This window comes from Halichoerus grypus, chromosome 2 (genome assembly GCF_964656455.1).
Source record: "Halichoerus grypus chromosome 2, mHalGry1.hap1.1, whole genome shotgun sequence".
NCBI classification, from domain to species: domain Eukaryota; kingdom Metazoa; phylum Chordata; class Mammalia; order Carnivora; family Phocidae; genus Halichoerus; species Halichoerus grypus.
Window position 1 is genome coordinate 184,083,575 of NC_135713.1, and position 67,830 is coordinate 184,151,404.

The 67,830-nt window shown below is 54.0% G+C and overlaps 4 protein-coding genes across 5 annotated transcripts; 2 read left to right on the forward strand and 2 right to left on the reverse strand.

Annotated features, from left to right (window-relative positions):
• The first annotated feature begins 1,751 nt into the window (after window positions 1-1,751).
• Window positions 1,752-15,043, forward strand: LRRC59 (leucine rich repeat containing 59). The gene is made up of 7 exons (XM_036076265.2): window positions 1,752-2,861; window positions 3,996-4,055; window positions 5,592-5,750; window positions 5,954-6,058; window positions 9,271-9,343; window positions 11,334-11,507; window positions 13,061-15,043. Exons 1-7 carry the CDS (start codon window positions 2,757-2,759, stop codon window positions 13,303-13,305), a joined length of 921 nt encoding a protein of 306 aa, XP_035932158.1. The 5' UTR covers window positions 1,752-2,756; the 3' UTR covers window positions 13,306-15,043.
• Window positions 14,767-20,929, reverse strand: EME1 (essential meiotic structure-specific endonuclease 1). 2 transcript variants are annotated; one of them, XM_078065524.1, is made up of 8 exons: window positions 19,962-20,929; window positions 19,747-19,873; window positions 17,560-17,662; window positions 17,351-17,472; window positions 17,050-17,170; window positions 16,698-16,813; window positions 15,747-15,936; window positions 14,767-15,515 (listed from the first exon to the last, which is right to left on the reverse strand). In XM_078065524.1, the coding sequence occupies exons 1-8, from the start codon at window positions 20,713-20,715 to the stop codon at window positions 15,339-15,341; spliced, it is 1,710 nt and encodes a 569-aa protein (XP_077921650.1). In that variant the 5' UTR covers window positions 20,716-20,929; the 3' UTR covers window positions 14,767-15,338. The 2 variants fall into 2 exon arrangements, with proteins under 2 accessions (XP_077921650.1, XP_077921651.1); XM_078065525.1 differs by having other exon boundaries at window positions 17,050-17,209; window positions 17,560-17,649; window positions 19,746-19,873.
• Window positions 20,930-22,033: 1,104 nt separating this feature from the next.
• Window positions 22,034-27,487, forward strand: MRPL27 (mitochondrial ribosomal protein L27). Its single transcript, XM_036094649.2, has 4 exons — window positions 22,034-22,149; window positions 24,443-24,574; window positions 25,027-25,094; window positions 27,079-27,487. Exons 1-4 carry the CDS (start codon window positions 22,110-22,112, stop codon window positions 27,283-27,285), a joined length of 447 nt encoding a protein of 148 aa, XP_035950542.1. The 5' UTR covers window positions 22,034-22,109; the 3' UTR covers window positions 27,286-27,487.
• Window positions 27,488-33,667: 6,180 nt separating this feature from the next.
• Window positions 33,668-47,454, reverse strand: XYLT2 (xylosyltransferase 2). Its single transcript, XM_036094660.2, has 11 exons — window positions 47,248-47,454; window positions 40,521-41,013; window positions 40,065-40,240; window positions 39,633-39,835; window positions 39,170-39,250; window positions 38,516-38,732; window positions 38,251-38,427; window positions 37,769-38,031; window positions 37,300-37,495; window positions 36,350-36,683; window positions 33,668-34,860 (listed from the first exon to the last, which is right to left on the reverse strand). The coding sequence occupies exons 1-11, from the start codon at window positions 47,380-47,382 to the stop codon at window positions 34,538-34,540; spliced, it is 2,598 nt and encodes an 865-aa protein (XP_035950553.1). The 5' UTR covers window positions 47,383-47,454; the 3' UTR covers window positions 33,668-34,537.
• Window positions 47,455-67,830: the final 20,376 nt, after the last annotated feature.

The window sequence follows — 67,830 nt, forward strand, 5'->3', positions numbered from 1 at the left end:
TTACACAGGTTTTGTCTGTATGTGGTAGGGCCCTTATCCTTTCTACTTTATATAATAATTACTTGTGTTGATTGTAGGTCCTTTGGGGGCAGGGATGAGAGGGTGTAGTGAGAACAAACCGGATTTGGAATCAAAAGATTTGGGTCTGCCCCTATGGGACTGAGGACAAGTTACTTCTCCCTGAGTTTCTTCCTTAATAAAAAAGAGACAACAGGGGCGTCTGGCAGGCTCAGTCAGTTAAGGGGTTAAGCGTCGGACTCTTGATTTTGGCTCAGGTCAGTCATGATCTCAGGGTCGTGAGATCCAGCCCCCCCTTCAGATTCTCTCCCCCTCACCAACTCACATGAGTGCATGTTCTCTCTAAAAAAGGGAGAGAGAGAACAATAAAATGCGCTGTATAGTCTTTTTGTGTACTTTATCACAGTGAGATAATGGATGCTCAAGGGCTTTAGAGATTGCCAAGTGCTAATGTATAATTATACAATTGCCTTGTCTGGTTCCCAGAAGCCTGGCACAGTGCCTTGTTGGGGGTGGGAGGGGTGTGCACAAGGATTTGTGAAATGAATATGTCATGGCACTGACTTCATTTGGTCTTCACAGTTGCTCTCTGAGATAAGCTTTGATGTGCCCATTTCAAAGATGAGCAAACTGAGGTGTGAAGTGTGTAAAGTGCTTCACTTGTTCGTTCATTCATTCATTCATTCATTCAGCAGACTTTTGAATGAGAACCACCATGCCTCAGACACTCAGACCCTGGGGATACAAAGACAAAACCCCTCCCTCACAGTTCAGAGTGGAGGACAGACACATAAAGATAAGTATAACACAAGGCAAGTTGTGAATTATGGCTAATATTTATCAGGTACTTACTAAATGCCAGTCACTACAGTAAGCTCGGTAAGCTCGTGGTGTTTTGCTCATTCAGTCCTCCCCAGACTCTCCCAGCTAGGTACCATTACTATGCACATTTCTCATCTATCCATGCCTAAATACGGCATGGTGATTGCTTAAGCTTTCGTAAACAACAACTGGCAGAGCCAGAGGCCCCACCTTAGCCACCTAGCTCTAGCACCTCTGAGAGTAAGGTAGCACGTGGGACATTATCAGAGTCCCAAGGAGGGAGCCCTAACTAGCTCTGGGTTTCCTGCTGGGGAGGTTTCCTGAAGGACTAGAAATGAGCTAAACAGAGGTGCATTGGGAAGCAAGGCCATCCCAGGAGAGAGAAAGGTGTGGAGGCTGATGTAGGAAAGACCTTAGGGTTCAAAGCTGGCGGCCAAGAAAGAATCCTTGAGTCATCTCTGGCGCAAAAAGGTGGTTTTATTAAAGCACAGGGGCAAGACCCGTGGGCAGAAAGAGCTGCCCCGGGGTCACAAGGACTGGCCCATTATATACTTTCAAGTTGGGAGGGGGGTTAAGGATAGCCTAAGTCTCTAAGGAATTTTGGAAGCAAGGTTTCCAGGACCTTGAGGGGGCTAGCTATTGTTGGGAAAAGGTCATTTATTACTGTCTAATAAAACCTTAGTCATGAGACCCTTCAGATGTATATTAGTGGGTCATATGCTTGGGGGATGATTGCCAACGTGTATCTTATAGGGGTAGAGATAAAGTTTCCAAAAGGAATTTTTATATGTTGAAGTAGACTTACAGGATCCTGGGGCAGCGGGGGGGTGGGGAGGCGGGGGGGTGGGGTGGGGGTGGGGTGGGGGGGGCGGGTCAGGCTTGCTTTGCCCTTAGCAAGGTATTAACATGGAGGCAGCTGAGTTCCAAGAGGAATGTCACTCTGCCTGTTTTAAGGACTTATCAGTGGGCTGTAGGTAGTAAGGAAATTAATAATTTTTCTTCTGCCTTTGTTTCCTACATCAGAGGCCACCTAATGGAAGTCTACACAGCATCCCAGGCTAGGAGGGACTGGGGTTTGTGAGGAGACTGCAGAAGCAGGCATGGACCAGTCTAGAAAGGAGAGTGGTCCATATTCTAGAGGTAGCCAGAGGTTGAAGGGTTTGAAGCAGAGGAAAGACTTGGTTAGATTTTTAGAACGGTCATCTGGGCAGCTGGGTAGAGATGGATGGCAGGGAGAGAGACTCAGAGTAATCCAGGCGCGAGGTGATGGCCACCTGGACAAGGGCTGGAGCAGGGAAGAGGAGATAAGAGATTCAGAGGCTGAATTTTCGGGGTGATGATCATTTGGGGATTAAGTAAAGAGGACCGGAGCAATTTTGAAAGACGTGCAGTTTTGGCTCCTAATCAACGAGAATGGGGGTGATCTGATGAACTCAGTTTGGGATGCCATCCAGGTCTCCTGGCGCCCAGTCCCGTGCCCTTTCGCCTCCTGGCGCTGCCAGCGACGGTGACGCACCCGGGGGCCACTGGGGAAAAACGGCCGCTCAGCCGGGTAACCGAACTCGCAACTTTGAACCCCACCCTTCCGGAGGTGGCGGCCACTGCAGTGTGCCCTCCTCGGCGCCAGATGGCGCTCCCGCACACGCCCTGGACGCTCTGGCCCCGCCCTTCTCAGTGGCCGCGGAAGGTGACGTGGACACGGAAGTGGTCGTCGTCGCGGCGGCACCAGTGGGAGCTGGGCGCGGGGCTCAGAGTGCAGCGGGCGGTCGGGAGGACGGCGGCGTCTTGCACCTGCGGCGGCGGCGGACGCGGGCGTTGTCGGTTGGGTGCGAGTCCACTGAGCCGACGAGCGGCTTCTCAGCCCCTCTCCTGCCCGTCGGAGTCCCCGGAGCCGGGACCGCTCGGCCGGCGTCACCATGACCAAGGCCGGTAGCAAGGGCGGGAACCTCCGCGACAAGCTGGACGGCAACGAGCTGGACCTGAGCCTCAGCGACCTGAACGAGGTCCCGGTCAAGGAGCTGGTCAGTAGAGCCCCACGAGGCCCAGGTCCCCGCCCCAGACTGGCGCAGGCCCCTGTGCGGGCCGCCTCCTTTCGCACGCCTGTTTCCAGGTCTTAAAACTAGGTGGGAGGAGTGGGACTAAGTTCGCGGGAAGCCCACCTCTGCCCCCAGTTTTCTTCCGGGGATGTACACGTGTCACTTTGGCGCAGTTCCAGCAGATGAGAAGGTGCTGCTTGTTCGACCGTGGGCTTTTTACGAGTCAGGAGTGAATCTCCGCTCCTATCTGGGGGGTTTTCACAGCACTCACCTCCGTGTTTGACTCAAAGTAGGCGCCCACGGAGTGGTTGCTGGCTGTTCGGAGAATGAATGAGTAAATGAATGAATGACTCCTCTGAGAAGTAGGCCTCTGGGTAGACCTGGGTGTGGCCCGGAACCTTGCATTTCTTGGAAGCTGGCAATCCCAGCTGGCTGTCCTGGCCCCTGAGGCGTCCTTTCTTGAAGACTGTGTAGTGTCACTGCTTGGTTGGCAAGGGCTCTTCCCAACTCAGCTTAAACTGGCTGGAATCCAGTTGCTGCCCCCCCCCCCCCGGCCCCCTCCCCCCCCACCATTCCCAAACTCCCAGCCAGGAAACAGGCCTGAGGTCCCAGGAAGATTACACAACTAGTTTGTTGCCAAAGTGGAATTAGATCATAGTCCCTGCTTTTCCCACCAGGTTTCCTACCGGCACACTAGGGTCACTTTGGGTGCCCTACCTTTTCCTGCCTTTAATGAATTACATTTGCCTTTGGCACTTGGCTCTGTAGTGCGGAGGTTAGAACAGACTTCCAGTTCATATTCCAGTTCCGTTGCTGAAGAGCTGCATCCCTGCCCTTGGCAAGCTAGTTAACCTTTATACCCATAGATTTCCTCATTTATAAAATGGTGATAATAGTTCCCATTTTACAGGGCTGTGAGGATTAAGATTGTAATGTAATATACTTGGTAGGTAGTAAATGTTGGTGCATGCAGCTGTTATATTATTATTACTACTATTATATTCCAGTGCTAATTCTTAAAGGCCTTCCTAATTGTGGGAATTTTCTCTGGAAAATGCTTCATGTCACTGAACCATTCCATGTGTTGATTTGACATTTTGTTCTCATTCCTTTTCCTAGGCTGCCCTCCCGAAGGCCACCATACTGGATCTGTCCTGCAATAAACTGACTAGTCTACCGGTAAGATTGGCAGGCGAGCACACTTCCTTCTAGAGCCCTGATCCTTCTTGTTTGAGGGAGTTATGTCTTGAGAGCCGTAATTTCAGGACAGGCCGCAGACAAGCTATAACTGAATGGGAGTATGCTGGGGGAGGGGTGGGGTGGTTTGTCTCAGCAAGAAGGGAAGCACAGTAGAGGCTTCATTCTTTAGAACAGTGGGAAAGTCAGGCCATGAAAAACTAAAGTCAACAGAATGCTGGCTGAATCACTTATTGGGGTCATCTTTTTTTCTGCCTTATTTCATTCCTTTGAAAAATAGTTTACCTCCTTATCGTGTAGAGGAGAGTAGAGGCCATTCTGTACGTTCCTCTGCATTCCAGGGAGAAAGCTGTTTATGAACAGCTTCCTTGTGTATCTTTTGATGAGGAACAGGAAAAAAATGTGGCTTTTGGGGACTACTGTATCATTATTCTCCCAACCCTTGAATTACTTTGAGACACTTTTTGTTCACATCCAGCCTGTGGTCAGATCCTTTTGATTTTTCTTCCATAACTTCTCCCAGTTCTCCTTCTCCATTATATGCTTTGCTATGCCTTCAGTCTGCAGTCCTTTACCTTCGTAGGTCCCGGAGTGGTTCAGCCCTTCAGCCCCTTCTGGGTGATGGCAGGTCTGTGCTCCAGAGCAGCGCGCCTTCACTGTCAGGCCTGAGTCTGTTGCCGCCGTTGTTGTGTTTACCAGCGATCACTCTGGCCGTGTCACTCCCTGCCCAGCTCCCCTGGGCTCTGCTCGGGGATCGGGTCTCAGAAGTTGGCAGTTTCTTCATTGGGTCATTAGTCTGTTCCCCTGTCAGTATTCCCCTGGGCCTCATTCTCTCTAGCATCTTCCCGAAGCTCAGCAAGAACCGTTTCTCACGATGAAAAAGCATCCGAGATCCCACTGCTTCTAGGAGGCATTTCATGTCTAGTGAAAGTGTGGTGGCAGGTGCTTGCCGCCCGCCGTGCGCGCTGTCGGTAGTCACGCAGCGGCCCCCAGTGCGCTTTTCAGTCTGAATGTGTTCAGTTGTTCGTGCCTTCCTCGGCAATGCCGATCCGCTGGTGGTTACAGGTCCCCCGAGAGCGTGAGCAGGGCCTCTGCGCCGAGGTGGGAGCAACACTGTAGACGGGTGCTGTGCTAGGTGCTGCAAAGAACAGAGAAGAAGACCGAGTACTTGAGGGGCGTTCGATCTTTTTAGGGAAGCGGATGGTCATGCTGCGCTTTGAGCGCTCCTGAGAAGGGAGAGCCTGGGGTGCTGTGGGGGGGCCGGACGGGCCCCTAGTCCCTGCAGGAGCAATGTGGAGGTCGGGTTGGAGGGCGCACAGAGCATGAGGGAACACACACTTACTTTGTGCCTCCTTTGCGCCACTCTGGACGCATCTCACTACGTAGAGCGGAAGTGCTGGGGGTCGGCTGCATCTCCTTCCAGGTGGAAGAGCTGGTGGTGGGTAGGGTCAGGGTTAACCTGCATCGTCACTCTGAGCTGTGAGCCTGGGGCTTAGGTGTTCCCTGTCTGGGTCCCAGGCGGATTTCTGCGGCCTCACACACCTGGTGAAGCTGGACCTGAGTAAGAATAAACTGCAGCAACTGCCGGCCGACTTTGGCCGTCTGGTCAACCTCCAGCACCTGGATCTCCTCAACAACAGGCTGGTGACCCTGCCCGTCAGCTTTGCTCAGCTCAAGGTAACGGTTCAGGAACCAGTGTTTCGTGTCAGGCGAGGCCGAGGGCCCAGGGACGGGTGGAGCACGGCCGTGAGTGGCTGGCACGAACGCCACCTTGGGGTGCTGCCTCGGAAGGCTGGGGCTTTCTTCCTGCTCGTTTGGTTCACCTTGAGGGACTCTGTGTGAACCTGGGCTTGACCAGCCTCTCTGTCCTATCTCTTCAGAGCCTGAAGTGGCTGGACCTAAAGGATAACCCGCTGGATCCTGCCCTGGCCAAAGTGGCAGGGGATTGCCTGGACGAGAAGCAGTGTAAGCAGTGTGCCAACAAGGTAAGCACGAAGTTCCCAGGGTCTCCTCCACACGGTCGCACGGTCCTCTGGGACTCGCCTCTGCGTCTTCTTGTTTTTCCCTCCCAGGGTACACACCTCACCTGCTTGAGGTTTCCAGCACTAGGGTCTCAGTGGAATATGGCTGCTATCAGCCTGTCAGGCAGAGGGACCTTTGTTTCTGTGCTGACTTTACAAGTAGGAGAACGGTACTAGCTTCTCTACTGCGGAACTTCCGTTCTTAAGAAACCGGGACCTCGGGGTGCCTGCGCGGCTCAGTCGGTTAAGCGGCAGCCTTCGGCTCAGGTCATGATCCCAGGGTCCTGGGATCGAGTCCCGCATCGGGCTCCCTGCTCCGTGGGGAGCTTCTCCCCTGCTTCTTCGCTCTTTCTCTCTCTGACGAATAAATAAATAAATAAAATCTTAAAGAAAGAAAAAAACCGGGACCTTGCCTAATCCAGCATTACACCATTGACAGTTCTTTAAATGGGACAAGATTATCTGAGTCACAGTTATTGTAGGAATTTTGATAATAAGTGTTGTTAATATTCGTAAGCTTATATACCTATAAGCAGACACATCCTGGGCAGATCTGACATTTGATTTCAGTCAAGTCGTCTGATGTAGGAATGAGGAACTAAAGGCAGAATGGAAGGCAGGCGTTGCCAACGGCCCTGAAGATGCCTCGCACTGCTTTATTTTTTTTTTTCTTAAGGATTTCTATTTTATTTTTAGAGAATGTGTGCGAGAGGGAAGGGGCAGAGGCAGAGAGAGAGAATCCCAGGCAGGCTCCACACTGAGGGCAGAGTCCAACGTAGGGCTCAGCCTCACGACCCTGAGCTCACGACCTGAGCCAAAATCAAGAGTCGGACGCTTAACCAGTTGAGGCTCCCCCAGGCGCCCCATGCCTCACACTGCATCTCTCCAACGCCAGCCATGGTCACTTTTTCCCTCCAGCTTTAGAACAGCTGAGCACCAGATGGCTTACTTGGCCATGTTTAAGAGGCATGATGAACAGAAAGGACTCGAAATGCTTTAACTTCAAATGCTAGAATTACTGGAAGTGAAATGTGGGCATGGTGGGTCTCTAGGTGAATCTCGGGGATAATGGCTTTTCTTATCGTTAGTTCAGAGCTGCTTAGAAAGTCTCATCATGTGTCTCACCTGTTGTCACAGGAGACCAGGGACAAGGTCACTGCAGCCCGGTAGCCACGGCAACAGCTTGCCCTTAGCTGCGAACAGTACAAGTGATGAGTGAAGGCCCCGTGCTCTAGGTGTGCTGTCTGTTGTGAAGAATGGCAGGAGCTCTGACCAACCACCCTTCCTTTGTCCTGCGTGCTTTATGCCTCACCTCATGATCCTCATAACCCTGGGAAGTAGAGCTCCCTTCTATGTCTCTGACACAAGAAACGCTCACCATGCACACACTTTTCATTTATCCATGTATTCATTCAACTAATAATATGTTAAACCAAGTGAAATTGCTGATATCCCACAAAGATCATTTTTATTGAGCACCAAGATCTTTAGTATTAGCATATAGCTTCCAGACAGAGCTCCAGGTAGCCCACTGCATTGTGGGTGTGGTCGCTGAAGCCATGCTCCGTGGCTCTGTGGCCCAACGTGGTCTCCTGAGTGCAGCGTGCAGCACACCGTTAGGTGTCGTAGTGGAGTGGCTTGGGCCAGCCAGGATGAGGTCACTTGTCGCCAGGAGTTGGCTTAGACCTCACCAGCTCTGACCTTGTGTGGGTGCATGGGTCAGTTGCAGTAACTGATAAGCTTGGTACAGAGTACAGCTCCTTTTAAAAATAATTTGTTAGCTGGACAGTATTAAGTGCTTACTGTAGGCTGTGGCCTGGCACAGGTGGACAAAATCTGCCCTCCGGGGCTCCCAGTTCAGACTAGATGAGTCACTCCCGTTTCTGAGCTTGCTGTGTTATCACGTAACTCCTGATGTATTGGAGCCCGGGTGAAAAGGGATGTCTCTTAAACCTCTTGGCTCTTTATTTAGCCACCTGCACACCTCTTAAAACCACCGGAATGGTTGGTGTTTATTTAGTATTTGGAGTTCAGAGTGAGATGGGGACTTTGAACTTGGACTGCCTCCCGACATCAGGCTTGACCTTCCAACAGATCCTGCACTCCTTGTTGAGTGGCCGTTGTTTAGTGAGCTTGACTCCCTTCCAAGAGGTTGCAGCAGGTTCAAGGCCCAGGACAGGGTTCCTCGTGGCTTCAAAGCAGGCTCTTGCAGGGAGCCCGAGAGGTTAAGTCACTTGCTAAGGTCACACACTTAGGAAGTGGTAGAGTCAGGATTGTGCTGGGCTCTAAGCTTTCACTCAGTCCTCTACATCCAAGGGATACCAGCTTCTAAAGATACAAACAAACCTAAAAAATAAAAGTCTTTTACCTTCTCCCCTCACCGTGCCCATAGTGAGAATCTCTGGGGCTCTCGGGGTCAGAGGCCATCCGTGACTGAGTGGATGAGGATTGAGGGGCTCTGGGCGCCAGGGCTTTGTCTGCTGGGTGGGCCGAAGGGTGCTTCCCTTCCTCCTAGAGGCTGCCTTGCTCTGTGTGCTGATGTCAGTGGGACAGGCTCTGGCCCTGGAGCTCAGAAGACCGTAGCTCTTAGCTGTGCTACTTTGGAGCCATGTGATGGGGACAAATCACCCCCCGCCCCCAGCCTTGGCTTTTTGCCTCTTGAGATGGGGAGCCAGGCAGTCGTTCATCAAACATGTATTGAGTGTCTAGCCGGCAGATGGGACAGCAGTCTCCCCCCTTAGGGAACCTAGTGTTGTGACCGAGAGAGTAAGCCGCCTCCTGAGGACAGAGAGGGGCAGCACTTGCATAAGGTAGCCAAGGGAGCGAGGGCGGGGAGCCTTGGGGGGAAATGCTGTCCCTGCTCGTCAGCAGAGCTGCTGGGGATGGTGCGTGTGACGGTAACTAAAGAGCAGGACTCCTTACACACTCCAGTTGGCAGCACGTTTCACAGATGTGTCTGCTCACAGCTTTACTGACCTGGGCTCGAATGACCCATCTCCAACTAAGGCCGGCGTCGTGAGTTAAGAGACAGGGACGGGATTGCCTCCCTTAACTGTGCGTTGCATGGGGCTGCACCAGCCTGAAAAGAGCAGGGGGCGCCTTGGAGCCTCCCTAGTGGACGTGTGCCCCGTGGCGCCCCCTGCTCGGGGCACTTCAGCACCCCTCTCCCTCCGCAGGTGTTACAGCACATGAAAGCTGTGCAGGCCGATCAGGAGCGAGAGAGGCAGCGGCGGCTGGAAGTAGAACGAGGTACGTGCATCCCTCCTCCCGCTGTCTTCCCATCCTTCCCCGGCCGCTGACTTCCATGTGGCAGGAGCTGGGGTCCGTGGAAGCGGCGGGGAGCCGTGTGGCGGTGTATGGCTTCATCTCTGTCCGACGGGTTTGTCTCCGATCCCCAGCTCCAGAGGCCTACAGCCTGCTGGGAGGGTTAAGAGGCATCGGAATTTAAGCATGGCCAAGACAGTCCCCTTCAAGCCCTCCCAGGGGCCCCCAGTAATAGGCAGTCCCCATTCCTGCACTTACTCAAGCCTGAAATTGGAAAGATGGCCAGCAAGTCCTGTGTGTGATGCTCCCTCCCCTCTGGGCCGCCCCGTGACTCAGCCTCCATGCTGTAGCCGGCCCTGGCGCCTCCCCGCTCCGTGGCCTGTCTCCACACTTGTGCCCCCTCCGCGGCAGCCGTGGAGATATTCTTAAAACAGAAGTCAGTCATGCTGCTATTTACTTAAAACACTCTAATGGCTTCTGATGGAACTTAGGATGAAATTCAAACTTCATTCGGTCACCGACAAGGCCCGCCGTGGCCCCAGCCTGCTTGCTTCCTCCGCTCTGTCCCACACGCTGGGGAGAGAATGCTGGTAACTCCAGCCGCACGAGCCTCTGCTGTTGCTCGAGCACACCAAGGCCGCTCTCGCTTCAGGGGCTGTGCCTGGTTGCTTTTCCCTCAGGTCCTTACACGGCTGGGTTCGTGTGCTTCCTCATGTCTGCTCACATGTTGCCTTAGCGTTACGATAACCCCTTCAGAACCACCCCGACTTGGGTTGCCGTTTCGCCTGTCACTCCATCACAACCTCTCTTACTCTCTCCATGGCACACATCATTGTCTTCTTTACTCTTTGTTCATTTGTCTCCGTCTCTAGAAAGCTTTAGGAGCTGGAACCTGACTTGTCTTCACCGCTGGATCCCGAGCACTTAGAACAAGGCTTGGTGCACAGCGGGCGCTTGTTGGGGGCTGACTTCTGAGCCCCCAATGCTGGAGGACTCCCAGGGTTGGGGAGGGACGGGCATAGTCCTGGTCCTGGGCGAACCCTGAGATGGAGCCTGAGTGACACCAGGCCCTTATACATATGTGGCCCCTGTGATGCCGTGTTTCCTTGGACCACGGCTGCCTGACTTCCTGCCGCCACAGGCTCTCTCCAGGCTGGGTGTAATGCGCCCTTGGCGTTCTCAGTGCCCAGCTGGAACTTGGAGCTTGTTTGTGCATAGAAAAACAGTGGAAAGCTCCAGTACTTAGCGTACTACTCTTCAGCTACATTATGGGTCAGATAGGGTTTTAAGCCCTAAAAGGACATTTAACTCCCTAATTTGTGGCATTCTGGCTTTGGAAAAATGTACTTCATGCTTCCAAATAACTCATTTGGAAGTGCATTTTTGGAAGCCAGTGATTTGTAAGTTGGGTACTGGATGTGAATGCACCTGAACCGTGACTCCTCACAGACTCCTGAGGTGAAGTGTAGAGGTTACCCTCTGACAAATTATTAGTCTTGCTTTCTCAGGAAAACATTTCCATCTTCTTTCACTGTGAACTTGAGCACTCACTTCTTCCTTGCCCTTCCCATGCCACGTTCCTTTCCGAGGCTTGGGAAGGTAGGAATCCCATAGAATCCACACCCCTGCTGTCTCTTCTCTGGACAGCCTAGTTGTAGAAGGCGGTCACTCACTGTGCTTTCTGAATCCTGTGGCTCGTCACCCGTGCCCCTTATTACATCACCCTAATCTCTGCTGCCTGGGGCTCGGGACCCTTTAATCCATTCAGCACACCCTGAGAGCAGCTTATTGTGTCTGAGGGAGGGCTTACCTCTCCGAGAGCAGAGAGACTGCCATTTCCTCTTAATGCAGCTTACATGACCTGTGGCATAAGGGAAGGGAGGCCGAACCCGAGTTTTTAGTTCCTCGGGGAAGCCCTCTTGCAGGTTGGCGGGGGGGGGGGTGAGAAGTCATTTTGGGGTGCATTTTCCTGCAGAGGCCGAGAAGAAGCGGGAGGCCAAGCAGCGAGCTAAGGAGGCTCAGGAGCGGGAGCTGCGGAAGCGGGAGAAGGCGGAAGAGAAGGAGCGCCGGAGGAAGGAGTACGACGCCCTCAAAGCAGCCAGGCGGGAGCAGGAGAAGAAGCCCAGGAAGGAGACGAATCAGGCCCCGAGTACGTGTTGGCAGCCGCAGGGTTCCAGCTGGGGTGCAGCGGGGGCCGCTGTGGTCACATACAGCACCCTGAGGCCCCGGGAGGAGCTTGGAGGGTGTGCAGGGACTGGGGGGCCGTCCTGGGGAGCGGGCGCGGGGCTGCTCTGTCGCCCCAGAGCCGCGAGGGGGCGTGCTGCTGTTCGGGCAGATGCAGCTGGGAGCGCTCCCGCAGCAGGGAGCTGCCCTTCTTGTCAGGGTTAGATGCTAAAATCGCGACAAGGCGGAGACATTGCCTTTAAAAGTCCCTCAGTCGCCTGTGCCGCGCACGTGGGCTTTCTGAGCGCCCGGCACCGTCCCAGGGACGCCGGCACCGCCTCTCCTGCTCTCTCTAGGTCGGAACAGAGCGCGCGCTCTTTGCTTGAACGCCAGAGGAATCCTCTGGCCGCAGGCTGTATAAAAGCCACACCAGTGTCCAGCTGTTTGTGTGGTGAGGCGGCTCCGTGTGCAGGGGCGGGTCGCCTAGCCTCTGGGTCAGCAGGGGCCCCCGGGGGGAGAGGCAGCTGGGAGGGCAAGGAGCTCTGTTGGGTGCGCGGACGCCTGGGGCCCTGCTGCTCGCGCTTGCTGGCCTTGAGCCAGCCGCCTATCACCTTTTTGTTTCCTTGTGTAAAACGAGGATCGGACCTCCTTATGGGGTAGCGTTAAGCGAGAAAATCTACGTGACGGGATCCTGCAGTTCTTGGCGTGTGGGCATTCCGTCAAGTTTTTTTAAAAGTTTTGTCTAAAAAGATCTCAAAACCAATTTTTTTTAAAAATTAGGAATGTAACATATATATTCATTCCCGAGAACGAGCAGAGTTCCGTATATGTATCAGAAAATGGTGGTCACCTGTGACCCCCCCCCCCCCCCCCCCCGCCAGCAGCAGTCACCGTTGACAGGATGCTAGCTTATCTTCCCAGGTTGTCTTTAAGATTGATTTACCTGAGAGAGCGGGTGAGCGAGCGCATGCACAAGCAGGAGGGGCAGAGGGGGAGAGAGAAACTCAAGCAGGCTCTGCACTGAGGGTGGACCCGATGTGAGGCTCGATCCCACGACCCCGAGATCATGACCTGAGCAGAAACCAAGAGCCAGATGCTAAACTGACTGCGCCGCCCGGGTGGCCCTGGGGTTTCTGTTACGTGCATCTTCTATGATAATAAGAACACAAACAATAGTAGCAGAGCTCCGGCCTGTTTTGCCAAATGGGCAGCACGCTCCCTGTGCTCAGTGCCCCCTGAATAGCCCGTCCCCTGCCCCCGAGGGGCCCTGGGGCCCGCTAGCTGCGTGAGGCACCCGGAATGAGTCCCCGTTCCGAGCGCGCTCCCTGGAGACCCACTGGGGAGGCTTTCGGCCTCGGTCTGTGCATCAGCGAGGCGTATGAGCGCCCGGGTGTTCTTAAAAGGTTTCGGGGCCTGGGGGTCTTCGTTCGAGAAGGGGGTGTGAGCGGGTGTGCACAGGGAGGCAAGCACCCGCTGGGTAGAGCGTGCGCCGCCTCAGACCGAGCGAACCTCTCTGTGCGCCGTGCCCTGTCCCCGCAGAACCGAAGGCCGGGCCCCGGCCCCGCAAGCCGCCCCCGCGGAGGCCCAGCAGGACGTGGGCCGTGCTGAAGCTGCTGCTGCTGTTGCTGCTGTGCGCGGCGGGTGGGCTGCTGGCCTGTCGGGTGCCCGAGCTGCGGCGGCAGCCCCTCTGCGCCGGCGTCAACGCCGTCTACGACAGCGCGCTCCGCGGCCTCCGCGGCCACCACATCCTGCAGTGGGTGCTGCGGGCCGACTCGCAGCAGTGAGCTTGTCCTCGACGCCCGCCGCCTCCCGGCCCTGGAGCCTGGATTCCTATGGAATTGGGTTCTGCGGGACACAGCCTGTTTGCGGCGCCAGACCTGCCTGCCATCCTCAAGCGGCTGCCGACCGGTACTTGAGATCCCCTCTTCTGGGACTGCTTTGTTCCTTAGCCAGGGCTCCCGGGCGGGGTAAGGCGAAGCGGGAGGTGGGCCGGTTACCTGCATGCCTAAAGGAACAGGCTTGGGGTGGGCAGAGGGAAAAACAGCCTTTTCCAGTCGTTACACAAAGCTGTGTAAAGGCAAGGCTCGTTCCTACTAAACGGTCAGGTCAGCTGTCACTACATTTATACTTTTGTATGTCACAGACCCTTTCTTTCATTCCTCCCTGCGTAACCAGGGCAGATCAGGAGGCAGTGTGGTATTGGGGACTAAGGGAACACCATACTCAGCAAATCTAGCCTAAATTGGGGGGTGGGGGGGTATACCTATTTTCTTAAGGACCTCAGACATTTTAATGACCATACAAAATCTTAGGCTGTGAAAGGGACTTCAGGACCATCCAGTCCAATATAATACGTGCAGACAGGGAAACTGAGGCCTTCCATGACTTGCCTGCGGTCTCCCAGCTAGTTTGAGGCACAACTAGACTCCCACTCCAGTGTCCTCTCTTTCCGTCATTTTTGCTTCTTTAACAACGTCTGGAGAGAACAGAACTCACAGCGGAACTGAGTGTCTCTCAGCTGGGGTGCAGACTCTTGGACGGTAGGCAGCTTCGTGTCCCACAGATAGAATTCCCCCAGCTGTGAGGGTCCGGGGCAACTCCTGCAGAGTCCTGCCCCCGCTCACGTGGCTGTCACCGAACGGGCCGGGCTCCTCGGCTGTGTTAGAGCATTCACTCCCCGATTGCCAGTAAACAAGGTGGACCATTGCGAAGCTGTTCTGTCTGTGACAGCTGTCAGTAGTCGGTGTGACAAACTCAGAGGCAGCCTGCAAACTCAGGTTTCGTAGAACTGGGGGTTTGGCATTGTTTGGGTCTAGACCCAGAACCACCCCCGCCAGGAAGGGAAACAAGTAGCACCACGGAGTTGAAGCAGTGCGTTTATGAATGGCTGGCATGGACGGGGCAGGACTGTCTGCTCTGTCTGCCAGATGAAGCCTCTTCTTGCTCTGTGGCCTCCCGGGGCCTCCTGCTTTCACAAAAGCCAGAGGAAGGGATAAGACATGGTCGTCATGGTGCTCCTTCACTGAAAACTCCCCATTGCAAGCTTCTTGTCTCTCCCTCAGGAGAGCAAGAACCTGTCACGATTCAGAGACAGAGTGGGGCCCAGCTTTCAGCCTTAGTGGCTCATTTGGATAGGACAGCCACTCGTGACTGTCCTCATACTAGAAGAGCGACTTGTTCCTTTCTCCCCCACAGACAGCTCTGCTGCTAAGGCCCACACCTTACTCAGAATCACTACACATTCCTTCGTCTTCCTCCAAGCTCCAGAGCCATTGGTACAAATGCTTTATTGAAACTAAATACATAGTATGTGAGATGAGATTAAGAGGATAGGGAAGTCAGCACAGGGATCAGACCCACATGCAAGGGGCTGGCTGAGGCGGCCTCCGTGGGTGAGAGGGAGGCAGGGCACGGCCAGCCCCATCTGGCCAGCCCGCTGAGGGAAGTTCACTCCTGATCTCGAGATCTGAAGCTGAGGTTCTTCTGGATTTCTACAATTATTAAATATGTGTCTGAGTGGTCTGTCTTTGTTGCTTTGTGTTTTGAGGGCTGCTGGGGTAGGGCGATTTGTGCACGGCAGCGGAGTTTCGCTGGGAGAGGGACACTGAATGCTTGTGCAGGTGAATGCAAGTATCTCAGCTGTCTGTCCCAAGTTGGCAGGGAGACTTCTACAGATACTGACACCCAGGAAGGAGTCTGGTGAGCCCGACCCAGGCTTGTGCTTCGGGAGGCGCTCCCAGCCTCTTCCTGTGGTCCTCTTCCGAGCTGGGTGAGGTGGAAATCTCCAGCTTTTCATCCTGGTCCCCCAGGGCTGGCATCAGTCTGCACTGTCTAAAGAGAGATCTGGCTGCAGAGCAGTCATCTGAAGGTAGATGCGCCTAGAGAGCTCTGGTCCGACACGGCGGGAGGTGGCGGTCACGCCTTCCCCACGACGCACCTGTATGTCTGCAAGCAGATTCTGGCGTTCTTGCTCCGAGAGACACCGCCTGTAAGCCTGGAAGTGGCAGATGACCTCTCAATACTGTACTACCCAGGGTCACCCCTGTCCATCAATAAGGGGGCAGTGAGCTTGGGTGGGGGGATGAGAACCTGTCCTCTGTGCCTGGGTCAGTGTTCACTGATCTCGGCAGGCCTGTACTGCTGACTACCAGTGCCCTCCACGGAAACTGCCTGGGAGCCCACTAAAGCCACAGGGTGCTGGGGGATGACTGCTGGAGCAGCCTACCTGGACCAGAAGCTGCGGGGAGGGATAGGTGTCCACAATGGCGCTGGCCATTTCCAGGCTGACTCGGTTCAGCTGCTGAATCTGTCTCCTCCAGACCAGCGCGAGTCCCCTGCCCGCGCGGTCCACCTTTGCCCCTCCAGCCCAGTCACTCTCCAGGCAGAAGGAGAAACTAGTTTGGTCTCGAAGCTTCCTGTGAACAGCAGTCGAAGAGCTGTGAGTCACTCATCACTCCATCTGTCCCCTTCCCTGGGAACTTAAAAACCCTCCCTCCACAGACCTCACGAGCGCCTGTTTGGGTGCTCACTTTGTCCCCAAGCAGTGCTAGTTGCTAGTTCCCTTAAAAATGATATCTAGTCCTTCTCATTAAGAGAGAAGGTGCCAGAAAAGTACCAGATTGCTTCCCATGTTGACATTGGGTTGTATGGACCAGAGAGGCAGTGTGCACGGGGACAGCCACTAGGGACTGGCTGTCGGGCAATCTGGGAGGAGTCTGGTTCCACTTCTAACTTGCTAGGAGCTCAGACAAGGCAGTCTTCAGGCCTCTGTTCCCTTGGGTAGAAAATGAGGGACTTGGACTGGACTGAGGTCCCCTACTATTTTAAATTCTGACCACGGACACTCCCAAAGCTAAGTAGCCTAAAAGTTTGTTTTATGAGGGCTTATGACATCGTGACCTGACCTGGGGCGGATCTTGGTAACCTGGCTCACGGGTGACCCAGCACCAGCCTGGAGAACATGAACTTACAGAGGAGCTACTGCAGAACGTTTTAAAGGGACTGGGCTTGAGGGCTCCTCACGAGCATCCCCAGCACGAGGTTGGCTCCGTCCACCACCGGCCTCACAGACAAGGGGCTGGTGGCAGAGTTCAGGGGAAAAGGACACGTGTGGGGACCAGAACCGCTACACGGCACAAGGCCCAGCAGTGGAGCCGAGACTTGCTGGGGCACTCACTTGAAGGGCGTCTCAGCCACAGCCTTTGTAAACGCGCATGCGAAGTCGGCCAGCTCTTTCCAGCTCTGCACCGTTCGGGCCTGGGCTTGTGTGTACAGCTGCAGATCCACCAAGGCCTAGAGACCCAAAGGCAGGACGGGTTGGAGGGGCCGAGGGAGACTTGTCTGAGGTTCCTCTCTCACACCCGCCAAACCTGCACCCCAGCCCGTTGGCTCCCTGTTTAGCCCCTTCTCTTCTACTCAGTGCCTAGGCAGAAAGGCGTGTCCGGCGGGCACTTTGCTCCTGATCTAGAGCAAATCGGGTTCAATGAGAGTGGGAGCCCAGCCTGACTCAGGCAACATGAAGTTCTTACCTCTTCCACATCTACCCTGGACACCATGCACCCTGTGTTGGCCTCTGGTCGTCTCTGCTTCTCCTTGGCCTGTTCCCTATCTGCCACTCCCTGCTTCCTTCTTCTTGGAGGGTTTGGAGCACTGGAACCGGGGAGGAAATCAGACAGCAGCAGCTCCAGGCTGAGCTCGGGCAGAAGAGGGGTGAGAAGACCCGACCAGAGCACAGGGCTTGTAAGGGGGGGGACCCAGATGTGGGATGAGTAAGGTCACCTCTGGTGGAGCTGCCCCTTTTCATGCTAAGTCTTGAGGACCAATTCAAACCTGAAGCGTTTCTCCTGATCCACAATCACCAGCGACAGAGCTTTCCCAGCTGCCCTTGCTGTGGCGTCAGTCACAAAGCTCCGCAGCGTCTCCTTCCCCTTCTCAGTGCCGCCCACACTTCCCTGCGTGAAGGGCAGACACTGCGTTAACGTTCGTTCCCTAGGCTCGGCCCCCGTCCCGTGCCTTAGCGCCCAGCCTGCTCTGCCCACCTGCTTGAAGTTCTGGACCATGGACACAAACGCCTCTGCCGGGAGCAGCACCAGGACTGTCGGTTCTTCCACCCAGTCTTCCTGTCCATCCTGCCAAAGGACCCGGAACCCAGCACAGGGAGGCAGGTCAGCAGGTGCTCAGCACCTGTGAGAGAGACCCAGGCCTTCGGGGTGAATGAACGCACCCACACCAGCCAAGCCCATTTTTGCATTATTTTTTTTCTTCTGGAATGAAGCCAGGTGGCAAGAAACGATAACCCATGACCCCTTCCCTCCCCAGTCCTCAACTGTTCCACCTTGGTGAACCGCGTCTCAGAGGCAGTGAAGAAGAGGAGTTGAAATGGGCTGAGAACTGCCAATGTTTCTGTACGCTCTGGATAGGGGAATGGAGGGAAAGGAAAATTCCAGAGGGTTTTGTGCAAATAAGTACTTGGCCTTTGAGGGCAGAGGCTGACCAGGAGCTGAGTGGCTCTTACAGACACACGGGTTGTGTGTGACAAAGACAGGAGCCACGAGGGGAGCTGCCGCCCGGGAGGGCCCGTCCTCTGCACCATCGCCACAGGGCAGCCTCCCGCGAGACACTCCTGCAGCGGTCGGAGTGACGGAGCCCTGGGAGCAGGGCTCGTGGGGAGGCTTTTCTCACTGGGTCCCTGTAAGCCAACGCCAAGACCCATAACACAGCCAAGTGTAGCGGGAGGAGCACTGGCCTCTAGTTCCTGCTCCGCCACCAATCGGCTGTGACCCTTCACAAAGCTTTCAACTTCTCCCGCCCGGCTCCCCGCCTGTGACGTGGGGTGACAGCTTCCTCCGTGTAGGGGGCCTGCCACAGGCATGGGAGTGAGAATGTGGAAGCGCCTTGAAAAGTCACTGCAATTTGAATATAAAGATTTGCTAATCCCCTGAATTAAAAAGTGTGCAATTGCCATAAATTACTGAGAAAATTATGAGATCCAAATGAGAGGGGAACAATTTTGTTTTAAGCAGGCTCCATGCCCAACGTGGGGCTTGAACTCATGACCCTGAGGTCACAAGTCTCACACTCTACCGAATGAACCAGCCAGGCGCCCCAAGAGAGGGAAAAATCTTAATGTTTCCACAAATGTGGACTATTTTGGATTCGCAGATAAGAGGAGCAGAAGGCACAGGAGCTGTAGAAACCTCGGGAGCCTGGGCCAAGGAAGGAACATTTGCTGTGTGCCTACTGTGTGCTTGGGGCTTCGTTATCTCAGTCCCCATGACACAGGGCACCCAAAGGGAGACAACAGTGTCACTGTTTTACAGATGAGGCACAAAGAAATGAAATAATTTGCCCAGGGTCATAGCAAGAAATCTCTGGGGCCTGAAATTCAAGCACAAGCCCACCTATTCCCAAAGCCCAGTGTCAGAAATCCTATGCAGATATCTTCCTTCTGCCCCGCGGGTCCACTCTCCCCCTTCCCGCTCTGCTCTCTGCAGAAGACCACATCACCAGGCCCTCTGGTGCAAATGGCCAAATGGGAATGGTGGGTGGGAAACCCAACAGGAGACTGGAGAGGGGGAGGGAAGGACGGAGGGAGGGAGGAGTGAAGTCGAGCTATTTCCCTGGCTCCCTCGAAATGGGTCACTTAGGGTTTGCTATGTTCCTCTATGGGAGGTCAAGCTTCTCTCAAGGGGGTCCTCTCTACATTTCTCTCTCCTTCTGGATTCTGGGAACGACTTCCTCCCCTCATCCCTTCAGGCCTAGGCATGGTAACAAATATGCTGGGGTCCTCAACCAGGGCCGATTTTTCCCCACAAGGGACGTGTGGCAACATCTAGACATCTTCGATTGTCAGGACTTGGGGGGGAGGGTGCTACCGGCATTAAGTGGGCAGAGGCTAGGGAGGCTGCTCGACCTTCTACAGTGCACAGGACAGCCCCTCACAACAGAGAACTATCCGATTTGAAATGCCGACTACACCCGAGGTGGAGAATCCCTGAGTTAGTGGTGTCATTACCGTGAGGTGCTGTGTCGTCCCTTGTAGTTGCCCTGTACCCTGCCCACACTTTAGAACACTGTTCCTTTCTTACATCTTCCTCAAAATTATCCTCAGTTGAGCATGCCAGCTGATTTCCTGCTGGGACCCTGATTAAAATTCTTTAGAATGAAAGCGCATTTATCGGGGAGCTCGAAGGGGGAGGAGAGACATCAGCCAGAAAACCACTACCTCGGATGGCGCAGCCCTTCTCCTCCAGGTGATGCTGCAGGGCACGGCCTGTGCCTCGATCACACAGCGGCACTCCATGGACTGCAGGGCTCCAAGGAGCTGGCCTCCCCCTTCCGTCTGCAAAAGCACTGCAACAGACGATGAGAGAGGGGCGGTCAGGGGCTGGCCCAGAAAGCGGGCACCCCAGCTCGGGAGGAAGACACATGCTAGGAGGACCTGGATCCAGCCCCACGACAACGTGCTTTAAGCATTCCTCGGGCCTCTGAGCTTTCAGCCTATTAACCGGGGCTGCCTTCTCCGTCCTCTCCTGTTGTCTCCGCGGCTGGCATCCCTGCAAGCCTCTCTGGACCTTCTGGCTATGCTTGGTTCTCTTCTGAAGTGGGGGGACCTCAGCATTTGTTTTGGTTACGGTCCAGCTGCCGTTCGGAACAGGGCAGGTAGCTTTGAAGGCCGGAAGCTGATGGCGTGGATTGTCTCCCGCAGGGTCCTTGTTAGTTGATGCATGTCTCTCTGAGGTTTCATGGAGGGGAAGATCAGGGACCTTTGGAAAGGGTTGGTTTTCCCAGTCACGTGATGCTCCTGCACTATTTTGATGATCCCATAGACTTTTAACTGGGGAGCTAGAATCCTCAGGGCTCAGTTGCTTGCGGGTCAAAAACTTACAGGTAAGCCTCTCAGCCAGGGGAGCTAATTCTTCCTCATCCTCACTTTCACTGCTTAGCACCCTGACTGGCTCTGTTTGTGTGACCGGTTCAGCCGTGTCTGGGATAGGTGGTACATCTTTCAACCTTGGTGATGGACGACAGGAGGCCTCAGAGTCTGAGGTGTCAACCACAACGATTTTTGCCTCCCTCTGAGGCTGCCTCCTCTTTGTTGAAGATGGTTCCTTCTTCAGGAAGGCAAATGTTGGCAACTCTTCCGAGTCACTCTCACTGGAATCCAGTGCGAGTGATGACTTCTTTAGAGCCATCAATACGTGCTGTCAAATTAATCCCCTGAAAGGAAAAGAGATGAGATGCAGACTGTAGCACTGAACTCAGTCCATTAGACATGTTCTGTGGCCAGACTTTACGGAAATACATACAATACAGAAACAGAAAAACAGGATACTGTCCCAACACATTCAATCTGGAACTGAGCTGTCTGTAGTCTAACAGGACTCCTCAAATCCCTTCTAGGTCAAGGTGACCTAGAAACAAAGTGGAGATTACTATCGGAAAATGTTAATGCAGTAGTAACAAGACTCAACACCACCCCCTTGTTGATCTCTGCATTTGAAATGCAGATGTCAAGTCATCCTTTCTTTAAAATTTGAGATATAATTCATATACCGTAAACTTCTCTTTCAAGTGTACAGTTCAGTAGTTTTTAGTATATTCACAAAACTGTGCATCACTGTCTAATTCCAGAATATTCTCATCACCCCAAAAAGAAATCCCATAGCCATTAAGCAGTCACTGTTCACTTCCCCGTCCCCCAGCTCCTGACAACCACAAATCTACTTCTGTTTTTTATGGATTTGCCTGTTCTGGATAGTTAGTACAAACAGAATCATACAGCATGTGGTCCTTTGTGACTGCCTCCTTTCACTTAGCATGTTTCTTAAGGTTCGTTTATGTTGTGGCGCGTGTCAGTATTTCATGGCTTTTTATGGCTGAATAACATTCCACTGCATAGATCTGCCACAATTTGTTTCTCTGTTCAGCACTGAGGGATATTTGGTTTCCGGGTTTTGCCCATCCTGAATAATGCTGCCATGAACATTCATGTCCAGGTTTTTGTGGGGACAGGTTTTCAATTCTGTTGCATGTATACCTGGAAGTGCAACTGCTGGGTCGTGTACAAGAATCACTCTTCGAATAAAGGTTCACTAACACTGTACGTGTGACCCCGGATGGGCCACGTAACCTCCCTGAGCCTCGCTTTCCAATATAGTAAAACAGAGATGATAACAACACCTACTTCGTAAGATTGTGCGAAGTAACTGAAATCGTGCCTCCACAGCGCTTAGCACAGCACGCAGCCGATAGTAAGCACTCGGTAAAGGACGCTGAAAGTCTAGGGAGGGACCTCCTCTGAGTCCGCTCCCTGCACCTCCCTCGCCAGAGTCCGGCAAACCGAGGTTGTCTGCCAGGCCGGTCCGGCGCGTCCTCACCGCGCGGCGGAGCCCCGGACACCCTGGTCACCGAGGCCCTGCCGGGCGGCGCTCAAAACTCCGGCCCCAACCCGCCGCCCGCCGCCCGCCGCGCCAGCTCTCACCTGCGACTCTTCGCGCCACTCTTTCAACTGCAGCGCAGGCCCCGGAAGCAGATCGCCCGGTAGCGGAAGCAGATTTCTGAGACCGGAAGCGAGTGTACGGCAAACATGGCGTCGGTGGCGCTGGCGCTAAGGACGCGGGCGGCTGGTAACGGGACGCCGTGGCTGTTGCGGGGCGAGGGGTGCAGGCGGAGCGGGGACCCTGCAGGGAGCCTGAGGGTGGAGGCCGTTCCCCGCGGCCCCTAGGCGCCGAGCCGGGAGAGCGCGGGGGGCCCTCGAGCTTTGAGGGGCAGCTGTCACTGACCACGTCGGGCGCCCGGCCTTGGGTGGTGGTTCGAGGAGCATGTGTCCTTCCTTTGCCCCGCGCGCAAGTACAGCTTCCCTAGCTTTTGGTGACGTGAGCACGCCGCTTCCACTCCGTGGATCCCTTCATCTATAAATACTGGCACACTGGAGCTCAGAAGGTTAACAGATTAAAGTCTTTATGCCAGGCAGTGCAGTTAGGTGCTGGGGATCTCAGCAGAGAAGAAGACACAGTCTCTTATCTCCCGGGCCGGTTCTTTCTAGTGGATAAGCCAAAAATAAGCACAGAAACAAAATGGTTGTAAATTGTGACGAGTGCTGTTAAAGAAAGCAAAAATGTGTGTGTTTGCTGTCTTTTTGGGGGTTGGTGGTCAGGGAAGCCCTTCGAGGAGGTAACATCTAAGTTAAGACCTAAAGGATGACGGGAGGCCTAGCCCTGGTAGAGAATGAGGGGCAAGAGAGTGACATAAGCCAGTTTTACATGTTGAGAAGCAAACCATTGCTCTTACGTGAATTTAAAAGGGGGTAGGAGTGGAAAGGAGGAAAACAGTTGGGAAGCTATAATAGTAGTCCTGATGAGACATGATTTAGCCAAGATGCTAGTGTCAGTGAACTTGGGGGAAATGGGTGGTTTTAAGATCAGTTTTGGAGATAAAACTCAGAGTTTGCTTGTGAGCTGGTTATGTGAGATGAGCAAAGGAAAGTAATCTGCAATGACTCTTTGATTTCTGCCCAAGCAACTGCATAGTTGGTAGCATCCTTTACTCTGAGGTGGAGGATGGGGAGTAGGCTGAAGGGCAAAGATTTGTGAAAGAGATAATGTAGATAAAACAAAAGCCCCATTCCTCAGCTTAATAAGTTAGAGGATGAATGAATGAATAGATTTAAAGGTAGATAGATCTTGGTGCTGGGCATTTAACATGTCTTTCTAAGCATTTATTTCTGGTCCTTTGTCCCAGCTACTCTCTATCATTAAAACTTCAGAAACCTGGGGGCGCCTGGGTGGCTCAGTCGTTGGTTGTCTGCCTTCGGCTCGGGTCATGATCTCAGGGTCCTGGGATCGATCCCCGCATCGGGCTCCCTGCTCCACGGGGAGCCTGCTTCTCCCCCTCCCACTCCCCCTGCTTGTGTTCCCTCTCTCGCTGTGTCTCTCTCTGTCAAATAAATAAATAAAATCTTAAAAAAAAACAAAAAACAAAAACCTTCAGAAACCTGGTTTCAGGAACTCTGAACTTGTAGGCTCTGGAGACTCACAGGGCTTCTCTAAAGATTCTGGCATAGCCCTGATTAACCAGGGCTGTGTCTGGAGACCTGAAAGCAAGGACTGCCAGCCCTGTGCTTGTCACATAGCAAGTGGCTTCCAACTTAGTTAGTATGAATTTTAGTTCACTCTCCTTTTAAAAAGAAATGCCATTGAGCATTTTGGAATGAGTATGGAGAGGTCAGGTTGTCAAGGGCAGGGCGTCAGTCTTCTTGGTCAGGACACGTACTGGGTGGGCTTGCTGACGAAAGAGTCCAGCCTTCTGAAATAGCTAAGAGCCTGTGGGAGCTACCCTCCGAGAAGCTGCCCTTTTTGTTTACGAGTATTTGGTGTGCAGGGGATGGGTGAATGGTTGAGAAAGTGGTGGATGACGCCAAAGCAGGACCCTCTCTCTGGGTGTCCTATTGCTGGGCTCTGTGGTCCAGCCCCTCCACAGTGTCTGGAGCCTTGAGGACATGTGGTGAGTGAGGCTGAAACCAGCAGCTCTGTGGTGTCCTCTCGCTGGCTTGTATTTCCTGTGGTGTTTGTTTCTCTTCAACAGGACTGAATGTGTCAGGACCCAGGGCACATGGTGTTTATTTTCTTTCCGTGAATATTTCACTGCCCACCGCCTCCCCCGGCCACACACACACTTCTCATGCAGGGCATACGCCCTGGACAATACAAGGAATGACTTGTCCCCTGCCTTGGAGAAGGCCAAGGACTTTCAGACACTCCCTGAAAACCACCAACACAGTCGAGTGGCATTTCTGCTCACGTATCTTCCTCACCTCCCCCGCCACTACCCCCGCCACCTCTCAGCTTACCAAATGGCCCATTGAGGCAGAGGAAGAGTGATTGGGAGCCTCTCTGAACAACATTTCTGTTCCGTCTGCAGTTACAGCCCTGCTGAGCCCCCCTCAGGCTGCGTCTCTTGCCATCAGATATGCATCCAAGAAGACAGGTGGCAGCTCCAAAAACCTGGGTGGAAAGTCACCAGGCAAACGCTTTGGCCTCAAGAAAATGGAGGGTGAGCGTGTGCCTTGGCTTCCATTTTCCAGCTGCACCCTCCCTTGCTGTCCCTGGCATTCCTTTGCAGAACAGGAAGACCATGCCCCCTCCTGGTCCTCTACTTTCCGCTTAGCTCGCCAGAGCATTTGGCTCCAGATTACAGATGCAGAGAAGACCTGAGGCAGGGAGGGGGTCCTGAGGAAGAGCAGATAGGTGTGAACCTGGGCCATGTGACTGGAGAGAAGAGTGTGGAGACTGGCGGGGGTGGTTCAGGGGGTGAGACTGGCAGAGGGAGATGGGGGCTGCTTGTGTCCGAGCATGTAGGAATTGGCTTTGTCCAGGGTCAGGCTTAGAGGTTGGTGTGCAGCGTCTGGGCCAGGAAATCGAGGGCCGGTATGTTTTTTCAGCAGTTTGCTGTGCTGCCCCATCACTGGGGCCCACAGTCAGCGTGCTTATGGACTTTTCTTCTAGGTCACTATGTCCATGCTGGCAACATCCTTGCGACTCAGCGCCACTTCCGTTGGCACCCAGGCGCCCATGTGAGTTCCTCTGTGGCCCTTTCCCCTTTTTTCTTTCCCAGGACCACCTCTCTCTGTTCCTAAGCATGGTAGTGATAATAAAACAGTTGTGTTTATGGGATACTTAGCAAATGCCAAGCATCATTTTGCTTCCTGGGCCTGCATTGTCTCGTTTCATCCTTAGCCTATCCCCATGATGCACTAGGTATCACTAGGTATCCATTTTCGAGGTAGGATGCCAGAGACTTAGGGAGTGGAGGGGGCCACATGGCAGAACTGGGGTTCGTGCTGGGGCTGCCTGCCTCCCAGTCACTGTGCTTTGCCTTGTGGAGCATCAGCCTGGTTCTCTTGGGTCTCCTTTCTAACCCCACCTGTTAGAGGAGGAGATGCCTAGTGATTTGAGATACTTTTTGAATCTTGGGAAACTAATTTCAGTGTATTCCTTTTTCCTTCTTGCTAATCCTCTTTTGCATAAAATTGTTATTAGATGGCTGAAAGATAGTTTGAATTTAATAAAATAGAATTCAGTGTATGTGCCAGAAACTAGGTCCATATCAGGCAGGGATTTCAGTTTTCGGCAAGTTGGGATTACTTTCTGAGGTAGGAAGGTTCTTTGTTAACACAGATCTGTACCGTACTCTTTTTTTTTTTTTTTTTAAGATTTATTTATTAGAGAGTCTGAGCTCCCAGCCGAGCTTGGAGCCTGTCTTGGAGGCCTGATCTCACAACCCCGAGACCATGACCTGAGCCAAAAATAAGAGTGGGATGCTTAACTGACTGAGCCACCCAGGCGCCCCCGTACTGTACTCTTCACATTATCTTAAATGTTAGTTTAGTTTCCTTTGTAATCAGTCCCCTCACCGCCCCTTTTTTGGCCATTTTAGTAGGCGTATAAAGACTGATAGTAGCCAATAATTAGGTCAGAAATGCTAGTTTACATGTGAATGGATTGCATTTGTAGTAGCTTTGTCTCGTAGGACTTGAGGCCCTAGCTGTGTGGCTGTGGTAACCCTGGGGACTCACTCAAATAGCGGCAGCAGTAATAAAAGCTGACGTGTTTTGAGCTAAGCAGTATTCTAAGCTCTTTATGACTAACTCACTTAATCTTTGAGGGGGACCCCATAAAAGTAGTTAATATTATCCCCATTTTGCAGATGAGAAAACGGAGACACAGTGAAGTAATGCAGCTTGCCCAGGCCACACGACAGTAGGTAGCGGTGCTGGGATTTGAACCAGGCATCCTGGCTCCAGAGCCCCGTCCTTTAATCAGAGAAACATTGAATAATGCTCTATTGCCTGGTAAAAGTTGCCCCACATCCAATCTCAAGTTCTAAAGGAAAAATGCTAAAATATATGCAGTTTACAAACTGTATACGCAACACGTAGTTTATTCTCTGCTCATAGTTTTCATCGAGAGCAGTTAGAAATGCTAGCTGCTTCACAAGGTGAGGACTAAAGGGGTCAGGGGAGCACTGCCTGCACGTGCAGGCGCTGCGAAAGGACTGGTGCCTGTCGCTCTGATTGCTGTTTTGTTAGATGACATATTACCATAGGGCTTTGGTCCATACTTTCCTTAGAGCCTAAACTTCAGAGGTCACTATATAGGATGAAACTGTCAAGCTCATGTTTACTATGACAACTCCAGTGTTTTTTAATTTTAAGTGAGGCCGGCTCCCAGGGGGCAGTGCTTAGGGGCATCTTCCCGGGCCTGGTTTGGGGATCTGTCCGGTGTGGTGCCCAGCCAGCCGCACAGACATGGGTCTAGAGACCAGCCTTCAGGGACTGAGCACCCGCGAGGACTGGCTGTTGGAGTTTTCTTTTCCCTCTTCTGTTACAGAGTCCTAGATGCCAAGGAGGTGCCAGGCAGCAGGAAAGGGAACCCGAGATAGAGCTTTCTGATCCCCCCCTTGGTCCCAGAGCCTGAATCCTTATGAGAAGTTTGTCCCGAAGCCCTGGGATGGACCTCCCGGCCTTGGGTCCAGCTGACCAGGTCTTTGTGTTGCAGGTGGGGCTGGGGAAGAAGAAGTACCTGTATGCTCTGGAGGAGGGGGTAGTCCGCTACACGAAGGAGGTCTACGTGCCCAGTCCCAGCAATGCAGAGGATGTGGATCTGGTCACCAGGCTGCCCAAGGGTGCTGTGCTCTATAAGACTTTTGTCCACGTGGTTCCTGCCAAGCCTGAGGGCACCTTCAAACTGGTAGCTATGCTGTGAATTCTTGGTTGAGGCCATTGGTTGGAGCCTGGAGCCCAGGTGACAGGAGAGGGTGACAGCAGAAGAAGTCAGGGGTCGGGACAACAGGGCCTCCTGAGGAAGTCTGCTTGGTGGTGATTGCGGAAGTCTCTGAAGTGACTGGCTGGGAAGCCTTTTGGGAGACTTGACCTGGGGCCAAAAATACAGTTTGCTGGAGTCATGAGCCTGTGCTGTGTGGGGATAAACCTGGCCGGGGCTGCTTACGCGTTTATTGGTCCTTAGCCACGTTCTGTGGTGCACACGGAGGAACAACCGCAGAGCAGAAAAGAGAGCTCTCAGAGTGAGGAAATGACAGGAGGGGAGTGTGTGTGAGGAGGGGATTGCTTTTTTTTTTTTTTTTAAAGATTTTATTTATTTATTTGAGAGAGAGGATGAGAGGAGAGAGAGAGCACATGAGAGGGGGGAGGGTCAGAGGGAGAAGCAGACTCCCTGCTGAGCAGGGAGCCTGATGCGGGACTCGATCCCGGGACTGCAGGATCATGACCTGAGCTGAAGGCAGTTGCTCAACCGAGCCACCCAGGCACCCAGAGGAGGGGATTGCTTTAACACCATCTCCCTGAGGGGAAGGAAGAGGAGAACCACCCCCCCACCCCCGCCCTCCACCCCCCCAACCCCCCATCCCTTGTCCGGAGGGGTCCTCGGAGGAGTGGGTGGGAGGGGCTACAGAGGAAGCAACAAGGTCATGTCCTCTCCTGGAGCCACATTTGGAGGGAGCTGGGGCTGTAGCCGCTGGAATGGCCACATGGCGGACCCCCGTGGATCCGGCCTAGAGAGGCCAGGTGGACCCAGGTCCTTTCAGTGATGAGGCAAAATGAATGACAAATGGGCTTCTTTCCGCACACCCACCTCACATCCTTTTCTGGTTCTTGGTTTATCTCAAACCATAAACAGCCTCCGAGGATCTGGCTTTAGGAATACTCAGTCTGGGCCTAGAGTGGGCTGGGACAGGCCTTCATTGTCAATCCAACCCAAGACCTTCAAGGCTTAGCTTCCAGTGGAAGGGCCAGGAAGAAAGCCTCAGCTGGGGCAGAGGGTTGTCCTGGCCTTTGGGGATAGGTGGTTTGGGCTACAGCCACAGGGGGGCTTGTAGAGTCCAGTGGCTTCAAGGACTCTGCCCTGCAGGCAGGAGCTTCAGGGATTGGAGGCGCAGAAGCCCCACAGTTCAGGAGATCTGCCTTGAACTTGGCACTTTGTTCTCTCAGGGCATGGCCCCAGATTCTCCATGTGCAGATCCTTGGCAGAGGTGACCCAGGGTTTCACCCCACTTCTTGTGGGGTCTCATGTACCAAGGCCCCAGCTGGGAAGATTGCTGGGGGCGTCTCTGTGAGCTCAGCACTGTCCCTGCCAGGCCTCTGGAGAAGCTCGAAGGGGCCAGATGCAAGAGGTTCCCTCCTAGACAGCGGTGTTGCCCTGAGCAGAGCGGGGCGGGGGGGCTGCTGCTTCATGGGGTGGGCGAGCAAAGCCACAGTTGGCTGATGGTGCAGGCAGTGACTTTAGGGCCTCCTCATAGCTTGGTGGCAACTGAGGGGTAGGGAGGAAGGCATTAGCCATTCCCTGACACCCCAGCCTCTCTCCACCTGCCCATATGTACACGCACTTTCTTCGGGCTTCGGCCTTCTGTGCCTCCTCTCCCCCAGTGATGTTCCTTCCTGGAAACAAGTTGAGCCCTAGAGCCGTTGGCTCCGTGGAAACCCGCAGAAGCCTGTTCTGAATCCCAGGGCAGGCCCCCCCGGGCTGGGGTCCGCTGTCCTTCCCTCCACCCAAAGAGGTGAAGTGGGGCTTCCTTTCAAATCCTGGGGCTCTCCCCATCAGTGGCCCTTTCCTCCTCCTGGTCTGAGGGGCTTTAACTGGGCATTATGTGTAAGAGTAATATGAAAATAGCTCACTTCTCCAAGGCACCTGAGGCTAGGAATGCTGAACATTCACCTCTCTGCAGGCCCAGATCCCGAAGCACCGTGCAATCAGCTGGTGAACCTGCTTGTGCTGGTCCTTCTTTCCAGTATTCTCCTAGCTGGGCAGGCGAGCCAGCTGCCACAGGGGAAGCCCCACGCGGACTCCCTCGCCCCTCAGGGGATAGCCCTGTAACCAAGAAAAGCCGAGGGGACCAGGCAGGCACACACGACCCTTCGGCTTCCATTTGGACCTTCTTCCCCAGGGTGAGCCCAAGATTAGGGTATCACACGCTCTCCTTTCCCAGAAGTCTCTAGGCATCATCCCATCCTCCCCCTAGCCACCCTGAGCCCCTGGCCTGGCTTCAGGCCCGCAGTACACAGCTCTCCACTGACTCCCTGGTGGCAGCCCCAAGGGTCTTCCCTCACTTGCATCCCCTGGGAATCTCAGCAGCTTTCCACTGCCTGGACCTCGCTGGGGTCTCCTATGGTGCAGAAGCAGGGAGGGGGGCAGTCCTGGGGAGCATGAAGGATGACAAAGTGAAGCTCCAGATTCAGGGTCAGCAAGCAAGAGAGCAGAGCCCAGCCCCTTCCGTCCCTGTGTCGCTCTCCCCAACCCCTTTGGTTCTCTCCAGCGAGCCCAAGGCACAGAGCTCGCTCCTCAGCATTTCTGAGATGCACTCAGTGTAGAGGTACCACTCCTCTCTGGCCCCAGCTTCTCACGCGGTCTGGCAGCCAGCTCTGATGCCCTTTTGGGGGTGAGTCAGAGAAGACCTCCTCCTCCTGTGCCCACCTCTCCATCCTCTCTGTCTGGTGCCCAGAATTGTGTGCGTGTGTGTGCGGGGGGGAAGGGGGGGAATCAGAGCATGGGGAGGTTGCAGGTCGGACAATTCCTTTTGCTTTCTGTACCCAGGCTCCCACATGGTGCCCCGTCCCTGGGGAGAGGCCTGCCGGTATGGTAGCCACCACCCCCTCTCCCTCTGGGCTCAGTGCTCTGGGCTCTCCCCTGGGAGAGGGTGAGCCTCCAGCTGCTTGGAGAGCTGGGATAAGACCATTGTCCTCACCAGCAGCTCCCAGCACATTAACAATGTGCTCCCCATTAACAATAACAAGCTCCCCATTAACAATAACAATCACCAGGCAGGACGCTGGCAAGGACCTTATTAACCCTTTCCACACTGCTGCCCTGGCCCCGAGGGAACCCAGGCTGGAAGGGGCAGAGTCCAGAGAGTAGGTCCCGAAGGCCCTTTCCTTACTGAACAGTTGCTCTTCCCGGGCCAGAGAGCAGGTGCCCTTTGGCTGGGGCTCGGGAATGGGGGGCGGCAGCAGGGGAAGGGTTGTTGGGCAGGGGTGCTTCCGTATTGGCTGGGGCTCTGGAACAAGAGGCAGGAGCGGGGAGCCTGGCCGCGCTGGGGCTCACGCTGGTACTGCAGCAGCTGCAGGATGGCCATGATGAACACCAGGGACGAAACTACCCTCCCCCCAGACGCACAGTCAAGGGCCCAGCCCGCACCTGGCATGCATGGGCCCATCTCACCTCCCCACGTTGGAATCACACTCCAAAAGTTAGGTAGGATCGACGGGTCTAGCTAGCATCAGCCTGACATGCAGGGGAAACTGAGGTGCGGGCGGTTCCCTTTCTGCCATGGCACCGACCCCCTGCGGCAGACTTAGTAGGAGGGCAGTGTAGTTTTATCCTGTCCCTTCAGTCCAGGGAAGTGAGGTGTGTAAGGAGTTTAGAGAGGGACAAACTTAGGGGAGCGGGAAGGAACTTGTGGCAGGCTAGGCACCCTTAGAAGCGACAGGTCTGAGGGGCCCGGGGAGGACCCCAGGGCCTGGACTCAGCCCCTTCTCCGCTCTCCCAGACCTCTGCAGGCAAGGGCCCAGCCAAACACACCGTTCTTCCCAAGTGGTTTGCTCCAGGTGACCCTACAGATGAAGAGGCTGGGCTTCCGGCCCACAGCGCGGGGTCAAGGGTACATCTGATCCAACCCCGGGGCTCAGGACAGCAGCAGGGACTCAGAGCTATGGCTAGGAGGCTACTGTCCACGGTGATCCCTGCACGCAGAACCGCAGTGGCAGAGGGGTGCCAAGACAGGGCATCAGCCTTGAGCCACCTTGAAGACAGCCAGCAGGGCCACCCCCCAACCCAGGAACCCTGGCCCAGAGGAGCGACTGCATTCAGAGCCAGCTTGTCGGTGCCGTGCCATGATCCCGTGTCCTACAGAGGGCACTCCCCTCTCCGGGCCCGGCGGCCATGAAGGTCCCTCTACGACTTTCAGAAGAGGTTGGCGGGAATGGGCTCAGCGTATGGTATACCCATCGGCCAGCCTGGAGGCTCCAACTCGCCCAGACCTCTGCACTTCCCACTTCCAGATCACCTCCCAGCGACTCTGCCCCGCCACTTCCCATTGGCCCAGGTAACGGGGCTCAAGATGCCAATTGGCTGTCTTCTGCTCTTGGCTCCCGCCTCTAAGGGAACGGAGGTGTCCAAGGTTGCCCTGGAAACCGGGCACGCGGGCCACAAAATACAAAAGACTCTGCCCAGGCTCTTCCCCTCCCTCCAAAGGAATTATTGCACAGCCTAGGGGGTCCAGCCTGCCCCAGCCAACCCCCACCCCAACCCCACATCCCGCCTGCCCTGAATCCTGATCTTGACCCCAGGGGCCCAGCCAGGGGAGGATTTGAAAGCCTCAAAGAGCCCAAACCTCCAGGCTGAGCTAACTCTCCAGAAAGGCAGCAGAGAAGCTGCGCTCGCTCTGGCCTCCATGGCTTGCACAGGGGAGAGGCCGGGGGAGGAGGGCCTCCACCGCCAAACCTGCCTTCTGAACCGGCCAGGGGTTCTGGAGCCGGGAGCCTGGTCCAGGTCCTGCAATGCTTCCAACTCAAGAGGTCAACCCAGGCCTGCCAGAGCAGTGCGGATGGAGCTGCCCTGCAAATTAGTATCTCCTGGGGCCGGGGCGGGGGGCGGGGGGGCTTTGGATCCATGCCTTCGCTGGGCTCCCATCTCCCACCAATGAACTCAGAACCCTCAGTCAGGATGCCCAGCCACTGGGCTAAACGTGCAAACTCAGAACGTTCACGGCAGGGCACGGTCATGAGTAATAAGTAACCAGGGCCTGGTGTGATGCGGTGAGCGTGGCAGGGCTGAAACAGAGCGCATGCCCCGCTGAGGTCAAAAAACAAAGACTCTGGAAACTGTTGTGCTAACCTAACGACAGCCCGGGTGAGCCTTGCCAGTTGCACGGCGAGTCCTCAGCCAGCAGAGTCTGAATGCTCTGACCATTCCTGCCTGGGTGGAACATGCTGGACCCGGTTAGCAAATTTTTCTTTTTATCGACCTCAGAGTTGATGTAAAAAAAAAAAAAATTCTAGAGACTCGGAGGGGGGGTTTCAGAGCTTGACAGAAATAGCAGCCAGAAAACTGTCATCCTAGCCCCTCACCCGAGCACTGTTCCCCGGGGGGTTGGTGCTTGAGTCAGCTCCTCGCTGGTGACCTGCCCTCAGGAGGGCAGGGGGTGGTGAGAGCGCCATGCAGGCCCCCTGCCCTCCTCGGGAGCTTGCTGCCGCCACCTGAGGGCTGTGACTTCGGGCTCATCATTTCGGTTTCCTGATGTGCCAGATGCGCATCATAGGAGCGCCTGCCCCACAGGGTTGTAAGGATTCAATGAGATGCCGCGCCTAGGGTCCACCCGCGGGCTGAACAGACCACCCCACCGCCCTTCCTGGTGGTCAGGGGCGCCCTCTGCTGGCCACTAGGAAAACTGGACATGTGGCAGCCTAGGCAGGAATGAGCCCTTTGTTCCCCAAGCGGAGCTGAGCAGGCCGGCGTGACCCGCCCAGGGAAGGATTTTAAAGGCCTGAGAAACCCTCGCTCCCACATTAAGTAAGGTGTGAAGGGCTGATACGGAGCCCCGGCTGCAGAGGAGGAAGGTGGGACAAGCCTTTCCAGCAGGCCCTCCCAGGGCCTAGGGCGGTGGCCAGGGCCCCATGCCACTGTTACTCTTGCCCCTAAAGCTCCAACGGTAACTACCAGGCTGGGGCTGGGGCTGCCTCCATTCTGGAAGGTGCTCCATACGTCAGAGCGGGGCAGGAGAGTGAGGAGGGCTTGTGGGATGGGCCCTAGTGATGCCAAAGGCAAACAAACCAGCTTCCCATGGAAGGGCCGGGTCAGGACCCTCGAGAACTGAACTGGCTCTCGCGCTGGCCTCCTGGGTGGCAACGAGCCAAGTGTCCAAGCCTCTCTGGGCCTGTCTGGCCCTCAGAAAAAGAGGGAGCTGCTTTGGATGGGTTCTTGCATCCTTTCTGGTCTTGGGTTCTAAACCGTTCCCATTCGAGGAAAATGAAACCTCCACTTTCTCAGGGCTGCCAGAGAACACCGGCGAAGACACTGGGGAGAAGGCCCAACAGCGCCGGCTTCCCGACACCCAGGAGGAAAGACACAGAGGCTCCACTTAGAGAGATAGAGATATATTTCTTCTGTTGCATATTTCAGACTTCACACGGAGCTTTCAGGCACAATGCTGCTCTAGGTTCTTCGGAGAGCCCTGCCAAGAGTCTTCTTCCCACACTGCTCGTGATGGCTCGCCCCTCCAGGGCGGGAGCCCAGGCCCGCCGTGCAGTTCTGGGTGCCTGGGAGACTCTGCATTGGTCTCAGCAGGCCCTGACGCCCTGCCTTGCCCATCGAGGGGCCGGACATGCTGGAAAGCCCTAGAGCCGGCCCCACCCCTTTCTTCTACGGCCCCCTGGCTACAAGAGGAGAGGCTATCCCGCTAGAGTCCAGCTCTGCAGAGCTCCCCCAAATCACCTGGTCTCTGGGCCTGAGAGCCTGGCCCGGCACTTGCACCCCCGTAGAGCCTCAGCCGTAGGCACCACAGGCCCAGGCTGGGGGAACAAGGCCCTGGAGAGTGAGGCAGGCCCAGCCCCCTCCGGAGCGACAGCAGATGGGCTCATCAGGGCCCTGCTCCCCAGAGCCATGGCCCACTTCCTGGGGCTGCTCTGAGCCCTATTGCACAGTTCTCATTTCCAGTTCCTCCCGCTACTACCCATTAAAAACAAACAAAAAAAAACCCCCAAAACAACAAGAAACCTAGAAGGGAAAGTGGGGAAGAGCGGGGCGTGGAAGCTGGAGCCCTTCTCCCCACATTCCTGCCCACCTCTGGTCCCCAGCAGAACCGACGGCAGTGAGGACCACGCCCCCTTCCCTGCCGTCTGCGCGGGCTCGGGATGGCTAGCATGGCCTGCGTGTGCCTCCGGTTCTCGCCCCTCCGCTGTCTGTAAGGTGCAATTCCCCGGGTCCTCCGGACACACTGGCTGGGGCCCTGCTACCTGAGTCGCCCGTCCGCTTTGACGGGCCCCAGCTCTGATTTGGGGTCGGGGAACACAGAGCTCCAGCTGGTCAGTCTGCAGAGCTCCAGGGACGGGCAGGCGGACGGGCCCATGGTGCACAGTCCGGCCACAGACCAGAAGCCACTCAGCTCCCCATCTGTCCAGGCCTCAAGTGCCGGGCCTGTGAGCTCCGCGTGCCGGCGGGCGGCCTCCTCCGCGGGCTCAGGCTGAGGCAGGTTCAGGATGCCGCTGAGGCCCTGGAAACTCTGCTCCATGTACTCGTTGTGGGGCGGCCCGGCGTGCAGCCAGCTGGCATCATCTGGGGGTGTGGAACAGGTGGTAAAGGCCAGCCCCTGGGATTCGGGTCTGGGCACCCCAGTGTCTGTCCCCATTCTACCAGGGAGTCACATCTCGCTGAGTGACCTGTGACCTTGTGCTAATCCACAGAACTTTCCGTGCCTGTAAAACTGTTCGTTTTTACCAAGTCAAGACCGTAATCTCTGAATTCCCACCTTGAGGATTCAGAACAGTGGGATCAAGGCACTTTGGAAGATAACGTAACTTTCCCATAATGGTCTGGTCTCTGTCCCCGTGCCCCTTCTCAGCCACCCCCAGGGGTTCCCAGAGCCATCAGAGGCCCCACCCTCGGGCCCTCAGCTGTGGGGCCCTGTGCGCTTGGCTAGCCAGCCCTTCCCACCACCCCTTACCTCCTACCCCCTAGACCCTCTGTTCCCCCCATGCACCAGATGCCTGTGGGGTTTGTCTCCTCAGCTTAGAACAGCCCTCTCTGTCTATAAAATTCCAGCTCCTCAGGGCTCAGCTCCAATCCCGGCCTGCTGGAGAGCTGACCTCCACCTGTCCCCATCTGCTGCATCAGGCTCAGAGTCCCCGGGGAGCAGGGGTGTGGCTTCTCTGCTCGGGATCTGCCGCAGCTCCCCTAGTACCCCATCCTTCTCTGGGTTACTCCTGATCTTCTCTGTGATAAGATGTAGCCAGAGAAAGGAAACATCACCTACCTATTGAGCACCTACTGCATACAAACCATGTTTACCCACATACTCATCCCTAATACTTCCCAGGGGGTAGTTGTACTAGGCCTCTCTTGAGGGAACCTGAAGCTCATGCCTGTGTCCAGAGCCTGCTCCCTTAGCCTCAGCCGACTGTGAGCTGGGCCATGGGATCCTGCCCACCCAGCAACACGGCAGACTGGGTGGCCCATCAAATCTGCTGCCCCAAGACTGAGGAACCTGGGGACCAAGAGGCCCTGGTCAGTCTCCAGTGCACGGAGAGACCAAGTATCATGTATTGAGAAGCCAGAGCCTGGGGCTGATACACAGACAGGGGACAGGTGGCCCCACAGAGACAACAGAGAAAGCACCTCTGGTTCCTGGGGTACAAGGGGGGGACCAGAGACATTTCCTGGGTTCTGGGGGACAGCCCTACATTCTTCCAATAATTTCCCCATTTTACTTGAGCTGGTTTGAGTTGACTTGTGTTCCACACACCCCGGAGGCCTCCAATCGTTCTATCCCTCCTCCTTTACACGTAGTAAGACCGGGGCTCAGAAGGCCAATAACCTGCCAAGGATAAAGGCCCAACTAAAGTGTCAGAGCTACATCCTAAAGCCAAATCCACCTGACCACAAAGCTTACCTCACTACCCTACTGCAGTGTGGGGACACTAAGGGACAGACCACCCAGGCCCCAACCCTGCCCCTTCCCCTTGAGGGTCAGCTCTGATGGTCAGCCTCTTGGGACCGGTCACCTGCTTGGCGAATCCTATTCTGGTTTCTGGGCCTAGATCCTTACCTTTCCTGAGAGGTAGTTTGCGGTTGAAGGTCAAGGGCAGCACGAGGAAGCGGGTCTCACCCAGGGGTTCCCAGAACTGAAGCAGTCGAACAGTCCAGGCCCCTGGCCGCAGGGGCCGGCTCAGTGGGGGCTTGTACTGCGTGACCTCGGTGTCCGCGTCTACCGCGATGTCATACGACGTGGCCACCACGTAGGTGGGGTCAATCCACACCACGGTGGCTGTGAGGTTGGGGCCCCGGGCCCAGCGCTGCATGGCCACAGGCTCATCCAGCGGCCCCAGCAACCCCCCAAAGTTCCGGAAAAGACGCTCTTTGGGGTCCCACTCGGTGCCGACCTGTAGGGAGGGAGGCAGCTGGGCAGGAGCCTGGGGGCCAAGTCCTCTCTACTCTGGTGCTGCCTCTAACTGTCTGTGTGACCTCGGACCAGTCACTCTATCTTTCTGGGCCTCAGTTTCCCCATTTTGCAGAATGAAGGGCTTGGACTAGGATTTCTCTAAGATCTTTCTCCGCCCTGAGATTTGTTCTAGGCTCCTGCTGTGGCTTGCTCGGTCGTGGTGGGGGCAGTAAGGCAGAGACGAGGTTTGCGGCCCTGCCCAGAGACCATCCCCACACGAAGCCACGGCCTCTGAGAAAGAGCCGACACTCCAAAGCCTAATGGAATATCAAAGTCCCTCTAGAAGAAAACCACTGCAGTTTCGAAGACGGGGCTTGCGTTGTAGAGTAACTTCGGTCCCCTCCCTGCTCATGCACGTGCACCCCGCGGGGGAGGTGCTCCTCAGCGTGCGCCCGCCAGGCAGACACCAGCTCCGTCGCGGGGGAGGAAGGGCCCGTGAACCCAGTCCTGAAAGGCCTGACCCAGTCCTTATCCCTCCCTTGGTGTCTGTCCCCCTCTTCCCACTACCCTGAGTCTTGCTGGGGGTCAGGAGAAAGCAAGGGGAGGACCTGTCCCACCTCCAAACTCTGGAGCCGGCTGGCCTGGTCACTGCGCCCCAACAGCTTCAGCGACCCCTGGGGCATCAGCCACATCTCAAGCGTCTCTGCCGGCCCCTGGGCTGAGGGCCACACCGCCTGCGTCACCAGGTAGCCCTGGAAATGGTCGTCATAGAAATACAGGTGCACGCTGGACGGCAAGCCCCGGGGCTCAAACCTAAGAAGGTTCCGGCAGGGAGAAAGGGAGATGCCATCAGCACACCCGACTTGGCCTGGAGTCCCAGGGAGGGGGGTTCTGGGGAATCCCATCCCCAGGTGCGGCCTTTGCCCCAAATCTCACACCCGCAGCACCTATGTGCCTGGCTCTTGCTCTGTTTTATTTGCCTCTTCCCCTGCTTCGGACTGGGGGCTCCCGGGGGCTGGGGCGGTCTCTTCCTGACCGGCCTCCCCACACGTGGAGGGCCTGCGACAGGTCAGAAGAAGGTCTCACCTGCAGAGCAGGGTGGCCAGCGGGGGCGCCGTGGCGGCAGCGTGGCGCAGGCTGAGGCGGGCGAAGGCGGTGTACGCGGTGAGCGTGACGTCACTGAGCCCACTGGGGCCATCGGCCGCGTCGTAGGTGTTCTCCCAGTAGGCCTTGAGGGCCGGCGTGCCCGGCGGGTAGCTGCCATACAGGTGGGCATCCAGGATCTCCAGGACCTCCTGGTTCACAGTCGACTCAAACTTCCGGGCGAAGAAGGTGGGTCTGGAGACTTGCTGGAGTGGGAGAGGCAACGGGGCTGAAGGGGCCTGGAGGTCTTGGGCGGCGTGGCTAGGGTCCGGGGGGGCCCTCCCTGCTGCCGGCGAAGCCCCGAGAACGGCTACAGGGGAAGCCCCCTCCCCCCAAGATTCTCTGGTGGGGGCTCAGCCTGAGTCCCTTCTGCCCCCGAAAGCACAGAGAGAAGGGCCGGCGGGGGGGCGGGGGGCGGGGAGCACCTGCAGCCGGAGGGCGTCCCGCGGCTTGAAGTCGTTGGGCGAGCAGCCGCACCAGTCCACGACATGCTTGTACTGACACCTGCAGCCCAGCCTGCGGTTCCAGTTGGTGACCCGCAGGTTGTTGTCCACCAGGCTCTCGCAGGCCGGGCTGTTCTCCAGCACCGTGTGGAAGAAGGACTGCGGGGGGCGGGGCGGGGGGTGAGCTGTGAGCGCCCTGGCCCACAGCCTCCCCGGCCTCACGGAGCGGGGGGCCCCGGGCACCCACCTCGGCGGGGAGCAGCGTGTACGTGTAGAACTGGCGCAGCTGGGCCACCAGCGGGTCGTCCGTGTACACCACGTACTCCACGAAGCTGCGCGTCAGCACGAACCAGTCGGAGCCACCGTCCACCACGATGCCCGCTGGGATCTGCCGCTCGCCCAGCCGCCACATGTGCGAGTCGCACTCGTGGAAGAGCCGGTCCAGGCCCTGTTTCTTGATGAACCTGTGGGGGGCGGGGGCAGATGGGCCATGATGAGGGTTGTGGGGGGCGGGGGCAGACGGGCCATGATGAGGGTTGTTGGGGGGGGCAGACGGGCCATGATGAGGGTTGTGGGGGGGGCAGACGGACCACGATGAGGGTTGTGGGGGGGGCAGACGGACCACGATGAGCGTCATGGGGGCGGGGGCAGACGGGCCACGATGAGGGTTGTGGGGGGCGAGGAGCAGATGGGCCACGATGAGGGTCGTGGGCGGTGGGGGGCAGACAGGTCACAATGAGGGTCGTGGGCGGTGGGGGGCAGACGGGCCACAATGAGTGTCGTGGGGGGCAGGGGGCAGGCTCTCTCATGCGCCCAGGGACCAGCATGCTTCAACCTGGGCGTGGTTGGGAGGCTCTGCAACCCGGCCGTGTGTGGGAGGGGCTGCAATGAGACCCCTCACCTGGAGTTGTCCCGGCCATGTGATTTGAGGAAGTTCTTGTCCCGGTTCTTGGACAGGAAAGCCACCAGCTCCTCGTTTGTCCTGGAGAGGGGAAGGGGCACGGGCAGTGTGTCTAAGGGGACTGGCTCGGGCTCAGGCCACACTCCCCATCCCGGCACCCTCTGCCTTCACCCTCTGCTGCTCCCTGCCTCACAGAGAGCTGCCCTGCCCCTGGATGATGCTCTGCGGTGGTGGGCACCCGCAGCTTTCCTCTGCCCCTTGCCCTCTGACCGTGCACCCCAGCTCCAGGCCTCTGCCTGCTCCCTAGTCTCTTGTCACTCTCAATTCTGACATCACCTTCCACCAGCCCCTCCCCTAACCCACGGCTGTGCTCCAGGGACCAGAATGAGGCCTGGGGGAAGGGAAGGAGTCGATCAGGCCCCTCCCACCCCCAGGACCCAGGATTCAGAGCACCGCCCCGTACCTGGTTGGGTAGTCAGTGGCACTGAGGTTGATGAAGAAGTCCCATGCCCAGCCGGGCACCTCCAGGAGGTCCTGCATGCTCCGCAGATACATCCGCAGCAGGCTGGCCCCGCCCCAGATGGTGACCATGCGCCAGGGTGTCACCCGCACATTCTCGTACTGCCGGGCCAGCTCCACCACCTCACGGTGCAGGTAGTTGAAGCGCTGCGGGGGAGGTGGGGGGGGGTACTCAGCAGCCGCAGGGTGCCCCCCCCCAGCATTACAACCTCCCCACCCCACCCCTAGGACAAGTGACATGGAATGGAGAGACCACAGGGCAGGGCTCCAGCTCTAACCGGGGGCCGCCCGAGCAGATCAGAGAGCCTGGCTATAGGTGACCGGCTGGGTCTTGGTGCGACTCACTCAGATCCCTGTGTTGTCCCCCCAACAGTACCTTGTCTACGTGGATATAAAAGAAATGCTGCTCGTGGTAGACAGCCTTGAGCAGACGCTTCAGCTGGCGGACGGCACGGCCATGAACCACCAGCATGTAGGCGATTCGGACTGGGGGGCCATCCGCGGGCTGCTGGGCCTGGACCTCGTCCCACTGGATGCCGGGGCTCATCTTCCCTGAGAGGAGAGAACAGGGCCATCAGTGAGGCCCCTCCCCAGGCCACAGGCTGGGGGTGAGCCAGGAGGACGGACTGCCTGCCTTCCACAGGAAGGACCTCGGACTTGGAGCCTGACGCTCCCGGGGCCCGGCTCCGCCTCTGCCGCCCAGTGCGCTTTATCACAGGCGCCGCCAGGGAGGTGGGCCCCAAGAGCTTCCTCCCCTGGGAACCGAGGGTGAAGCGCCCTGCTGCGCCACCCGCCCGGGGCTGCCCCGCCTCCGCCCGTCTCCTCCTCTTACCAGCCAGCTGGCAGCGCCGGGGCACAGCCTTGGGCATGAGGCTTCCGGCCTGGTGCAGGCACACCACGTGGGCAATCTCCTGCTGGCACTGCTTGGAGCTGGCCCGGGCCAGCGCAGACAGCGCATCCTTGCCCACGATCTCGCACTTGGGGGTGAAGCCGTTGTCCGTGGGCTGGGGGGCGCCCTCCACGCTCCCCGTGTCTCCGTGCGGTGGGAAGCCAGCCGCCCCGACCAGCGCCTCCCCGGCCGCCGCCCCGCTCAGGTTCTGGCGGCCTGGGGCCTCCGGGGCTGGGGCCGGCGGGATGCGGCGGCTGGCTCTGTGCCGGCTGGTGGCCGCCCGTACCACCTTGGCCACGGGCACGCCGGGGCTCTCGGCGCGACCCCGCCAGCGCCCATGCCTTCTGCCCGCGCTGCCCCGCCGCCCGGCCGAACTGTCCGTGTCCTTGGAGCCCTCGCCGGGGTCCAGCGGCCGTGGCTTCCTCTGCCTTCCTTTCTGTAAAAGACAGTCAGACCAGGTCACGGGGACAGTCGCTCTCCTCCTGCTGGTTGGCTCCCTGCTGGCCTCGGGCCTAGAAGGCGCTGCCTCACCCTCCGCCCCGCGGCGGCCGTTCTCTGGGGGACTCTGCACAAGGAGCACCTCCGCAGGGAGGCCTCCCCGAGCAGCCGGCCGAGGAAGTGCCACCCTGTCCGGGCGGCCGCGGCAGCCACACCCCCAGTGCTCACAGCACAGGGCACCGCGTCCCCCCTGTGCTTTGGAAGCAGATGCCGCTCTCTTTTTCAGCAAATAACGAACATGAATGTCACAAAAGAAGGGCATGGAGACCCTGCAGAGGACACAAGAGTCCCCCACCCCCCCACCCCGCCGGGGCCTGGCTGGGAAGAGACGGAAGGAAAGCGTTCTGCCAGCCAGGGCACTTCCGTGCGGGAGGGCGGAGGCCGCGAGAGTAAAGGGGCCTGGCCTGGTGGGGAGCACAGAGGGGAAGCCTGGGACCCCAATACTGGTGGGCTTCTCTGGGAGGCAGAGACCAAGACGGAGTCAGAGCGCATGACTTGCACTGGGTTGACACCCATGGACGACGGGGGGGTCGGCAGGCCAAGCCGTCAGCCGGCCAAGCAGTCCTGCCCCCGTGTTAGAGGGGACAGAAGGAAGAGCTTCAGACAACCGTGCAGCTCGGAGAGAGCCTTGGCCAGCTGCTGGGAAGGGCACAGTCACCGGCTGGAAGGCTGAGGCAGCCACACCTGGAGGCTGGCACCTGCCGCTCCCCACGCTCCTCACGGCCCGTTCTCTCTAGAAGGGAAATCACGGCTGCCACACCCTGCTTCCCGGCTCCCCTGCCTCTTCTCAAACCAGGCGCTTCCCTAGATGGTCCGGTCACACCCAAAAGGCATGTGTACCCACCCTCTTCTCCAGCCCTCCCTGTCCCCCCTCCTCGGCGCCCCTCCCTGCTGGGCCAAATCCCACCCATCCTTCAAGAGCCAGCTCCGAGTCCCCTCCTGCGAACTGTCCCATTTGCCCCCAAGGGGAACGCAGGGGAGGGACCGTCACACCAGCCCCATGTCCCCGAGTCCGGAGGAGAGGACGCGTGGCTCGTGTCTGGTGGCCGAGGCGTGGAAAGAGCACGAGGCGCCGTGTGACCGCCCTCCTGGCTGCCTACCTTCTCTGAGCAGGTCCCTCAGTGATGAAATGGGAGGGAGGTGCGAGCATCAGTGAGAGAGAGTGTGAGCTAGTGTGTTGGACGGAGCTGTCTCCGCCAGCCATCCGCCGCGCCCTCGCTGTCGACTCCTCTGTGGGCCTCCCCGGCCACCCACCATGGGCCACGGGCCTTTTCTGGCCTGGCCTCTCGACAGACAGCATGACCTGCTGAGCCACAGCTGCCCTCCTGGGGCTTCCACTGCCTCCCTGGCCGCTCCTCCTCAGTCTTCTTGGCCCACCCTCCATTTTCTCCCAGGACCACCCTGGGGCCCTTCCTCAGCCTCACTTCCTGGGCGACCTCGAGCAGCCTCTGAACTCCAGCCACTCTCAGGTGTCTCTCCCTGGCCCGGACTACTCCCTTGAGCCTTCAGGTGTTTAACTGCCCACCTGCCCCCTCGGTATCTCCCTCGGGAGCCTGACAGACCTCTGGAACCCACAAGTCCAAAAGCGAGCTCCTCCTCTTCCTCCCCAACCTGCCCCTATGTCAGTCTCCCCGTCCTGCTAACGGCGACCCCCTCCTTCCAGTCATTCAGGCCGAAACCTTTGGGGAGTCATCTTTGACTCTAGTTTTCCTCACACCCCGCATCGATCCCTCAGCAGTAAGCCCTGCTGGGGCCACCTTCACGATATGTCCAGAGGCTGACTACCTCTCACGGCCACCCCTGCCCAGCGTCCGTGGTCCCCCTGCTCCTCCTCTGGTTCCCTGATGGTCTGTTCCCCTCACAGCAGCCAGTGTGTTCCCATTAAAACAAGCCCCACCTCACCACCCCTCTGCTCCAAACCACCCACGGCCTCCCCTCCGAGGGCGAAACCCACAGCCCCTCCAAGAACCCACACAGGCTGCGTGCACCGGGTCTAGCCGCCCTCCTGCCACCCCTCCCTTTCCGACCTCATTTGCTGCTAACCTCATGCTCACTCTCCTCCAGCCACAGTGGCCTTCTCGGTGTCCCTCCAGGCCATGGGCCACACACTGTCCCCTGTGCCTGGAATGCCCTCCCCAGATGTCCCCACTGCTATGCCTTGCCCCCTTCAATTCTCTGCTCAGATGGCATTTTCTCAGCAAGGCCCACCCTGACGCACCAGATGCAAACTCCAGCTTCCCTCATCCTCCGCATCACTTTCCCCACAGTGCTTACTTCCTTCTCGCAGGCTAGAGTATTTATTTCTTTTGTGTTATCCTGTGTCTCTCCACTCACGAGGATGTAATGTCCACGAGGACCTGGCTTTTGTTGTGTTGTTCACTAATGCATTCCAAGAACCCAGAAGAATGTCTGGCAATGGGAGAAATGGCAATAAATATTTGTGGAATGAATGAATGAATGAGTGTAAGGCTCTTGGTATGGGCTCAGCATTTGATAGGATGCTAATATCCTCATTATTATTATTTCTACTATTGTTACCACCACTGGAAAAACATTAGGAAAGAGTCAAGTGTGAAGTCAGGAGAGGCGCCAAGGCCCTTATACACTGCGAACTCTATTGGGTTGAGTTTTCCCTGCCCCTGCCCTCCCCTCCCCTCCCCATCAGAGCACAGCAAGGACCCCCCCTGTCAGGCTGACAGCTACCTTAGGGCCAGAGGCCCACTCCTCCACCCAAGCACCCACACCCTCTGTGCACGGCACCCAGCCAGCCCTCTGATCTCTTGAGAGCTGCCCGATGAGAGCTGGGGGCATCTATGCCCATCTGAGGAGACACTACAAGGGGGAGGGCAGGGTGGGAGGAGGCAGCAGACCTCAGTCCACACCCACATTGGGGAGGGCGCCCTGGACCGGGCAGCCCCCAGGAAAGGTGAGCTGAGTGTATGTCAAGCAGGTGGCGTCTGACCTGGCAACAGAGCGGACAGAGAAAGACATTCTCAAGCTTAGGTGGCCAGAGATGGCGGGGCCGCTGTGGGCGCTCGGGGTGGGAGCCGGTACCAGCGAGTCAGGAAGTCAGTCAAGAGGGCAGGGCGTGGGGCACACGGCCAGGCTGGCTGCGGTGGGGGACAGGATGCGGGAGGAGATGGGCAGGCTGGTGCCCTGCACTGCAGTAGGGAGCCGGCCGACCCTGAGAAGGTCAATCCCAGGGGAAGCTGGGGGACCTGGAGGCAGCAGTGAGGAACAGGGGGTGGTCCCTGGTGGAGAGTCAGCCCCCACCTCTGCCCCCTCCCACCAATGTCCATAGGGGCATCAGCCGGGCCCCAAACTCGTGCCCCCAAGGGGACTTTCCCCAGTAGCCCTGAGGTCAGGGTGCCCTTTGATTCCTGAGGGTGGGGACTGGCCCTCTGACCTCTGGCCTGGATGCATTCTGGCCTTGGAGGACCCCTTCCCCACTGAGAAGGCATTCAAGTCCTCTGCCACTTCCAGAGAACACAGAATCGCTTCCCCCACACCCCACCACCTTCAGACATTTCAGACTGTGTTTAAAGTAAGTGGTGAGACCATGTTTGTGAAAGCTTTTAAAACCATAAAGTGGCTCTTTGGATGTTAATGGTCAGCCCTGGTCTCCACTCCAGCCCCTCCAGAGATGGGCAGAGTGTGCGTCTGCAATGCACATCTGATCCCACTGCCCTCCCCCCCACCCCGCTTCACTTGCAACAGCACCCGAGCCCCTTCCTAGGGTCTCTAGGATGTACCCCGGACTAACCCTTGAACCTTCTTCTGGGGAACGCGCCACACCCTCCTTCCCATTCCTCGAAGACACCCAGCCACGCCCATTCTCCGCAGGCTGCCCAAACTCTGTCCACTTCTCCCCAGGATGACTGGCTTCTTCAGTGCACACGCCACTTCCTGACAAAGCCTTCCCCGACCACCCAGCTCCACCAACCCGCTTGATACTGTTTCCTTTCCACTGTCAGTCTCTCCCTGCCCACTGTCTGCCCTCCAGCCCCTGGACCTTGTCTACTTTATTTCTGTATCCCCAGTCTCAGCACAGAGCCCACTATGAAGTACAAGTTAACCATCGTTTGTTGACTGACTGAATGATGGACTGGATGAATGAATCCCTACGCCCAGTGTGCAGGGCTGAGATCATATTATTTCCTGGCGGCACAGCATGTGCCAGGAACTCCTGCAAATACTCCATGGGCATCATTTTCACTTAATCTTCACGATGGCCCAGTGAGAGAGATGCTGTGAGCACCCCCTCTTGAGGGGTACACTACTGAGGACTCGGCAGGAGGTTAGGTGACGCACCTGTGGGGTTTCACCACCACTTGTCAGCAGTGCCGGAAGTGGACCCGGGACGGGGAGATGGGCTGGTCGGACTTGGGCGCCCACCTTCCTAGGCGTTATGCCCCGCTGCCTGGCAACCCCCGGCTCCGGCGAGGGGGCTGCTGAAGGGGTCCAAGCACCAATGGCGGCCTGGACTGCACAACCTTTAGGTCGACCTAATCGAGGACGTCTCCCGTCCCAGTCCAGTAAAGCCCTATCGGCTTCTGCCAGGAACCTGGACGAGGAGGTGGGGAGGTGGGATCCCAACTATTCTACTGCCCCTGTTCTCCACCCCAGGCTGTGGGCACAACAGCAGGGATTTGAGGCCTGGACAATCTCTCGGCCTCTTCAGAGACTCAGAGAGCCATCAGCTGGGGCCACTGGTTTCTGTGAAGCCCCAGCTGCTGTGCCATGGCCCTCCCCAGAGCGGTCACCAGCCTCCGCTCGCACACTCCAGGGTCGGAGGGCTCCCTAACTACCTCGGAGAACGTCTCATCTGCCCAGTCTTCTCACACTGACCCCAAAACACTCTTTCTCCTCCTCCTCCTTACTGGTCCACACAGAACAAGCTCACTCCCTTCGGATGTCACAGAGCCAGCCTCCTCCCGACCCCACTCAGCACCTTTTGGAGTTATGGTCCCACATGACTCTGTTACAGCTCCCTCCCCATGCCAGCCTCTTGGTTCCCCCCAAGAAGGAATGGGCAGCCCTTATCCCAGCTTCCACAACAGGCCTTCCAAAGTGCCCAGATGTAGGAGGGCTAAGTGGACTTGGAGGCTCCCTTGGCCTTCGCACTTCCACGTGGAGAGGCCCAAGAGGACAGGGCAAGCAGAGCGACGGACTCCCAGCCCTAGAGGCACCAGAACCGAGGGGGTGGGGGTATGGGCAGAGAAGCCCTGCGCTCTGGCCCACGACTTAGGGTCAGGGTTTGGCTTACCTCCTGGACCTTCCAGGATGGCCCCAGACCCCACTGGACCCTTCCTGACCACCCTAGGAGGGGACGTGTCAGGGCCTCCAGCTGAAACCAGCCAAGAGTGAGTGACACTCTCAGGGCAGGGACCTGGGTACTGAGCTGGACAGGTTTGTCCCTGCTCCGGGCCTGAGGCTCTGCTAAACCAGCTGATGCTGTCCCCATTCCCTAAGAGCTAGAGGCCCTCCCCACCCCGCTCCCCCCCATTCCCTAATGTCCTGAGGCCACTCACCAGCTCACCTCCCCCCGGCCATCTCCTCCTGAAGACCCACAGCTTTCTTCAGACCCCAGGTTAGGAAAGCCACGCCTGGGGGACACTCCAGTCCTCTCCCTCGGGGTCACTCCCTGTTCCCTCGGTTGCCGTACTGAGTTCCAGCCCCGGGCTCCACTTCTCCACTGGCAGCTGCCAGTCAAGCGCAGCTGGGCGCGGATGCCCGGGGTCCCTTGGCCCCGCTCCTCCGCCCACGACGCGCACACCCCCGCCCCCTCCCAACTTCAGAAAGTTTGGCCTGGGGCTCCCCACCTCCGAGCAGGCTCGGGCCCGGCCCCGCCTCCCGGTCCTGCTCCCCGCGCCTGACCTTCATAGCTCCCCGAGCCGGAGACCACCCCACCGAGACCCGCTCCTCCCGCCCGGGCCCCCTGCCCGCCCGCGGCCCGGGCCTCCGGGTCACGCACCGCCCCCGCGCGCAGTCCGTGGGGCCCTTCTGGGAAAGGGGCGCCAGGGGTCCGACGCCCCGCTCCCGGCGGCCGCCCGCGCCAGCACGCACGCGGCCCGTGCCCCACTTCCCCGGCCGGGGCCGCCCGCAGCCCCGCCAGGACCCCGCGCGCCCCCGCGCCCGGCCTGCCCGCCCGCCCGCCCGGCCGTCGGAGCACCTCGCCCGGCTCGTCCTCCTCCAGGCCGCTGAAGCTCCACACCACCAGGCCCTGCAGCAGCAGGATGGCCAACGCCGTGGCGATCGCCAGCTTGTAGCGCCGCACCAGCTTCTGCACCCGCGCGCTCGCCACCATCTTCCTGCCCGGGACGCGGGGCGCGCGCCCAGCCCTGCAACCCGGCCGCGGGCGCGCGCCTGGGCGCGGACCGAGCCGGCTCCCCCCTCCCAAGGAGGCGGGCCGGGCGCGCGCCGGGGCGGGGCGGGTCTGGGGGTGGGGCCCACGGGTCCGAAATGCCGCGCCCCGCGGCCTGGGGGCGGAGCCTGGGCCCGCAGTGCCGCCCTCCCCGGCCGCGCCGGGTCCGCCTCCCTGGCGGTGCCTTTCCTGTCTCCGTCCGCGGCCCGCCCCTGCGTGCACTCACCTAGTCCTGGACGGCAAGCCCATTGTACCCGCCGGGGGAGAGGTCGAGCGCCCGACCTCGCGCTGGCCGCCTGGTGTCGCGGGGGGTGGGGCAACTCAGCCCCGTGCTGATTAGCTCTCTGCCCAGGGCGCGCAGAGAATGCTAGAGCTCCCAGAAACGCCGAGATGGGAGAGATTGTGTAAGTGCGACAGGCCCCTGCTTAAAAACCCTGGAGGCCGCGCCAACAGGGCAAAGTCTAACCCCCTTGCCTTGCACCCGAGGCCCAGCACAAAGCCTCGTTTCCTCTCGCCTCTTTTCAGCCTAAGGATCTTAAGGCTTCTCCTCGAGCCGTGGTTCCCAAATTCTAGGGTGCATCGGAAGCACCAGGAGGACTTGATAAAACAGATTGCTGCTCCCCACCCCCGGAGTTTCTGCTTTGGTAGGTCAGGAGTGGTGCCCCGAGAATTAGGATTTTCAACAAGTTCCCAGGTGATGCCGATGCTGCTAGTCTGGGACTACATTTGGAGAACCATTAGACCTTTGCATATCTGTTTTCTTTGCCAAGTGCTAGCAGCTGTTCCCCGCCTCCGTCCTCTTCTCCATCAATGGCATCCCTCCCACCAAGTGCTTCCCCAGCACTGTGCAGTTGAGCACGAACTACATAGCTAGTTGTGATTTCTCTGGGGTCACGCCTTACTCACTTTTGAATCCTTGACCTGACATTGGACACCCAACAGAGCTCAGTAAATGTTGCAAACGAAAGAGGAAGTGAAGCCCAACTTGCTGTTTTAGCAGCTGACCCTAACCGTTTCTGAGGGTCTGGCATGTTCCAGCACCGCGTAGACAAGATCTGAACACCGGCAGCCCTCCCCTGAACCTGGCAGTTCACGGAGAGAGGGACGAGAAGCGGGAAAGTAGTGCCCACAAAAGCAAGGTCCATGGCCAACGGATGAAGCCAAGCACCATGAGAACGAAGCAATAAAAAGAGCAAAACCAAGATTGAAGATTTAAAATAAAGACATTAAGATCCACGACAGAGCAGTCTGGAAAAAGAAAGGGTTAATTTTTTTTTTTTTTCCTGAAAGCAATGATAAAGGGGTTTGGAAGTTGCCAGGCCATAAACCTGGTGAGGGAATTCTAAGCTGTGATGAGTACAGGGGATCCAGTTATTTGATGGCACTTAAATAAAACCTCTTTTAATCATCTCTGGCCCCTTTGGTATTTGTAATCATTCCATTCTTAAGCATTAGTTAAATGGGAGAATTGTAAACAATGTTTCAGATGACAGTTTGGCTACTTAAGAGAGCCTATACCTCAAGGATTTTGGAAAACATCAGTTGACATGCCAGCAATTGATATGTTAATTAAATATTGATCTTGTGTGCTCATTAAATCAGGTCCCCTAGGGACTTCTACCTGCCAATACGCCCTCCCCGCACTACACACACCCAATGAAAATAGCTTTATTTTCCACTGATGATTCATAAATAGTATATACTCATTGTATAACATTTAAAACAAAAAAAAAAAAAATAAGGAATAAACTAAAAGTCACCTGTAATCCCATCCCCCCAGATAATCATCATTAATATTTTGGTGCATCCTTTCCCCCATCTCTTTATGTGTATATAATTTTGTATGGATGGGTCATATTACACACATGGCTTTTTAAATATTTTTAAGTGTTTTTCTCTCTTTATCCCCATGTTCCCAGCTTGGTTTACTTGCTTCGTTCTTTTTTTCCCTCCTAACTTCCTTCCATCTTTCTCCTAATAATTCACACACGCGATAACACGCGCATGCGTGTGTGCGTGTGCACACACACATTTTTTATTTGGGGTCATTATATTTAAAAGGTTGAATCATATTACATTCACTTTCTGCATCTTGCTTTTCTTCCTTAACCATAAATACATAATAGAAAGTCCCCCAAGTCGGATGAGACAGGTCTAACCCGTTCTCTTTTTAATGGCTGCATAATATTCCACCCCTTCTTGAATGGGTATTCATGTGGATTCCAGCTTTTGCCACTACCACAGGTTGTAGTTAACCTGGTTCTATGCGAATCCCTGTGCACTGATGCTTTTATTTCTATGGTAGGGTTTTCCAGGCATGGGCTTACCGGGGAAAAGGGAATTTAAAATTTTAACAGCATTGCCAAATTGTTTTCCCAAAATGCTGTGACAGTTCGCATTTTCAACAGCAATGAACGAGCGTATCGCTTTCCTGAACCCCTTCCAGCAGCAGGTATTACCACTGTTTTTAATTTTTGCTAATCTGATAGGTGAGAAGTGACCTCCTTGTTTTTTTTTTTTTAAGATTTTATTTATTTATTTTTAGAGAGAGAGCGTGCGTGTTCGAGCAGGGGGAGGGGCAGAGGGAGAGAGAGAATCTCAAGCAGACTCCATGCTGAGCGAGGAGCCCCACATGGGGCTTGATCTCATGACCCATGAATCATGACCTCAGCTGAAATCACTAGTCGGGCGCTTAACTGACTACGTTATCCAGGCGCCCCTACATTTAAGTCTTAATCCACCTGGAATTTGTTTTGTGTATGGTATAAGGCAGAGGTGTGCAAGTCTTTTTTTTTTTTTTTAAAGATTTTATTTTATTTATTTGACAGAGAGAGAGAGAGACAGCTAGAGAGGGAACACAAGCAGGGGGAGTGGGAGAGGGAGAAGCAGGCTTCCCACGGAGCAGGGAGCCCGATCCCAGGACCCTGGGATCATGACCTGAGCCGAAGGCAGACGCTTAACGACGGAGCCACCCAGGCGCCCCAGGTGTGTAAGTCTTATTTAGCACTTGTGCCTGATCAATCTCTCAGTGCCCATTGAGATTTTACTATTTTTTGTAACACACTTGTTACTGAGGTATAATATGCATAGATTGATTTCAGTTGGACCATAGAAAATGTGAGGTGCATCGCACCCCACTGTCTCCTCTTTTCTCCAGGTTCCCCGTATAACTTCCATTGTGCTTTTTTCCCCCTTTATTGTAGAGGATTCTTGAACATACAAAATGGCTCCTTAGAAAATCAGAACAGGAGAGCATTTTTTAAGTTTTAAGTGGGCAGCTTGTTAGGATATATTCTTTCTTGTGTGAAGGCTTTCTCCTTAGAGTCTTAGTTTTAGGAGCTATTTATGAGACATGGATGCTGAATGTTTTCAAATGCATTTTCAGCAGCTAGAGTCCAAACTTGGCTCAGGACCAGAGGGCATGCAGCCCCTGCAATAAAGCCTCGAGGCTGTGCCTCCAAGCATCTCCCCAGGCTCTGTCTTCTTGCCTTAATCTGGTTTCCGCTTCTCTGTCTGGTTCCTTGGATCGACACTTCAGTGGGCTGTCTGCTGGGCCTGGTGCTGGCCTCATCCCTAGATGCTACCTTTGGGACACCCTCTGCCAGCCCGTGCCCAACCCAGCTCTGGATCCCTGGGCTTCTGCTTGTCAGGAAATAAGTTCCAACATCTATTGAAATGATTATATGGATTTTTCTAATGTGACCTGTTGAGATGATGGATTATTTAAAAAATAGTGTCAACATATTAAAACATTGTTGCATCTCTTGGAGTAAATGTAGCTTGGTCTTAGTAGATTGTTTTTTAAAAAATTGTAGTATAGGGTGAATTGGACTTGCTAGTATTTTAGTTGGGACTTTTGCATCTATGTTTACAACATAGATTGACCTACACCAGAGGCTGAAGACTGGTGACTCATGGGACTTGTTTATTTGAGCAGCGGAGGGCTTTGAAGTGTTTGGTTTTGAGTTCCTGATGTGGGAGTGCACACTCTCTAGTTCCTGTGGCTCCCACTTTCCCCGTCATTTCCCACCCAAGCGATGCCACCCATTTATATTACTTTCTGGCTTACAGTCACTTGTATGTGCAAACCCTGGTCCATGATTTTCTTTAGTCTTTTTTTTTTTTTTTGGTAGATTTGAGAGTTATATCAGTTTACAACACAAACTGAAGACCATTCTTTCTTTATTCTGTGTTTGAAATAATTTATACAACAATAGACACTGCTATTCCTTAAACATTAGAAAAGCCTTGTCAGCAAAAGCATCTCAGTCAGCAAAAGCATCTAATCTAAGTCTTTAGGGAGCTAATTCTTTGATAACTTCTATTTTTTTTTTTTTTTGAAGATTTTATTTATTTGAGAGAGAGAGAATGAAAGAGAGAGAGCACGAGAGGGGGGAGGGTCATAGGGAGAAGCAGACTCCCTGCTGAGCAGGGAGCCTGATATGGGACTCAATCCCGGGACTCCAGGATCATGACCTGAGCCGAAGGCAGTCGCTTAACCAACTGAGCCACCCAGGCGCCCCTATTTTTTTTTTCTCTTGGTTATTGGTCTATTCAGAATTTTGTGCTTTTTTTGGGAGGAGGTCAGTATTGTAATTTGTGAATCTTTTTTTTCTGGAAAAGAATTTAAACACACCACTATGTTTCTCTTATTTATCGTTCTCAGTTATTTTGTTTATATCTTATGTCAACAGTATGAATTGTTCCAAAAATGAACGGGTCACATCTCTTTTATTTTTCTGTTTAACCAATTGGGAGCCCAAATGCAGTATTCGCTTTGTTTTTGGTCTTCTGAGTTGTCTAAAAAGGCTAGGCTTCCACCCCCAAACCAAAGGAGAGCACTTTGGTTGGAACATTCTGCTCCTGCAAATCATTTGACTGCCACATGGAGTCGCTGTAGGAAGCTGGTCAGTAATGAGAAGGTGCCCAGATGGGCTTTTCCTAGTTTGATCCACAGCCCTGCCCAGCCCACTAAGCCCAGACAAAATGCCTATTACTCGAACTCCCAGGGTTGTGGTTTCAATACTCATTTCTTGAATCCCCAAACTCTATCTGCCAGCATGTTTCCACTGTGAGAAGTAGAAGCTCCATCCGCAAGTGACTTTAACAAGAGGAAGGTTGGAAAGTTCCGGCTTTGACATACTCTCTATGTTCCAAACACATTGCAAGAGAGAAAAAATATAAACAGGCTTAAAAAAAACACACACACAACAGGATAAACATCTCAGTGGACAAGAAAGAGAACTAACTGGAAACCACAGTGATAAGCAGGGCCAAAGCCAAGGGCCTATGGGGTAGTGAAGCTAAAATGTTGCACATGGAATAGTGGAGAGAGCCAGACTCTCTGGCCGAAGCCAGGGACTGGAGTGAGACCCCTGATGTGTGAAAAAAGGCCAAAAAGAATGGCAACTGACTAGCTCTTAGGAACTATGGCCAAAACTGCAGGCCTGAGGTAAGAGCAGAGCAAACACAGCCTCACAGCCAAGAATTGGGTCGAGCCATCCCATAAGCCCATACATGCAAGACCCCAAATCAGTGAAGAGCACAAATTCATGGCTGCCGTCACAAGACCAGTCCTGGACTCGTCTTATGGATGCAACCACAAAACTAAATCCACCAGACAAGAAAGAAGGGAGAGAAATACAGAGCATAAAGGAAAAGCAAAAACTCCCAGCCATAATGAGCCTGTAAACCAAAATTCCAAAACACATGAAGAAATTAAATGCTAAATAAACCCACCAACTCAATGTCTGAAATATGCACTCAGATGAAATTCATTTTTTTTTTTTTTTTGGATTAATCTGGTAAAGACTCGAAAATAAGGATGCTCAAAGAGATAAATGAGGACATCATTTGGCAAACAAGAAATTATGAAACAATGCAGATGAAAATAAACTGAACATATAGAAATGACATATAAGCAATTATAAATCTGAGAAATAAAAATGTAGTCATGAAATAAAAACATCTCAAAAGTTGGGATAAATTTTAGGCTGGATATAGTTGAAGATAAAATTGGTGAATTGGAAGATAGTTCCGAAGGATGTACACAGAATACAGCAAGGAGAAACAGGAATTAAAATATAAAAGAAACAGTTCAAAGAGCAGGAGAATAGATCAGGAGCCTCCAATAGGACTTGCAAAAGAAAAGAATGAAGAAAATGGCAGGGAAATCATATTGAAGATATGATAGCTGAGATTATTCCAGAATTGAAGAAAAACTTCATAACATACAATAGAGATTTTATTTTGTATCCAGTCTGATCATCCATACCTTCCTAAGTGTATTTAAGCCATTCACATTTATTGCTATTAATGATTTATTTGGACTTTCTTCTGCTATTATACTATATTTGCTGCTCACCATCCATTTTCTCCACATTTTTTCCTCCTTTCCTACCTCCTGTTGAATGGAGAAAATCTTATGTTTTCCTTTTCTCTCCTAGCAGGACCATGCTTGGTACTGTTTTTGTCAACTTACTTAATGCTTTCTATTTTTTTATATCGTCTTGTGTTTTTTTAAAATATTTATTCATTTATTTGAGAGAGAGAGAGAGAGAGCACGAGCAGGGGGCAGAGGGAGAAGTAGCTCCCCGCTGAGCCAGGAGCCTGAGCGGGACTAGATCCCAGGACCCCAAGACCATGACCTGAGCCAAAGGCAGATGCCCAACCAACTGAGCCACCCAGGCAACCCTTGTCTTGTGTTTTAATTGCCTTCTATTCACCCCACTGGTGAAGGAGGGATTCCTGACCTAGGGTTATGGGCATGGCCGAACACAAGATACCTAATACTGGGCAGTTTATCTGTCCCATATACTCACTGCCCAGAGAAGGGGGGAACAGTGCACTGTGCAGGGTCATAGGGGGGTTGCGTTCAGGAACAGAATGTACAAACAGGCTGTGAGGGGCAGGCTTTACGTATCAAAGGGTGTGATAACCCCTGGTTTTCATGGGAGGATATTATTGGCTTTTTGAATAATTACGCAGGCTAGCAAGGAACTGGAAGCGGTTCCTCAGGAATAAGCAGGACCTACCCTTGGTACCGTTGATAAGGAGGGTTCTTTGGCTGGGGGACCTTATCTGGAGGAGCGAAGTAGGGACAGGAACGTGTGGTCAGGCCCTACTCATTTCGCCGCATGTCAAGGCAGCGCTTGATAATGTTGTTAATTTTCTAAGTGCCATATAGACTGTTTGCTTACTATGATGCTCAATAATTTAGGAAAGAATTAGAATTCTTTATTAATTCTACTCGTGTTTACCTTAAGGGTTTTCAGATATCTTTGGTGTGATAGTTAATTATAATAGTCTGCAGAGAACTATAATTTTTACTCCCTGTTGTGGAAAATCAGTCTGCCCCCATTCATTCCCACTTTTTCTTAACTTCATCTGGAATTATAAACTTTGTAATTTTAAAAAATATTTTATTTGTTTATTTGTCAGAAAGAGAGAGAGAGAGAGCACAAGCAGGGGGAGTGGCAGGCAGAGGCAGAGGGAGAAGCGGGGCTCCATCCCAGGACCCTGAGATCATGACCTGAGCCGAAGGCAGACGCTTAACCGTCTGAGCCACCCAGGCGCCTCCAGTTTGAAACTATTAAAAAAAAAAAAATTAGAGTAATGCATGTGTCTTGACTTCATGTAACATAACTTTATAGGTTAAGTTTAATGCCCCTTATTTATGAAGAAGATCATTTTTAAAATGAGATTAACAATTTCAAAAGCAAAGCATATTTATTGCAACAAATCAGTTCAAAAGTGTTTCAGGGGGTGCCTGGGTGGTTCAGTCATTAAGTGTCTGCCTTTGGCTCAGGTCACGATCCCAGGGTCCTGGGATCGAGCCCCACATTAGGCTCCCTGCTCTGTGGGAAGCCTGCTTCTCCCTCTCCCACACCCCCTGCTTGTGTTCCCTCTCTCGCTGTTTCTCTCTCTGTCAAATAAATAAATAAAATCTTAAAAAAAAAAACAAAAAAAACGTGTTTCAGGACAGCCAGTGATCTTTCTTTCTCTCCCCTCTGCCCTCACCCTTTAGAATTAACCAGCTTTTTGTTTGTTTGTTTTTTTAATTCCAGTTAGTTAACATACAGTGAAATATTAGTTTCAGCTGTACAATATAGTGATTCAACACTTCCATGCATCACCCAGTGCTCACCTTGAAAAGTCCACTCCTGGGGTGCCTGGGTGGCTCAGTCAGTTAGCATCTGCCTTAGGCTCGGGTCATGATCCCAGGGTCCTGGGATCGAGCCCGATGTAGGGCTTCTTGATCAGTAGGGAGCCTGCTTCTCCCTCTCCCTCTGCTATCCTCCCCCTGCTTGTGCTCTCTCTCTCTCTCTTTCTCTCTGAAATAAATAAATAAATAAAATTTTTAAAAAAAGAAAGAAAAGTGCACTCCCCAATCTCCCCATCCACCTCCTTCTGGTAACCATCAGTTTGTTCACTTAAGAGTCTGTTTCTTGGTTTGTCTCTCTCTCTCTCTTTTTTTCCCCTTTGCTCATTTGTTTTGTTTCTTAAATTCCACATATAAGTGAAATCATACGGTATTTGTCTTTCTCTGACTTATTTCACTTAGCATGATACTCTTCAGCTCCATCCATGTCATTGTAAATGGCAAGATTTCATTCTTTTTTCATGGCCAAATAATATAGAATTAACCAGCTCTGACAGTTTGCTTTGCTCCCTCCATATTTTTCTCACTGCTTTTATAAATACATGCAGACGTAAACCCTGAATAGGTCCCCCTCTACATTGCACAGAAATGGGATCATACAGAAATTATTCAACTACTTGCTGTTTAAAATCATTTTATCACAGACACCATTCTAGGTTTATTTAATCATGGACACTCTTCCAGGTTAATACATACATAGCTGGTTTATTAGAAATAGCTACATGATGTGTACTACTTTAGTATGGATGTACCATCATTTATTAAACCATTAACTGGTTATCTGATGTGTTGGTCATTGCTGGTTATTTTGTCATTACACATACTGCCGTAAGAAGCATCTTAGTTCATACAACCTTCCATACTATTTGTCTTTACTTTTGTGTATAGATTTGTAAGAGTGAAATGACTATGTACATTTCAATTTTTAAAAGATATTGCCAGAAGATTGCAATATATGAATCCTTCTGAGAATATATGAAAGTTCTCCTTTTCCTAGCCTTCAAAGCAAATGCTTCAAGGTGGATTTTTTTCTCATTCATGAGTTTTTGCATCTGATTTTTTTTTTTTTTTTGTAGTGTCCTAGCATACACTTTCAAGAGGAGTATGTGATTTATTCAAGGACAGTACTCAGGAGGGATTATTTTTTAAAACAACTTCCACACCTAAGAAGGTCTTTTTGTTCCCTTCATTCATGAACGACAGTATGGCTTTTCCTTTAGGTGTGTCTAGATCAGTGTATTTCTTTTTTTTTTCTTTAAAGATTTTTATTTATTTATTGAGAGAGATAGTGATAGAGAGAGAGCATGAGAGGGGGAGAGTCAGAGGGAGAAGCAGACTCCCTGCCGAGCAGGGAGCCCGATGTGGGACTCGATCCCGGGACTCCAGGATCATGACCTGAGCCGAAGGCAGTCGCTCAAACAACTGAGCCACCCAGGCGCCCCTAGATCAGTGTATTTCAAACCCAGGTCACAACTCACTCAATTTAATAGATTGTGACTGCATTTTATTTTATTTTATTTTATTTATTTTTTAAAGATTTTATTTATTTATTTGACAGAGAGAGAGACAGCGAGAGAGAGAACACAAGCAGGGGGGTGAGAGAGGGGGAAGCAGGCTTCCCGCTGAGCAGGGAGTCCCATATGGGGCTCAATCCCAGGACCCTGGGACCATGACCTGAGCCGAAGGCAGTCACTTCAACTGAGCCACCCAGGCACCCCGTGACTGCATTTTAAAAAAGCATGGAATGGGGCGCCTGGGTGGCTCAGTCGTTAAGCGTCTGCCTTCGGCTCAGGTCATGATCCCAGGGTCCTGGGATAGAGTCCCACATCAGGCTCCCTCCTCGAGGGGAAGACTGCTTCTCCCTCTCCCATTCCCGCTGCTTGTTCCTGCTCTCGCTATCTCTGTCTCTGTCAAATAAATAAATAAAATCTTTAAAAAAAAATAAAAAAATAAAAAGCATGGAATGATGTAGGCAAGAATAGAAAATATTGACATGCTTTGTAGGTAATTTTTGCATCATGAAAATCTGAAGATCTAAGTAAGAGGTAGATTTAAAATTTTTGTATCACCTATCTATCTATCAGTTACAAAGTAAAATGTATTTTTTTAAAGATTCATTTATCTATTTTAGAGAGAGAGAGGCGTGTGTGCACAAGTTGGGGGAGGGGCAGAGGAAGGAGGGGGAGAGAATTCCAAGCCGACTCCCCATGGAGCATGGAGCCTGGAGAGGGACTTGATCCCAGGACCCTGAGATCAGGACCTGAGCCGAAATCAAGAGTCAGACACTTAACCAACTGAGCCATCCAGACGCCCCAAAGTCAAATGTATTTCTAACAATGAGTTGAGGTAAAAAAAAAATATATATGACATTTACTTCTCTGGATGATGTGAGAAGTTTGAGATCATTTTAATTTAGGCTTTTGTTTTTTTCTTCCCCCCATTTGTCTGTAAGATCCTCATTTATCACCCCTCCCTCCAATTTAACTTATTTTTAAAATTATCAAAGGAATATATGCATATGGTGTTTTATTAACACACACACACACACACACAAACCAAAACAAAGGATATTGAAAGAAAAATAAAATCTCTTTCCCTCTTCGATTTCGTTCCAAGGGTGGTGTGTGTGTGTGTGCATGTGTTCCAGAAATTTTAACTTTTTTTTTTTTTTTTTGAGAATGCCGCCATAGAGTATCTAAATGTGGCCTTCTTTTCACCAACTTTGTTTGGGACTCAGAACATATGCTCCGCTTCCAACCGAGTTCTTTCTGTATATACAAGCAAAGTTTTCTCCCGCCAGGTCTTTGATTACTGCTTTTGCTGTACCCACTCTTTTCTCTCCAGATTCCTATTATTCCCAGGTTGTATCCCCTGTGCCTGCCTGCCTCTTTCCTTTTCATCTCTTTATCGTTTCCCCCTTGACCATGTTAATTGTATTGTCTCCAGTGTCTCGTCTGCTATTGACAGCCTCCATCATGGGTTTTAACCCAGCCATTGTGGTTTCTATCTCCATGCTCTACTTCCTGCTCTCAGATTTCTGCCTCGTTATTATGATCTTTTCTAGTTTCTAGATCTTTTCCAGAACCCTCTGGAATCTTCTTGAGAATTCAAATCAGATATTCAGATATATATTTTTTAAAACTTGTGCGGCAGTAAATTTCTTTTCCCCCAGAGAGGCAGCTTCCTCCTCAGAACCTTTGGGGGATGTTTATATTTTGAGCGGCAGAACTTTCCCAGATCCCATGAGCTCCCATTTGCCTCATCCTCACAGAGGGGAGTCTGCCCAGGATGGCTGTCAGGGTAGAATCCTTATTCTCTGGTTTCATTTTCTGTGTGGGGGTGAGGCTAGAGGTGGGGGCGGGGGACAGTGTCTGCCCCACTCCTCAGAGGAATATCTTCTCTCATTTGGTGACTGGGGCTCGGTTCCTTCTCAGTGTTTCCTGGGCTGCTCTGTGCCTGCAATAGTCGGCTTGGCCCTGCAGGGGGCAATGTATCAGGGACTGCCTGCCAAGTCCGTCCAGGTCAAGCGTCCACCGCTAGGGAGCCCACTGGTCTAAGGAGCCAAAGCCACTCTCTGCAGTCCGCTTTGTCAGTGATAAACCTGGCATTTTGAGCTCCAGTTGTCTAATTCCTGTGACCTATTTCTCCAATGCGAGGAAGGGAAGAAAGGGATGCTTTTTCTTTTCTTTTCTTTCTTTTTTTTTTGCCTATCCAACAATGACTCAAATCAAGAAGGAAATAAGCCACGTTCAGTGGGAAGTTGGTAAGAGTTCCTGCCTGAATCTTTCTCAGAGGGTCATCAGGTTCAGACCAAAGGAATCCAGGAAAATGGACAGAGACCACAGCGAGAATGATCGTGTCAGACACGGTGCAGCCCAGGAGGCGTGGGAGAAAGCAGGAGCTGAGTAGCCACTGCTGGATGAGTGAGTGACATCTCCGCGGATGAACCCTTAGAAAAGGAAAAAAAAATGAAGTTTTATTATTTTTCAATTCTCAAGAAGACATAACCATTGCCAATAAGTTAATCAAAAGTTTGGGGGAATTCCTGGAAACATGGTAGCATGCTTTTCTGCTTCAGAGGGCCCCCAGCTGCTTCTCAGGGCTTCTGGGTAGCTGTGCCCAGGTGGGACCAGCCGGGTCACACTTGGGGTGGTCGAGAAGCTGTGGGCATGCAGAGGTGGGAGGGAAGCTCAGGGGCACACCCGCACCCCACCATCTCTCGGGGAGAGCACCCCCCGCGGAGCCAGCATTCCCCTACCTTGTCCTGGACACGTGGCCCCTGTCCGAGCGGGTAGCAGGCTGGCTTCTCTCGTGATGCAGACTGACCGAAAGTTCTGGTTTCCTGGCTGTGGATGGCTAGTTTCCAGGGCTGATGCAAGTCTTCCCCCTTTTCTGGTGGCCATTTCAGGAGTGTTCTGTTGGGACAGGAGGAGGGGAGAGGCTGAGAACAGTATCCAGACAGCAGTGTCTACGCCACTCTCCTGCCAGGAATTCCCAGCCAAGGTTTACTCAGTTCCTCATAATTCTTATGTGCATTTGAACGCTTGAAAACAAGAAAACTCAATGTTTTCCTATTCTTAACGTCCTACATTCCAAGCTTTTTGGATCCTTTCCCCCTAGTTACCGTGATAGGCTTTTCTCATGAGTCAGACACTGAGGACAGAGGCTTCGGCGTGTAAATAGCACCGGATGGAAGAGCCCCGGGCCTGCTCGGCCTCCGCACGGCGGGCCAGCTGTTGCTTGGTGAGCACTACCTCATCTTTAAGTGCAGCTTACAGTCCCCCTTCGGTCCTCCTCTTCCTGGGCCCTCCCCCTTCTCCGAGCCGAAGTGGCCTCATGCGCCCCCCCTTCCCGTGCACTTAGCGTGCGCGCTGGTGCATTTGCTGGGCACGTGGACCACTCTTGGCCTATTCTGATTTTCAAAGGTTTCCTCCTCCCCTTTGATTTCTGATTGCGAAAACCCTTCAAGGAGTCATCTTCTGTGCTTTTAACATTTTAAATATCCTCACGGAGAGGCTAAGACAGCTAAGGCCGTTGCCGGGTAATCAAGCCTCGCCAGTGTCGTGCACGTGGGGTGGGGGGCGGATAATGCAGGTGAGGAGCGCTTCGCGGGCAGGTGCCGCGGCGGGGCGGCCTGCACGGCCTCGAGGCCTCCTGAAACCTTGCTGGCCGGAGCTGACAAAACCGCCTTCTGAAAGGTTGTGGTGGGCATTTGGATTTCCCTTTGCCCGGAGGCTGAACACGAGGAGGAGACACGAGTTGCGTGGATGGACAGCGCTGGGGACCAGACCGACTCCCGAACTCCCGCTCATTGTTTGTGCATAACACCCAGTGCTCTTGAGTAAGTGGTCTACCTCCAAACGTCAGTGGGGTGCGTTTGTGCAGAGACCTCAGTTTACAGACTCAGAAGCTTCTCTGAATGGATTGCAGTGGTCTGTGCCTTGTGATGTGTGTGTGTTGTTCACGCACTCACGGATGGGGGGAGGCGTCGAGGCTCCGAAGAAGCTCCCGCAGGCCTGACCCTGACTGACTTTGGCTAAAAAGAACCTGGCCTGGATCTGACAGGACTTAACTTGGACCAGACCGCTGATGCTTCATACCGTGGTCTTCAGCCCTCAGTGATCATTAGGAAATGTCCTGACGTTGGGGAGTTCTGCCTGGTTTGGTGGGGGCTAAGGCTAGACCAAACCCCTGTGGGGTATTTTCCCTGAGGAGGGTCAGCGGTTCCACCATCCGGCATGCCAGGAAGAGCTAGAAGCCATCATAAAATACCAGAGCTCCTGAGGTGGCCCTGAAACTGGGAGGAGGGAAACCCCCTCCTCTCTCTGGGCTCGGTGGTTATTGGACCAGGACTCCACGTAGGGAGGCCCTTTGCCATTCAACATCAAGTGGATCTTCCTTGAGCACCTACTATTTGCCAGGCACCACTCTAAGTGTTGGGATACAGTGGTGAATGGCACCAAATCCTTGCTCTCAGGGCGCTTACAGTCTACTGAAGAGAGACAGATGATCCACAAGCCAGGATAAAGAAGACTGCTTCAGAGAGTGACAGATGCTGTGAGGACCATGTAGCGGGCAGAGGTGACAATGAGGGAATGGGTGGCTACCGTAGACGATGTGCTCAGAGGAGGCCTCCCAGAGCAGCATTCAGAAAGGAGGTAAAGGTCAGAAGCAGCCAGCTGGGCAAAGACCCTGGAGGGGTGACCCAGGACAAGCAGATGTCCTGCAGTGGGAGCAAGGTTGGTGCGTTCTTGGAACAGAATGAAGGCGCAAGGAGCTGTGGGCTGATGGGCAAGGGGAGGAACTGAGGTAGCGGTGGAGGCCGAGGCCAGATCGTGTACTTGAGGGCAGTTTCCCTGCCCACAGCAGCCAGCAGGGGGTCCGAGAGCTTCGAGGCCCTGGAGAATGGGCCCCGTGTCATCGAGGGGCAGTAGAAAGTGTGTATCCTGCTGGTCTTCTCTCCCCCTCACTCTTGCAGTAAAGTGTTTACAAGGTGGAACCTAGTCTCCTACTGTTGTGTCGAACTCCTGGAAGGGTCTGGGCCGGTGCTGGGGATGGGGAGGGTTGGCTGAGGGAGGTGGGGGATGGGCTGGGGCAACGTGGCGCAGCGGGGGGGGGGGGGCGGTGGCGAAAGCAGGGCAGTGACAGGGGCACAGGATGGCAGAAGCACTCCCCCGCGGATCCCAGGAGCCCTTGGGAAGGCCGGACTGCCTCCGGCTGAGGGGACGGGAGCTGGCTCCCCGGTGACTTGTCCTCCTCTTGTGGGCCCCGCGTGCTGAGGCCAGGGCATGCCGATAACCTGTGGCAGGCGCATCCTCCTGGCTGGGTGTCCTAGGCGAGCACAGCCGGGCTGCAGGATTGCAGGGCTGGGGGCCCCGTGGGCTCTTTGGTCTGAAATGATACACACAGGGGCGTGGGCTTTTGTGCTGAAGGAGGAGGCAGGAGGGCCTCTTGGATTCACTTTTTTTCATTCTTTCTACAAAGTTTCTTGAGTATCTATTATGCACTAGGTACTATTCTGAGCACTAAAGATACAATGGTGAATAAAATAAGCAAAAAATACATGCTCTCGTGGAGCTTACATTCCTGTGTGTGTCTGTGTGTCTATGCTTCTGTGTGCACGTACACACACACACACACACACACAACGTGGAAAGAAATCCAGGAGAGAGGAAGTGAGAGAGGAGAAGGGAGGGAACGGAGAGGCCCATGTCCCCTGACCCAGCCTTAGGAACTGGTTTAGAACCTCGATGGTGACAGGCGCAGGGCGGGAAGCTGCAGGATATGAGGAGACGGCACACGCCTCTGTCCCTCTGGGACCCCGGGTGACAGGATGTGGTGTGGAGCTGTGGAGGGGCCGTTCTCCCTCTCCTCCTCCACCTCCAGGTCTCCCCAGGCCTTGGCGCTTCCCAGCCTGATGGCTCTGGGCGCCCCAGCAAAGACCAGCCGGCAGGGGGCAAGGCCTCCTGGCTGCAGAGTTCTGGAAGCAGACGCAGTGCAGGGCCCAGCTTCCAGGAGACACGTGGGCAGTGGCTGGCTGGGGAGGAGGCTCAGACAGGGAGGCTTGTCCTTGGGCACAGAGCTGTCCCTCATTCAGAGACACTGGGGAGGGGGTAGCCGGGCATCTGGGGTGCTGCAAGCCAGAGCAAAGAGCTTTTGTGGTTTGGACATTAGTGATAATTTGTACCCACAGGCTATTGAGGCCAGGGGCCGGGGGGGGGGCCGAGAACTGTGGGCGCCCCTTCAAACCGACATTCTCTAAACACATTAATTGTAGATGGGGAGAAACAGATGCTCTGTCAATAAAATCTGTATCTGAATTCCTTAACGTTAAAAACAAGGGACGTATGCCTCTATCTGCCACATGCTCTTTTCCGAACCATTCAGACCATGCGTTGGGAGGCATATTAAACTGTTTAAATATTAGACAATAAAATAAATCTCGCCTCCTGGGTAAGCAGCCTTCCCCTCGCGTGATTCGGTTTCATAATTTCAGCTGACCGCAGCTGCTGTCTTCGGGGAAGCACATCGGAGCCGCCCGGTGTCGAGTTGGTGCTGAGCCGAGGCTGCACCTTGAAATTTACGTGTTGGAAGAAATACTCCACAGAAATGGTTTGGGGCTGATGGACAGGATTTTAAAATTTGTGCCAAGGGCGTTGCCCACTCTGGCAGGAGTGGGGATCCTTTAGATCCTGCCTCTAAGGTGTGGAGTCTCTTGTGGACATCTGAGTTAGCTGACACTGCTTTTCTGATTAAGGCCAAGGGGTTCCCCCTCCACCCCACACCCCCCCCAGCAACTGCCATGCTGGCCTTCCTCTGAAACTGGCCCTACCAGGAGACGCTGGGTTATACTCAGACATAATTAGTACCAGGTTAAGCTAAAGGTAAGTATAACCCTTCACATTTGGAAAGATGAGAAAGAAAAACCCTCTCATGAGACAATCAACCCTAGACTCCGAGACTCAAGAATGGTTCAGAAAAGTTACTCTATTTTTTTAAATATTTTATTTATTCATTTATCAGAGAGAAAGAGAGAGAGAGAGCACAAGCAGGGGGAGCAACAGAGGGAGAGGGAGAAGCAGGCTCTCCACCGAGCAGGGAGCCCGATGTGGGACTCGATCCCGGGACCGTGGGATCATGACCTGAGCTGAAAGCAGACGCTTAACCGACTGAGACACCCAGGCGTCCCAAGTTACTCTATTTTTTGTGGAGCTCATCCTCTCTGGTTTCTCCTTATTCTTTTCCTCCCATCCCAGCCCCCGCCCCAACCAGTCCCGGGCCATTTTATTTTATCCATGTGCTTCCCCATTCCAGGATCTCCATCAGATGGTTCTTTCTGGTTTTTCTCTTAATGGAAGTGGAGGTGGTTTGTGTGTGAGGGTGAGGGTTTTAGTTCCCTCTGAGCAAAACTCTGAGCAGTGGAACAATCCTTTCTCTGGCTACAGGGGATCACTTCTTGCAGGGGATTTCACTGAGTGATTCTGCTAACGAAGTATCTGTCACCTCTCTCTGTCTTACCAAAGTACTTTCTTGTATATCCTAGCTTGGCACAGGGCCTAAAGCAGGGGGTGCCCTCCCTTGGGGCTTCGGAAGAGAAAACCCCGACCGGCCACCTAAGGAAACACTACTGAATGGCTGTAGATGTCCTAAAGAGAAACAGGGAGAGGTAATGAACATCCTGCTTGAAAGTGTCCAAATGGAGGCTGGTTAATTACTTTTCTGGTGAGAGATTGGACGCAATGATCTCTCAGCTCCGTCCTAGAAGTAAGAATCTAGGGACATTTTTCTTGGCCACTTCTTTCCCAAACAAATCTGTCTCTGTACTGGGCATCTGCTGTTTCTGCCTCCCACTGCCCTCTTTCCCTTCTCTCTGGCCTGAGAAGGATTGGCTTCACCCCAGCCCCCGTGTGGCTCTCGGTGATCACATTAACGAGTGCTAGAAAATTTTCACACCTTGTGCCCCCTCCCATGGGTCCATCCACATGCCTTTCCCGAGACCTCCTTTTTCCCAATCTTCGAATGCTACTCCTTCTAGGTCCCTGACCGACCAGCAAAACCATGTGCCACTCCCCGCCCCCCCTGCCCCGGAATCCACGTATATCCCTACTTCCTGCCACTTCTCTGTGCACAAAGTGGATGACCAGATGTACCACCTGAAGGTCTGCCCATGGGGAGGATTTCTCCTCTCTGCAATTCCAGCGCCACCCCTGAGCAGAGCTCTAGGGCAGCCCTAGTCCTTTGTGGCTTTCCCCCACATGCCAAGCCAACTCATCCATGAACCGAACATTGTCTTTTTCTTCTCCCGTCAGCTGGCTGTAAGCCCATGGCCTCCACCCCAAGGTGGCTATGGATGTGGTAGAAGCAGGAGGCATGGATCTAACAGTGGTGGATGCCAGAGGGTCAGACTGGGGAACTAAATGGGAGAAATGATGAGACCATCCTTTAGGTCTTGAAGGGTGACACTCATCTCTGCCATTGCCCCAATGAGACAGGATTATTGATTGGCTGCGGTGGGCTTCCCCTTCTCCTGCCTCCCTATCATGGCCCTTACTCCACAGGCCAAGGAACCAATGCCAGGATTCTGTCAACTCTCAGCTATGTCTATCCCGATTATATATTGAGAGGCCAGGAAGACACCTACTAGGTGGGTAGTCCACCTACCTGGTGGACCCACTGTAAAGCTGGTCATGGGCTAGGACTACACTTATTACCTGACTTCCATGTCCTCCCTCTGCCAGGGGCCATGATGATGCCTCAGGTCCCTGGGTAAATGTCCACTTAGACTTTGTGTCCAAGAGTTCCCAAAATGTCTACGTAGTCCCTTTTCCCCAGTGTATGATTTCTCAAGTAATCACCCAAGTTCTTCTTCTGGAAGGGTGGGGGGTGCTCACCTTACACGCATGCTGGGTGATGCTGGGTCCTTCTTTATTCAGGAGGTTCTAGGTCTTACCTTAGCCTGGGAACCGGACAAAGGATCATGACTTTTTATTAGGGTGGCTGATTATTTTTATTTTTATTTTTTTATTTTTAATTTTTTATTGTTATGTTAATCACCATACATTACATCATTAGCTTTTGATGTAGTGTTCCATGATTCATTGTTTGTGCATAACACCCAGTGCTCCATGCAGAACGTGCCCTTTTTAATACCCATCACCAGGGTAATCCATCCTCCCGCCCCCCCTCCCCTCTAGAACCCTCAGTTTGTTTTTCAGAGTCCATCGTCTCTCATGGTTCGTCTCCCCCTCCGATTTCCCCCTTTGTTCTTCCCCTCCTACTATCTTCTTCTTTTTTTTTTTTCTTAACATATATTGCATTATTTGTTTCAGAGGTACAGATCTGTGATTCAACAGTCTTGCACAATTCACAGTGCTCACCATAACACATACCCTCCCCAGTGTCTATCACCCAGCCACCCCATCCCTCCCACACCCCCCCCAGCAACCCTCAGTTTGTTTCCTGAGATTAAGAATTCCTCATATCAGTGAGGTCATATGATACATGTCTTTCTCTGATTGACTTATTTTGCTCAGCATAACACCCTCCAGTTCCATCCACGTCGTTGCAAATGGCAAGATCTCATTCCTTTTGATGGCTGCATAATATTCCATTGTATATATATACCACCTCTTCTTTATCCATTCATCTGTCGATGGGCATCTTGGCTAACTCAGTGAAAGTTTTAACAATTGCACCACTTCAGCCTGCTATGCTCCACCTTCCAGCTGCCAACTGGTGTTAGCATCTCCTTCCTAAAATCTTCCCTAGCCTCAACTATCACAGGTCTGGGGCCCTGGAAACAGATTCTGTGGTGGAGATTTGCATGTCAGAAATCGAGTGGGGTGTGGTCTCAGAAACGACAGTGGTCTCCGGAAACAGTAAGAGGGTAAACCAGGGAGGATTGAGCAGAGGAAGAAGGTGAACTGCCATAGGGTTGTAGCAGAGGGCTTAGCTGGTCCTGCAGCTGTCTCAAATTGAGGCAAGAGGACTTGGCATTGTACCCCCGCCCTGACCATTCATTGGGAGGCTGCATATTCCTGGGCGAGGCAGAGGATAGTACTTGGATGGGAGGTATCTGAGTGCTTACTAGGATGAAACAATGCCTCAGCTGTGAGCCATCACCGGTCAAGCCACCGGACAGCTGGGTGACTGAGTGCCCTTGTCCCGCAGTGGGGCGAGAGGTAGGGCTCTCAGTATTACAACCCCCAGGAGGGGAGAGGCAGAAAGATACCAGGTTCTTGGTGACATCCTTCGAGCTGCTGCATGGAACCTTGCCTGAAGTCACGTTTACTTTGTACTTTTCAGTTAAACATGCAAGCAAATTCTCCTTTTAGTTTAAGCAAAGTGACTCGAGCTTCCTGTCACTCACAACGTAGAGCCGATCCGTGCTCTATGGGTCCGCGTGCAAACACTAACAGCTTATTGCCTTTTTAGAAACCAGAAGCTAAGATTAAATTTTTGAATTGGAAAATTTATTAGTTAAAAGAAAAAAAGAGGTTTTGGTATAAATTCATGAGGATTCTTTCTTTCTTTCTTTTTTTTTTTTTGGACTGCCGTGTTACCTGTACGTGCTGTGGGAATTACTTATGGAAATATTTACAAACTTATACTGTAGTATAATTGCTGCTTGTTTGAGCACTTCATTAATATTTAATTTTGCACCATTTCTTGAACTAATTTATTGGCACATTTTCAGCATTCCACTGAGAGACTTAACATAAATCACATTA

What these genes read in the sequence shown, in the direction of transcription:
- LRRC59 (XM_036076265.2), top strand. Translation starts at nt 2,757, where the DNA reads ATGACCAAGGCCGGTAGCAAGGGCGGGAACCTCCGCGACAAGCTGGAC. An exon ending in GTAAGCAGTGTGCCAACAAG is followed by an intron (nt 6,059 to 9,270) that starts GTAAGCACGAAG and finishes CTCCCTCCGCAG; the next exon opens with GTGTTACAGCACATGAAAGC. An exon ending in GGAGACGAATCAGGCCCCGA is followed by an intron (nt 11,508 to 13,060) that starts GTACGTGTTGGC and finishes CTGTCCCCGCAG; the next exon opens with AACCGAAGGCCGGGCCCCGG.
- EME1 (XM_078065525.1), bottom strand. Translation starts at nt 20,715, where the DNA reads ATGGCTCTAAAGAAGTCATCACTCGCACTGGATTCCAGTGAGAGTGAC. An exon ending in GAAGGGCTGCGCCATCCGAG is followed by an intron (nt 17,650 to 19,745) that starts GTAGTGGTTTTC and finishes GTCCTTTGGCAG; the next exon opens with GATGGACAGGAAGACTGGGT. An exon ending in GATCAGGAGAAACGCTTCAG is followed by an intron (nt 17,210 to 17,350) that starts GTTTGAATTGGT and finishes GCCCGAGCTCAG; the next exon opens with CCTGGAGCTGCTGCTGTCTG.
- MRPL27 (XM_036094649.2), top strand. Translation starts at nt 22,110, where the DNA reads ATGGCGTCGGTGGCGCTGGCGCTAAGGACGCGGGCGGCTG. An exon ending in GCTAAGGACGCGGGCGGCTG is followed by an intron (nt 22,150 to 24,442) that starts GTAACGGGACGC and finishes TTCCGTCTGCAG; the next exon opens with TTACAGCCCTGCTGAGCCCC. An exon ending in TGGCCTCAAGAAAATGGAGG is followed by an intron (nt 24,575 to 25,026) that starts GTGAGCGTGTGC and finishes CTTTTCTTCTAG; the next exon opens with GTCACTATGTCCATGCTGGC.
- XYLT2 (XM_036094660.2), bottom strand. Translation starts at nt 47,382, where the DNA reads ATGGTGGCGAGCGCGCGGGTGCAGAAGCTGGTGCGGCGCTACAAGCTG. An exon ending in AGGAGGACGAGCCGGGCGAG is followed by an intron (nt 41,014 to 47,247) that starts GTGCTCCGACGG and finishes TGTCTTTTACAG; the next exon opens with AAAGGAAGGCAGAGGAAGCC. An exon ending in GGGACGCCCTCCGGCTGCAG is followed by an intron (nt 38,032 to 38,250) that starts GTGCTCCCCGCC and finishes CTCCCACTCCAG; the next exon opens with CAAGTCTCCAGACCCACCTT.